General features: G+C 30.3%; 2 protein-coding genes and 1 long non-coding RNA gene across 6 annotated transcripts; 1 reads left to right on the top strand and 2 right to left on the bottom strand.

Annotated features, from left to right (window-relative positions):
- Window positions 1-8,021: 8,021 nt before the first annotated feature.
- On the bottom strand, window positions 8,022-8,896 carry LOC110614841. Its single transcript, XR_002487852.2, has 3 exons — window positions 8,759-8,896; window positions 8,435-8,684; window positions 8,022-8,328 (listed from the first exon to the last, which is right to left on the bottom strand). It is a non-coding gene; the product is annotated as an uncharacterized LOC110614841 (long non-coding RNA).
- Window positions 8,897-9,280: 384 nt separating this feature from the next.
- On the top strand, window positions 9,281-12,410 carry LOC110614840. The gene has a single exon (XM_021756520.2). It carries the CDS (start codon window positions 9,281-9,283, stop codon window positions 12,257-12,259), a length of 2,979 nt encoding a protein of 992 aa, XP_021612212.1. The 3' UTR covers window positions 12,260-12,410.
- Window positions 12,411-22,948: 10,538 nt separating this feature from the next.
- LOC110615848 lies at window positions 22,949-30,383 on the bottom strand. 4 transcript variants are annotated; one of them, XM_021758017.2, is made up of 4 exons: window positions 30,209-30,383; window positions 28,740-29,219; window positions 26,857-28,021; window positions 22,949-26,404 (listed from the first exon to the last, which is right to left on the bottom strand). In XM_021758017.2, the coding sequence occupies exons 2-4, from the start codon at window positions 28,904-28,906 to the stop codon at window positions 23,348-23,350; spliced, it is 4,389 nt and encodes a 1,462-aa protein (XP_021613709.1). In that variant the 5' UTR covers window positions 28,907-29,219; window positions 30,209-30,383; the 3' UTR covers window positions 22,949-23,347. The 4 variants fall into 4 exon arrangements, with proteins under 4 accessions (XP_021613709.1, XP_021613706.1, XP_021613707.1 ...); XM_021758014.2 differs by lacking the exon at window positions 30,209-30,383 and adding an exon at window positions 30,055-30,202; XM_021758015.2 differs by lacking the exon at window positions 30,209-30,383 and adding an exon at window positions 29,956-30,112.
- Window positions 30,384-62,524: the final 32,141 nt, after the last annotated feature.

Here is a 62,524-nt window from a genome sequence, read left to right as displayed (position 1 = left end):
CAAGCCCTTAAGATTTTTTTTTCTTTTTTTTAATTTTAGAAGTTTAACGGTAATAGAAACAATATTTAATTTTATCAGTATTTCATATTAAAAAAAACTTTAAATAATCTAACTCATTGCATATAAAACTCAATTTTTTAAAAAAAAATTTAAAATTTATCTTTTCTAAATTTAAATAATCCATGAAATTAATTAAATAACATAACTATTATTCATAAAACTATTTTTCTAAAAATTTAAAATTTATTTTCTTAAATTTTAATTATTTAATATATAATTTTAATTTTATAAATAAAAATAACTATAACTCCTTAATAATAAAAAATGATATATATAAATAAATTAAATAATGATTGAAATAATATATTTTATAAATATTTAAAAAAAAGATTGAGTATGATAATTGAAGTTAAAATTTTAAAGATTAAATTTTCTAGTAAACTTTCTTAATCGTTGATGACCACTGGATTTTTTCACACCGATTTGGGCCAGCCCCATGACCCATTACCTGGAGACCCTCATGCCTCCCACACAATCAGGTCCAGTCCGCTAAAGTCTTGAGACCGGACTCCATCTGAATTTCTCAACCAGGCCGTCCCAGCCTTCATAGCCCCTCAAGCAGATCCCTTCTGGATCCCGCTTTAATCTTATCTTCCGACCCAGCCCGGAATCAAGAAGGAGATTAACCCATCTGTCTTGTGGGTCCATCCACACGTAAACCCGGGGAGAATCAGAGGTCGTTACGCATAGAGCAGGGATATGATATTCTTGTACGTCCGAATCAACATGGCAGGGACACGTGGTCCAATGATAGACAGTTTGTTATACGTCACTAGCAGACAAAAGAAAACAGATAAAAGGAGGATTGCCCTCCTCAATGCCTAAAATTTTTTTAAATTCATAAAATATCTGTAAAATTCTATTTTTCTGGATCTCAGATTATCAATCGTAAAAAAAAAATAAAAAAGAGAATGATATATGGAGCTAAAAAATTTAATAATTTATTTATATATCAAAATTATTTGATTAAATGTTCATTTATTTTATAAAATTAAATATTTTTTCTTTTAAAAATAGTATTGAAAAAGTAAAATTTGAAATTTTTTAAATTTATTTAAATATATTTATCATCAAATTAAATCTATAATTGCATAAAATTAAATATTTTTGCCATTCTATTTCTATAGACTCATTAATGAACCTTATTTTTATTTTGATTGAACTGAATAAAAGTATTAAATAATATATATAATTAAAATTATAAAATTAAATAATATAAATATTTAATTTTATGAAATACAAAGAATATTTTTGTTGAATAATTATTAAATATTTAAAATTGAAACATAATTGTAAATATTTATGAGTATTTTTAACAATTTACAATTATTATTTTATCAAACCTGGTTCTTGAATTCTATAAAAACTTAATAATTTAACTAAAATAAAATTAATTTTAATCGATTAAAGTTATTAATTCAATAAATTAAACGATGTTGCAAGCAAGCATGGGTCAACATGGCCCAAAGAACTTGATAGAGGCAGGTTCTAGTCTCTAGGGCCGCCTAGGAAATGAGTACTATTAACTGAAACTGTCGTAGGCTTGGGAATTTGTTTGGGAGACAAAAATAGAATACGTTCAGCAATAGATTTATTGTTTGCTATCCCTCCCACTTTGGTATATAATATAAATTATATGTAAATTAAAAAATAGTAAAACAAATTAATATTTATTACAGAAAATAATACAAATTAAATAATTTTTATTTTATTTTTAAATATAATATATAAAAAATTTTACTTTTTCTTAGTATATTAAACTACATTACTTTTTATTAGTATTATTATAAATATTTTCATAAAACTCATTTAATTAAAAGAAAAAACTATAATTGGTCAGAACCACTTTTTTTAAAGATTTTAAATTATAATAAAATTTATTATAAGAATTTAAAAAAAATTAAAAATTTGAAATCATATAAACTCTACTATTAATTTAATTAATAAAATTTAAATTAAATTCGTTTGAATTTTTTAAAGAATTTTGAATTATTTATCTATCAAAATTATTATTTTTTATTAATTTTAATTCATAAAATTTTTTTACTAAAATTATTTATTAAAATAATTTCATCAATAAAAATACAACTATGTTTAACTAACATAATATAATAATTATTTTAAATATTTTATTTAATTTTTTTTAAGTATTTAAATGATATCAAAATCAAGATAATTTTTAAAATGAAAATAATCTCTTTTAGATATTATTTTAAACTATCAATAAAATTAAAACCATCTCCTTCATAAATATATAAGGATATTTAAGTAAATTTTACGTGTACTTAAATTATAAAATTATAAAAAATGTATAAAACATTAAATTTATGATAATGTTAAAAAAATAATTACTATTTATGTTCTTATAGTTTACTTTAATCAATTAAATATTTATATAATCTTTTAATTATATTAAAATGACTTTATATTTTTATTATATTAATTAAAAAATATATATTAATTTCCATTTATTTTACTATTAATCTATTAATTAAAATTAAAAAAAAACTATTGTGTCACTTTAATTTATTCAGACTAATTAAAATATTTTTATAATTTTAAAATTATATTATAATGCCTTATATTTTTAGTTTGTGAACTAAAAAAAATATATTAGTTTTTATCTATTCTAATCATTAGTCTATTGATCAAATTAAAAAAAATTTTGTTTTATATATTTAAATTAAATTTATATTAAATAAAACTCATTACCGAACACTCACCATTTACCTCATTACTATCAATTTTATTAATTAGCTTATAATTATTCACACTGTCGATACTTTATTATTGGTTGTTGGTTGTAAATTTCTATTTTCAAAGAAAATATAAAGAGACATGCGAGAGAATATAAGGTAATTCAGGTATAAATTTTTTTTTAGCTTTAACTAATAAATTAACATAAAAATAAATAAAAATTAATGAATATGGTTTTTAGTTAATATAATAAAAATATAAAGATATCTTAATATAATTCTAAAATTAAAGGGACATTTTAATTAGTGAAGACAAACCATAGAGACATGTTTATAACATATAAAATACAGGCACCATTTAGATTAAGACACATGCCCTGGTCCTTTAGTCTTAAATGAGCTGCCCTCTTATGATTTGTATCGGGTAAGCCAAGCACGACCTAAAAAAACTTCGATCGGATGTCGACCTCTCTACGATCCAACCTTTTCTCTTGTGTATTCGAGGTTATAAATGCGCGTGCAATGAATAGAATTGATGTGACAGTGTGACAGACAAGGTATGGGCTAACCAGCTTAACATTTATTAATCAACTGCTCATCATCAATGAGCTACCTGAAAAACGTGCTAAAAGTGCTCATGTCTTGTCTAATGAGATATGTCGTAGGAGTGTTCAGTATGATCACGGGTGCATATACCCTGCCAAACCCAAACATGACACTTCTCTTACTTCACTAAAACTACTACCTTGCATCCCTAGAAAACCTTAATCTCCCTAAATATAATACCCGGCTCTATTACTCTTATTTATCATTAGCCTTTACTTCTCTTTGAACCAATCTCAACTCATTAATTTCTTCACTGAATCAAACCTGTTAGTGTATTTGCCCTAAGCCATTATCTTGGACCTTTTTGTATGTCGTTTTGGTTATTAATATTAGAGATTTTTATCATCATTATTATTTGTTTGCATGTTACATAATAATGATTATCATCTCTGGTTACTTATTATTATATTGATAATAATAAAATATAGCTAGTATGATTATTGATTGATAATCATGAGATGACTGTGTATATGTTGATATAATTCAATAATCATAGATACTTGTTAGAGAACAAAGTATTGGATGGACCTGCATTGAGATCACTACATGGGTTATTATCATAAGTGAATCTCAAAACAGTTATGTCTTAATCTTTTGACTTGAGATTGTCATAGTTTCCAACATAAGGACTATTATGTTTTGACATAACCAAACATTGTTTTTAATCAGACAATCATAAAAGGTTATGATTGAGAATAATAGAAATTATGTAGAGGATATTGAACAATCAACATAGGCTTTGTCCCTCTCTTTGAGAGAGATATTTTCTGGACCCCTCGATAAGTGAAATTGAGAAATGCATGGCCGTGCTCAAATGAATTGATAGTGTGATTAATATCATTTGAATTTATCAGTCTACTTAGATATCGAGAAATCATAAGTTTGAACATTATAAGTTTGACATTGACCATGACTTATGTTCAAACTAGATATCGTGTGACAAAGGGATTAATACATGTTCTATTTATTAGGCTTTATCGGACTATTGATCCTCATATTAGTTGGATAGTCATAATGTATTGCTAGAGACCACTTATGATTTATGAGCCTTGTGGGACTGGACTTATTGCCAATTAATATGAGCCTATTGGGTCACACACAAAAAAACGTTGTTGATGTGCTATGACATATTAATGGGCTAAAAGCCTAAAGCCCATTAATATAATTAATAATAATAAAGTGTTATTATTATTAATTATTTATTATTATAAGATAATAATATTTAAAATATCTGCAGTTTATCTGTATCTGTTATAGATAAAAGACTTTATCAAATAAGATATTTAAGTATCTGCGAGATTTTGATAGTGAGTTTTGAACACAATTCTTAGAGTGAATTTCTATAGAAAGAAACTCTAAAGGAATGTATTGGGAAAGAGAGGCAGGAATAACCCTTGATACAATTATCTCAGTCCGAAAAAATGATAAAAAGAGCCATGAAAAAGCAGGATCACGTACCTTAGAGTCAAGAACTTGACAAGAAAGAATAGAGGTCAAAACTGGAGACAACAGCTCTAAAACATGATAAGCTAAAGGGAAAAAGTAACTATCCAATAAACAAATGAATGAATGAATGAATAAAAAAAGGGAGATTTATAATTTAGTTTCTGGGTATTGCCATTATTAACAAGTCGGTCCCTACATTTTCATAAACCTATTAAAATGTCCTTAACTTTTCTCTCCGTCAATAGAATAGTCATTATGTCATCTTTTCCATTAAAAATAGATAAAGGATGAGAGAGAAAATTTTTAAAATCTAATTTTGCTTTCAAATAAAACCCCTTATTTAGTCATTGAATATTGTTATTATTAATAAGTCAGTCCCTATATTTTCAAAAATCTATTAAAACGTCATTATCTTTTCTTATATCTATTAAAACGTCCTTATCATTTCTTTCCGTGAACGAAATAGTCCATCTTTCTTCTCCTCCTTAAAAAAGAAGAAAAAGAAGAAGAAGAAGATGATGATGAAGGAGAAGAAGAAGAAAAAGAAGAAAAAAGGAGAAGAAGAAGAAAGAGAAGAAGAAAAATCTCCTCCTCCTTCTTAAAGAAGAAGAAATAGTCTCTCCTCCTCCTCCTCCTTAAAAAAGAAGAAAAAGAAAAAAAGAAGAAGATGATGATGATGAAGGAGAAGAAGAAGAAAAAGAAGAAAAATCTCCTCCTCCTCCTCCTCCTTAAAGAAGAAGAATAAAAAGAAAAATTGAAAACAAATCAAAGAAAAAGAAGAACTAAAGAAGAAGAAGAAAAGGAGAAAGAATAATGAAGAAGAAGAAGGAGGAGGAGGAGGAGGAGGAGGAAAAAAAAGGGTTTTGCTATATTTTTAATGGCAGAAATATGCGAAAAGACTATTTTATTGATGAAAAAAAAAGATAATGGCATTTTAATAAGTTTTTAAAAATGTAGAGAATGATTTGTCAGCAACTAAATTGTAGATCTCCCAAAAAAATTATTGCCCATTTTTCAATTTTAACTGGCAGGCACATTTTTGTAATTCACAATATTTTAAATGAAAAAGTGTTTTTTTTTATTATTTATTTTTATGATATAAAAAAATTAAATTAAATAATAATATGTTAATTAATTTAAAATAATTACGAAAATTCCAAAAATAGTAATAAATAATGCTTTTTTAAAAAATAACTTCATTTAATATTTTAATTTTGTTTTAAAAAAAATACAAGGTATAAACTTAACTATTCATTTAATAATTATTTAGTAATCACATATCTTATAGTATAAAAATATATATAATAATAATAAAAAAAGAAGTTAAAGAACATGCCATGGGATAAACCCTCCAATAAATTTATGAATCCATAGTGAACAATTAGTGGCAATCAGGCAATAAGGAAGCAAACCTCATTAATCTGATTATTAATTGGCTTGAAATGGACTACTGGATGCTGATGGGTTTCAAAAAGAAGAAAATTTATTTTATTTTATTTTATTTAATATGCCAATGGCCAATGGTGTTGGATTAAGATGGAGGTTCCACATTTACTTAAGGATATAAACAAATAATTAAATGAAAAAGAGTCTCATAATGCCATCTTTCTTTAATGCTTAGGCCACCTTAATCATGATTAATTAAGGTGATGTAGAGAACTGGCATCAACTCTATATCATTGGAACAGCTAACTTTTGCTATCTAATTAAACCCTAGCTGGATTTTATGTTTTGAGAATTTTTTTTTTAACATACTAAAAAGCAATTAATTTAATTAATTATAAAATTTTAATAATATATATACACAAATGAGCATGAAAAGTTACTTGAATTTGGCTGTGGGAAGTTTAGGAAAACACATCTGCGAACTCAAAGATTAAAGGGGAGAAAAAAGTTTGAAAAAAATTACTATTAAATCCATATATTATAAGAAAATTTATTAATTAATCTTTTAAATTTAAAAATATATTAAAATATTTATAATATTTTAAAAAATTTATTAATTATTCTCCGACCATTGATGGGATAATAATAATAATAATAGAAAATAAGAGAAGGATTCCAACTTGACTCATTTTTCATAACGTAAAAGTGGCTAAATACATTTTTTGCTTTTCACTTTTAACTGAAAGATCATTTTGACACCTTACTTTTACTTTATTAATTTTAACACCAAAACTTTATAAATATAATTATAAAATTCTGAGCTTTATAAAAGTACAATTATAAATATCTTAAATGCAGATACAATTTATATATATTTTGACAAAAATATATAAACTATGTCCCTATTTAAAATTTAAATAAAAAAATATTATTTAATTTTTATGATATAAAAAAATTTCATTCGTTAATTTTATCATTTTACTATTTAGTTTCTATAATTTTAAAAAATTTATTAACTAATACTTCAAATTTTTAAAAAATTTACTAATTAATCCATTTATATCATAATATTTTAGATTTTTTTGTAATACTTAAATAGAAAGACTAATTAGTAGAACTTTTAAAATGTCCGAACATTTTAATACATTTTATAAAATCGAAGGATCAATTAATGATTTCTTTTTGTATTACAAAGATTAAGTAGTAATTTTTTTAAAAATAATTGTACTTTTATAAATATTAAAATTATTAATATTTTTTTTGAAAGCAAATTATTAATCATTAATAATGAAAATAACAGTGTTGCAAGCCAATAAATCCATTTGCCTTATAAAAATTGTACAAAGTTCCTCCCCTTGGAATAGTAAATTGTCACTAAATGGTATTTAAAACAGTTTCAACTTAGACTATATTAGATAACATTAACCGTTACAACAGTGGTTAGTTGTTTTAATAATAAATAGTTATTCAAATAGTGATTAATTTAAAATTAAAAAAATAATTTTTCATAATTTATTTATTCAACTATTAAATAATATTATTTTAATTAATTTAAAATACTAAATATTATTTTTAAAATTATTATTGAAGAGAGCTATACTATGAGTTTATATACATTCGGTCTAGGCACCAAAAAGCTCTAAGAATGTTAAGAACCAAGAAAACAGGGTGCAGATTCCCTTTTCAAATTTTTAAATCAAATGAGATGAGGGAAGCCATAAGATAAGAAATATGAATGCATGGTGGATTGAAACCAACCCAATCTTATCATATTATAGTATTGAAATCACATGACAATCTTTTATTTAGAAAAAAAGAATATTGAAAGAAATGAAAAGAAAAATAACTTGCATATGCTTGTTCAATCTATTGTATTGATAAGATCAATAATGGTTGGTTCAGTCCCTAGTTGGACTGGTCTTTGGTCCAATTTCCAGTGCACAAAGTATCAAATTTTGTCAGACTGGTGCATTATTCAGAGGCAAACTTACAAATTATTTTAGTTTATTCCATTGCCAATTTGAAGCGAAGACACAATATCAGCAAGCTCTGAGCAATGGTTCCACTCCCAATGCCCTTTTCTCTGGGTTCTTTCTGACCAATTTTTTTTGGCTTCTGTGAAAAATATTGATCCCTTGAAGATTTAAAAGAGAAAAAAGGGTTAGATTATAGTGTGCAACACATAAAACAAAAAGAAATTAACCAAGACCAATGCAAGCATATTAAATAATTGTACTAACAATAATATAATGCCTCCCCCATTAACTCTCTGCATCTTCTTTTTAAGCACTTGGTTAATATAAATATTATTAATTCAAAACTTTGCAGATCTATCCCATATATCAGATTCCCTCTTCTGTACAGCTTGTTAATGCTATGACTTATGAAGAGAGAGAGAGAGAGAGATGGGTAGGTTTTGAATTTTGAAGAGCAGCAGCAGCAGCAGCAGCAGCAAAAGAGGGCCTCTCTTTTTTCTTGCGTGGCTCAAACCTACAACAAAGGAAAGGTAATTAATTTGTTTTAATGATTTACAGCTCTTCTTTACTTCATGTTAATGAAACAACCTCCATTCAGTTTCCTGAAAGTCTGATTTAAAGATCATCTTACTGTTGCAGATCAAAGCTTGAATGCTTCATATCTCCAAGTATTAATGTGTGGACAAGAAGGAGCTATTTCTCTGTTCATATGTTAATAGTGTTTTAGTCAAATCCAACTCAGGAGGCAGAAAAATAACAGTTATGGGTCTGACTGAATCTGATAGGCCCACACTGAGGTATGCATCACATGCAGATTCTCCAGTATAGACATTACTTACTGTTGCATTCATCTGCTTCTGAGCTCTGGCCATAGTCTTTCGTCAGAAACACTCACTTAAATGAATCTGTCAGCTTCAATGGGAGCTAAGAATCCAACCCAATGGAGAAAGAGCTAAGCTTTTCGTAGTAAAAAATGGTTACTGTGAAGCTAATAATGGAGCATTTTTATCACCTTCCAGCCTGTGAAATTGTTCGAGAATATTGTGAAGTTTAGCTTTCTAAAGAGAAGTGAGATCTACTGTAGATATCAAGATTTGAGAAGCTTCATTCATGGCCATGGATGAAGATGCCCCAGTTTCTAGTCAAATTCCTCAGGAACCTCCTATTGGGCTTACCATCAAGATTTCAACTTCTTGCAGCAAAACTGGTAAAGGCATCTCAAATCCCCATGCTCCTTCAAATTCAGATTTGCCTTCTCCAAACTTAAAGAACTCGATTGAATCATCTCCATACAACTCTCCTTCTCTTGTTTCTCCACCATCTTCAGCATTTGTTTCAGCCCTGCAATCACCATACATATCACCTAGAGCTATAACCCCAAAACCTACTCCACCAGAGAATTCAACAACAGTCACCCACCCATCGCCGCCGGTCTCATCATATCGAGGCTCACAATCAGATGACATACCAAGCAGCTCCTACACTCCCCCATCGGACCAATATGAATATTCTGATGACCCAGCTGATGCAAAGCTCAAGTATGTGACCTGTGTTCCAGTATCAGATCCTGCTCCACCACGCATCTCCTTCTCATTTCCTGTCCCTCGTATTTCTTTCAAAGGGGCTGTTTCTCCTGCTTCCAACGCCAAACTTAGAAGCTGTGATGTTTACATTGGTTTCCATGGCCAGAATCCTAATCTTATTCGTCTCTGTAAATGGCTTAAATCTGAACTAGAGCTTCAGGGAATTGCATGCTTTGTTGCGGATAGATCCAAATACTCGGATCAAAACCACGAAATTGCAGACAGAGTCATCTGCTCAGTCGCTTATGGAATTGTGGTGGTGACGAACTCTAGCTTCCTTAACCACCTGAGCTTAGAGGAGATTAGATTTTTTGCTCAGAAGAAGAACTTGATTCCAATTTTCTTTGGCACAGAGCTTGCAGAAATCACGGGCCTTCTCTACTGCAATTCAATTGATATAGAGTGTAAAGAAGCAATTGGACTATTGAAGTCTCAAGAGTTCAAGCTGGAAGCCAATGAGGGTAACTGGAGGAGCAGTGTAGCAAAAGCTGCTGGACTCTTAAGAGCTAAACTTGGGCGAAAGAGTGTGGCTGAGAAAGAAGAAATAGAAAAATTTGAGGAGCTTCCATTCCCACGAAACAAATATTTTGTAGGTCGAGAGAAGGAGATCATGGAGATTGAAACAGCCTTATTTGGCTGTGGGGATACTCTTGAAGAAAAGTACTCAATTCCAATGGTACAAGGAGAATCCAGTGGGCAATCTGAAGGCCTTGGAAATGATGAAAGCGAGACAGTCACCAGCCAAGGGGGGAGATATATTAATTTGGAACTGGGAGGCAAGTGCAAAGAACCAGCATTGGAGGCTTGGGTGGAACCAGTTGTGGGAAGAAATTCCTGGAAGAGGTCAAAATACAAGAAATCAAAAAGTGGGAATTACAAATGCCTGGGTAGCAGCAGTGTCTTCTGCATAAATGGCGTTGCAGGCATTGGAAAGACAGAGCTTGCACTTGAATTTGCTTATAGGCATTCTCAGAGATATAAAATGATTTTGTGGGTTTGTGGCGAAGCTCGGTATTTCAGGCAGAACATACTAAATCTCTCACTTAATCTGGGGTTAGATGTGAGTGCTGATGGTGAAAAGGAAAGAGAGAGGATTAGAAGCTTTGAAGAGCAAGAATTTGAAGCATTCAAGAGAGTCAAAAGGGAGCTGTTCCGAGACGTGCCGTATCTACTAATTATTGACAACCTTGAGACGGAAACAGAATGGTGGGAAGGGAAGGATCTATATGATTTGATTCCAAGGAACACTGGAGGGTCACATGTGATTATCACAACCAGACTATCTAAGGTGATGAATTTTGACATGATGCAGCTTCCACCATTGCCATTGTCAGATGCAATGATCTTAATGAGAGGACGCAGGAAAAAGGACTACCAAAGTGAGGAGCTAGAATTTCTTCAGAAATTTGATGAGAAATTGGGAAGGTTGAGCTTTGGTTTATGGGTGGTTGGATCACTTCTTTCAGAGCTTTCAATTTCTCCATCCGAACTTTTCGAAGCCATTAATCAAGTTCCACATGAAGATGGTTCTGCATACTCCTATATGAACGTACATGATGAACAATACTGTAAAAACAATCCTTTCCTAATGAAGCTTCTACGTTTTTGTCTCAACGTCCTGCAACATACCAATGAGACAAAGAACCTTCTTTCCTCAAGAATGCTCCTTGTTGGTGCTTGGTTTGCTCCAGCGCCCATTTCAGCAACTTTGCTAGCAACAGCAGCTAAAGATATGCCTGATATAGGACATAGATTTAAAAAATGGACCAAATGCTTAGGCCTTGCATTTGCCTGCTGCTCCGGTTGTGGATTAGATCCCCAAAGTGAAGAAGACTCGGCCATTCTTCTTGTTAAATTGGGACTAGCGCGAAAAGCTATCAGGCAACCCGGTTGCTGGATTCAGTTCCACCCCATAACTCAAGTGTTTGCAAGAAGAAAAGAGGGTTTATCAGCTGCCAAGGCCACAGTGCAGGGAGTAAGAAAAATTGGCAACCCAGTAATCAACTCTGATCATTTATGGGCTTCTGCATTCCTAGTCTTTGGATTCAAATCTGAACCCCCACTTGTCCAGCTGAAGGCAGTTGATATTGTTTTGTACATAAAGAAGACAGCACTCCCACTAGCAATCAGAGCCTTCACAATTTTCTCAAGGTGTAATTCAGCACTGGAGCTTCTGAAAGTGTGCACTAATGTGCTTGAAGAAGTAGAGAAGTCATTCGTGTCACAAATCCAGGACTGGTGCCATGATTCACTTTGCTGGAAGAAGAAAATACAAGGTCATCAAAGAGTAGATGAATATGTGTGGCGTGAAGTGACTTTGTTGAAAGCTACGTTACTGGAAACCAGGGCCAAGTTGCTGCTGAGAGGCGGGCATTTCGATAGTGGCGAAAAATTATGCAGGACTTGTACAAGTATCAGGACAGTGATGCTTGGCCACAGCCATGCCCAAACCTTGGCTGCACAAGAAACGCTAGCAAAGTTGGTGAGAATGAGAAGCAAAATATGATATTCTCTTATAGCACGAGGGAGCTCAGTTTTGTTCACATTGTAATAATTTTAGTTAGAAGTATAACCATAAGGTTTTTCATTATTTAGTTTTCTTTTCCTTTGCACATTACTACTTAAATTTCAAAAGCATAAACTTTATCACCTTTCTGATACTTTACGAGACGTGAAATTATGGAAATCCATGATTCTTTGAACTGTACATCAGATATTCACACAGAGACAAACCATTCAAAGAAAATGATCTTATAACATGGAATGACAAGGACAAGCACGAAACATGGAGGAAAACGGTAGTTGAGAATAGTAAACTTCTTTGTCTGAATCTGAATGATCAATGATGCAAAAGGTCCCATGTACGGTGGAGGGTACTGGAGGGTGTGTGGTCTAAATCTAACAATGACAGCCCACAAGGTTCTGGATTTCATATAATTTGATACCAAAACAAAACAATATGTAAGAACAGATTTAGGAAATAGCTAAAGCATCAAAACTCAAACATTATAGAGAAAATTTACAGTTGCTGAGTTGAATCAAGGACTTTGAAAGGAACACGATCCTCTAGAAGCAACTCAAATCGCTATAATTGAGACCAAAACCAGACCTACCAAAACCATACGATCAATCAGACCCATGAGACCAGCGGGTCTTCTCTGAAAAAGTAGAGGAGCAACCAGGGCGAAAATGAAAGCAAAAAGTATCAGTGCAAATGGGGAACCGGTGAGAGATAACTCACTGCAGAGGGAGACGACGATGGCGTAGTTGACGCGAAATGTGGAAGTTAATGCGGAAGGGGCTCAAGCCAGAGGAGAAGGATTCGAGATGGTTGAAGGTTCCGGATGCGAAGTATTCGGGAAAGGGGCTAAGGCGGAAGAGAGATGCCGTGAGGTTCTCAAGTGACCGAGAAACGACGTCAGTAGGGAAGATGGGGACGGTAGTGTAGGTGGTTAGGGCGGCGGGGGTAGCGGTGGTTACCGACGGTTCCGTCGTTTTTATTTAAAAAATTACTATTTTATTGTGAAATATGAAAATTCATTAATTAATTATCAATTTTAAAAAATATATTAAAAGTTATGCTAATTGCTCTATCAGTCAGTCATAACTCTTAATATTAAAAAAATTAAAATAATTTTAATATAAATAGATTAATTAATAAATTTTTTTAATATATTTTTTAAAAACAAAAAATTAGTAATAAATTTTTTATATCATTAAAATTAAATGATAAATTTTTAAAAATTAAAATTAATAGATTAAATAATAAAAATTTATCAACTAAAATTGCCGTAAGGGAAATTAATTAATATATTTTTAAAAATTTAGAGAATATTTTTATATATTTTTAAAATTAATAAATAACTAATGAGTTTTAAATAATCCATTTTAAATTAGTCGACCATATTAAATATAATTTTTTTTCTATAATGATTAAGTTGTTTGATGTAATAAAAGAGTTCTAACGTCTTAAGAATCATGTAACACAGTATTAACTCCTCTTTCTAGAAAGTTTAACTTTGAGTTAACATATCTATTTCAAGTATGTCATAAAACTCACTTTTAATATTTAAAATATATTATTTAATTTAATCACATATAATTAAATTTATTTTCAAAAGCGATATTAATGTTATAAACTTTAAGCTATTTATATTCTCACTCTAGACAATCGTCTTTATTAGTCACTTAAATGATATAGACGATTGTCTATATGAAAAAAGTTCAATATTTTATCTCTTCAATATACTTATAAAATCTTAATATATATTTTAAAATATATATACAAATATGTAAATAAATTCATAAAATAATTTAGACATAAATAATATTATTTTTAATAATGTAATTTATATGAATATCTATATAAGCATGATGACTTAGCATACCTATTATAATCAATCTTGTAATAGGCTTTATAAAGGAATTTGCAGTTATATCATGCATAGTTCACTTATTTCTTTGCAATTATGCCTCTTATAAAATCATATTTAGTATTAATTTATGTTCTCTTTCTATAGTATTTGGGATTCTTAATATAATCTATCATAACTTGACTATTATAATAGATTATTACTAGTTCAATAGTTTCCGCATATATTACCCAAATGTACTAGGAATCATACTAGCTACTCGATAGCTTATAAAAAAATGAGAAATAATTTATTCTCAATAACTTTTTGTATTATTGATAAATCAACCTGTTTCTAAACTTGGTTTGATATATCAATTTCTATTTTATCTTCTATTGTCTTAATTATTAATCTATTTTTCTTTGATAGGACATGTGAGAGCCTTATTAATATTTCTTAGTTTTTCTTTATGTTGTGGATAACTATAATTTCTTTCCTTTCAATCTCATATCAACTAATAAGATGTATGGTCGCCACACTCATCACGATTGCGAGTGACCAATTGATTCATTAATGTTAGAGTTACTCCCATTGGAACCAATCATATCAAATCGATTCACTATGGTTGTATTTTAATGCCAACAAAAAACTAATTTATTGCCATTTAAAATACTCACTAAGAAAAAAAAATTCATTTCAGGTATAGTAGCGGATAGAGGTGAGCATTCGGTCGGTTCGGTTTAAAATCAAACCGAACCGAATAAACTGAAAACCGAAATTTTAGTGTTTATAAAAACAGAACCGAACCGATTTTGGTTAGAAATCGAATCGAACCGAACCGGTCTGATTCGGTTCGATTCGGTTCGGTTTGATCGGTTTCGAATTTTAATAATTTTTTTATTTTTTACACTTTATTTTTAGTATTTTAAATTTTAATTAAAATATTTTAATTTTAATATGATTTAATTTCTCTATATTATTAAAAAAACATATTATTATTACTAATCGATTCGGTTCGGTTTTTTCGGTTTTTTTCTGATCAAAACTGAACCGAACCGAAATTACCAATATTTTTAAAATTAAAAACCGAACCGAAATATATAAAAAACCGAACTAAATTTTTAAATCAATTCGGTTTGGTCGATTTTTTCGGTTTGAACCGAATACTGTTCACCCCTAGTAGCGGAAGCAATCTAGTCCACAATTTCATATAGATATAAGCCTTAACCTATCTTATTTTGACTGTTATAGTACCTTATAAAGATATAATTCATTCCCTTTGGACTTAATTTTTCATATGTATAAGAAGGAAGGAATGTGAATAAAAGCAGCACAATTTAAAATTTTAAAATATTTAAAGCAAATTTTCTATTAATTCATATTTTATATGACCTTTTGGTAACCGACTTGAAAAGTAATTGGTTAAGCATAAATGCAACAAAGTATATAGCACTCAAATAGGCAATCAATAGACTTATACTGTTTTGCCTTTGCATTCATTGAATCACATATGCTAAAATGAATCATCCAAATACATATTGAATTTTTATATTGATATTTAAATATAAACCAAAGAAACATAATGCAATAAACCTAAAATTAAATACATATTTATTCTGTACAATAATTAAGTATGTTAGTACTTATTTCATATTAGATTTAGAAATAAAAGTTTACTAAGTTTTCGATTATAATATAAGATTCTAATAATTATGTGAAAGCACACTAATCTTAAATTATTTATATTTAAAATTAAATATCAATATAAATATTAAACTATTTAATAATATATATATGACTCATCATATAAAGAATTATAAAAACAAACATATTGTTCAACAAAAAATAAACATGATCTAAAACTTTCAATAAATCCAAATAATATTTAATGAAATAAAGATTTAAGTGTACATGCAATTCACAGTCAGCTTTACATAATCTTATATCATAAAAATTTGTCTTTTAATATCCTTTATGGATAGTTCAATAGGATGACTCACATCTTTTTTACTATCTAATCAGCAATTTTTTTGACAAAGTTTTAATCCGATTACTTATATAGATTACTAAAGTTGTGATTTTATTTATGTCACAACATATCAAATATTCCCCTTTGATTGGGTAATAGCAAAACTAAACTTAAATCTTTATATCTCTCCATATCTGTTAATCTTATCGAATTATATGATGAATTTGCCAATTGACCTAACTATTTACTGGGAGATTATAGGGATGCAAAAAGGAGAAGAGATTTAGATGAGTCTAAATCTATCTTAAGATATATCTTCATAAGAAGTAAGAAGTTATAATTTATTATATTAGAAATATAGATGCACATAACTAGAAAGTCTTTTGTACGTTTAAAATAACTTTTGAATCCTCTAATGAACATGAGTAAAAAAGATGTTTTTGTATAACCTTGTAAAATGATTAAGTTAGCGTAAAGGATAAGATAATTAGTTAATGTATTTAAATCATTATTGCAATGGTGCAATTCATATTTACTATTTTATGTCAGACAGATAACAAATACTTCCTCATACGATTGAGAGCTCGAAACTTATAATACGATATGTCATTTCAAAAAAAATTGAGAATAATAATGGGGGATCATTGTATTGAATACATTGATCTTATGTGAATAAGTCAAATTATATGTCTATCTTAAATAGAGACATATGTTTCGTTATGAATGGAAAAGATATCATAGCATGTAATATGCTTCGTTATGAATGGAAAAGATATCATAGCATGTAATTCATACCACATGGACTTGTGACCAATGATGGGAGTATAAGAGTTGATATTTGCTTGTTAATGCTTACTAATACCCTTAGGAATCTGATTTGTTATTTAGACCTAATTTAATTTTGCTATATTCGAATATTATCAGATGATTATGAATGATTTGATATGATGAGATATTCCTAAAAAAGCAAATTGAATTAAGGTTGATAGTATCGAGATATGAGAAAGATCATATAGAAGTATCACATTTGTTTTGTATTCATTGACCGGTCAATTATGTTTACCTGTAAATAGATCATAATTATAGATATAAAAGGAAATAATTGAGATTATGTAGATATTTAATGTGATAAATGATCTAGGTTATTGCATACTGCAATTACTTTGAATTTCGCCATTCGAACAATTATATTGTAATATTTGAGCTCTCGAAGTGTGTACAGGTGAAATTGCAGTGTACATATCATCATGTCCTATCATGTACACCCAAAATAGAGTCAAAAAATAAAGGCTAAATTAAGGTTCTGTATCTTATTTATAATAATTCAGTTTTAATTTATTATATAAATAAAAAAAAAAATTTGAAATTCAAATCTTTGACCGTTACACAGCAGAAAGCCATGTAATTGCTCTATGTGAGTGTGGGCAGTTACTTTTCTCTCAAAAAGATGATCATCATCGTCAATGTCAACTCTCTCTATGCTCTCAAGAGAAAAAAACTCACTTAAAAAAATTCTCTACCCCTTCTCTAAAGAGGTTTTATCAAAATAATTTAATAGGAGAATAAAAATTTTATTCTTAATTTATTATTTCTGGTTTGGCCTATTTCTTGTAGATGTTAGACTATCTCCTGCATCGGGTAATCTTCTGTTTATATAGAATGAAAGGGCATTAATTGTGAAATATGTGAATATCTAAATATTTGGATTCTTGTGAAATACAATATAATTTCGGGTAACTCTTATACTGTGAATTATTTGTATAGTTCGTACACATATACCATGTGATATAAGGTAAATTTTGATTTATTATTTATTTTATTTAGATTCTGAAAAATTTATAAATTTTTTAACATAAATTAAATTAATTTTTATATTAATTTATTATTTATAAGTGATTATTAAAAAAATATTTTATTAGTTAAAGAAAAAAATTTAATAATTAAAATACATCTTAAATATATAAATGAGATTTAAAATCTAATATTAAAGAATACCACTGTAAATTTCCTAAGAGATGAAAAAGAATGATATATATCTTTCCTCTATTAATAAAAAATCAGCACCTATAAATTTGAAAATTATGATTTATTTATTTATTTTTAATTTAATATTTTATTATAATTTAATATTTTATTATAATTTAAATTTTAGTTTTTTAAAATATTTTAAATAATAAAAATTATTATTACTAAACATGTTCATTTTAATTTTTTTAATTAATTTAGGTTTAATTATTTTTCACTTTTAAGTTTTAATTAATCTATGCTGTGAATAACTAAAACACACTATTTTTTTACATAAATTAATAACAGTTGATATAATTTGTTTTCTTTAAAATATAAGAAAAACTAATTTATTCATAAATTAACTTAAATTTTTAAAAATGATTGTATGAATTAAATCATACAATATTATTTCTTATACAACAACATTAAAAATATTTATTATTTAGAAATTTTATTTATCAACTCAATCAATCAATTTGAATTTCATAGTAATATTTGCTAGGGTTATAACTTCCATATGTTATTAAGAAAAATTTCCATCAATTTTTTTACAAAATTTTTGGAGAAAATGTGATTTTTAAAATATTATTTCTTTTCTAATTTATTTTTGAAATATTATTTTCTTAAACATTAGTCAGAAAAGTTTTTTTATAACAAATATAATTTTAAAATAATAAAATTACTTCTTTAAATATATTTTTTATCCGCTTGAAATATAAATTTTTATTAATTTTTTAGTTATATTCATTTTAAATATATTATACTTTATTAAATATTAAAAAATATTTTAAAAGATTTCTTAAAAATAAGATAAAATTGAATAGAATTATAATAGTTAATTTATATGTTATTATAATCTAAAAAAGAAAAGTATATAATAATTTTGAGACTAAAAAAGATAATTAAAAATTATGGAATGAAAAAAAAATAATTAAATTATTAACTGCATGAAATTTACTATAGTTGTAATTTAATTGTGATAATTTAATGATAATTACTATTATTATTAAATAATTATTTTTGATTAATTAATTTCTTAAGTTACAATATTTTTTAATATTAAATATAAATTAAATGATTAAAGAAATTAATGAAAATTTTCATTTTTATTAATATAAATATTCATTTTTATTGTTATAAATGATAAAAATATTCACATTAAATTGTGTAAATTGAAGTATCGTGTATTTAACTTTTTTCATATAAATATATATTAATTTTAATAAAAAAATTAAATTTATTAGTCAGTCTTACAAAATAAATATATATATATATATATATATATATATATATATATATATATATATATATATATATATATATATATATATATATATATATATATATATTGATATTTCTTTCTGTCATAACTCAAATTATTTTTAAGACTCTTTTAAGGAGTGACTAGTTAACCACTACAAAGGACAAGGACTAGATGCAGCCGGCCACTAGTGAGAACTAGAGCTAGCCGGCCACCGTAAACTTATTGAGTCACTGTATTGTGCCTCCACCTCTTGTAAGCATCTTCCTTAAGTGCAAACAAATAATGTGAGAATTGTTGTGTTGAATTATATAATAATTGTTTTGTCCCTAAAATGAAATGAGTAGCCTTTTTATTAAAATCTTTATACCTACATGTGATATTTAAATTATTTGTGCCATTATATTTATTTGATACGGATATCTGCTTAATACATATATATATATATATATTGTCTGCTTTAATAATATTTAAATTTTTTGTTTATCGACATGCTTCGTTATGCAGATTAACGTTTAATGCATCAGCTGACTTGTCTTGATTGTATTTAAGTTAAATGCACAGTTCCAAGTAAATATCAAAATTTAAACTCGTGATATTTGTGTACCAATATAAAAAGATGAAGGATATTTGTGTATGTTTTTTTCCTATAAAATAATTTTATAATTGGACTACAAAATCAGCTGAAATTAATAACTAATTTTAGTGAAATTCGTTATTAACTAGTAGTTAGTTTTGAAATTTATTATTAAAATGAATTAAAAATTCTATTATTAAAATAAATTAAGAAATCTATTACTAACTCCATTGCTAAATGTAAAAAATAAAATTGTTTATAAACATAGGATATTTTTTTGTTTTTTATTTTTTATTTAAAAAAAAAAGTAAAACACGTTCGTTTAAACTTGATTTGATTTTTTTTTATTGGATACGCTTTTAAAAAATAGAAACAGAAAACCACAAATTTTGATTTTACGATCTGCTCTCTATTAAAATACCGTGAGTCTCTTCTTCTTTATTTTTTTTCTGTGCCTAACATTCGCCATTTGTTATTTTTTCTTTATTTTTTCTCTCTAATTCATCTGACCTTTTAGCTCCCGGCGTAATCCAATCGCTGCCCTTAGCTTCCGCTTCAGTTTATCGTGAAATCAATTTCTATTCAGGTTTGTCTCCAATATGATTATTTTTCTCCATTGTTGTTAATTAATTATTGAGCTTTCTATGTCTTTTCTTTCAGATCTTGAATTATTATTTTTTTTTTCCCAATCTGTTTGGTTCTTAAGAAAAACTGAAAAAATCAAAATAAATTTTTGATTCACACGGCAAAATAACTAGTTAGCTTTTAAATTTGAGATATTGATTTACATATGAGATAAATTTAATTAAATTTATATATTTTTACTAAGAGCGAATTAAATCTAATTTAATTTTTTTATTAGATAAATTTCTAAGCTACTTTTAAGATTAAATAATTTTTAATCTAATAAAATATTTTTTAATTATAAAATTTTACTTTCAATAATAAAATTTTATTTCTAAATTTTAAAATTATTTACTATTTTTATGAATTTTTTTAATTTTTATGAATTTTAATATGTCAAATTCGTCCACTTTGACTTTCTTAGCCTGAAAATTAGCTTATACCGAAAAACAGTTAACCATCTAACAATTAATTTTTCTCAAATTTCCCATACCCTTGTTTCTCAGGCAATATGCAAGCAAAACGTAACATCTACTATAAAGAAATTTATAGCGACAACTGAAGGCGATAAGACGGTGTCGCTTCCTGCAGGTCGGCCACGCCACCTTTCCTTTTTAAAAAATTATTAATTTATCTCTATTTTAAAAATTATTCAATTAATATATTTTTATATTTTATAAAATCAAAATCTTTCTATTTTATTTTAATATTAATAAAAAATAAACAATATAAATATTTAATATTATAAAACTAAATAATATATAATTAAAATTATAAAAAAATATAAATCAAACGTTTTGAAATATAAAAATATTTTAATTAAATAATTTAAAATAGTTATAAACTAATAAATTTTTAAAAACTTACATGCTTAATCATAATTTGCCATATTCTTTTGAAAATAAAAATTAAAAATTTTAAAAATAAAATTTAAAATATTTTAAATTTACTTAAATATATTTACTATTAAATTACTAAAATAAGCCTATTTTAATATGCAAGTGCAGTTTAGCTCAACGACCAGTTTTAGATGCCCATAATTTGACTTTAAATAATACTCGGCGGTGAAAAAAAATTACTTAGTTTTCAACTTTTTTTAAAATTAATTTAAGCCAAATTATCGTGTGCTCTTTCTTTATGTGCTCTCTCATTAATAAACTAGTATTTCACCCCATAATTCAAACAAACCGGTTTGATTTCGATTCAAATCCAATTTTGAATCTGCCCATAGCCGCGTCCGGAGCTAGATAAACAAAGCCCATCATTTTTCTTTTGTAGTTTAGTGCCATTTGACCACCTTCTCTCTCTCTTTCTTCTCTCTGCCATCATCAAGTTCGTACTTTTGCTTCCATTACCAGTACTCACTTTCATCTAACTATAACGGCTATATTTCATGTTTTCTCAACCGATGCCTATTCCTTCTTGCTTCGAATTGTAAGTACCAAAGCAAACCCTTTATTTTTTTTACAAAGAGAATGACCAAATTCTACTGTGACTGTCATGTTGAGATTTTTTTCCCTCTCTCTTTTTACCCTACTTTAATGGGTCCTACCATCTTTATGCAATATTCTTGTCTTAACCCCACATCGAAATTATATTTAAAAATATATATTTTTCCCTTATTAGCTCATAAAATAAGAGAAATATAGACATGTATTTATTACAAAATAAAAGAACATATATATATCTACATACTATTGCCCCATCTAAGAGTGATACATCTTTTCTTTTCAAAGTTAATCAATAGAAAAGACTCATCATATAATTCACCATTGGCTGGATATGATACATATTTTTTAAAGAAAAGAATTAGTACAAAGTGCATGGTTCGTGTATCTGATGTTTAATCAATAATAATATACGACAACTCCATCACTATATTTTTGTGTTTAATAGGCAAAGCATGTGGCCAAGTTCTGTTCATATCATTATAAAAGGCTACCATGCATGCACCTCTTGCTTCCTAAAATCTTGATAATGACTCTTAAACAGTATTATTCTCATTCTCTTCCTCATCCTCATCTATCTATCTATCCACAGTGGCTTCATGTTCAGGCTGATGTAATATATAGCTTTAGATATCATCTCCTTAACTTTTGATTTTCATTTCATCACCATTTCCGAAGACGAGAGTGTAATGAAATTTTAACATATCAGCTAGCTTCTTCCATTATTTCAACACCATGCATGCAATTGCGTTGCATGGGAAACCCATTACAGGTAGCTTTATGACTAACATGTATGCATAATATATCCAGTGCCAGTAAAAGCATGCAAAAGATGCTTAAATATTGAAAAAAATTTGAAGGAGAAAATTATTCTTATGGAAAAAGAGGTGTCAATTTCTCTGTAGAAATACTTGACTTTAGCTCAGATGAAAGCTATAAGATTAAAACGACATAGCATAAAAAGGAAAATCAGGGTGAGAACTTTATAGGAACATTTGACTTGCGTCTTTCAGCCAAGGTTCCTTGTCAACTATTATTCAAGGACTGCTTATACATAATCTAGTCTTTAGGAAATTATGACGTTGCCTTAGCAGAACCCTAAAAAACTGCTTAAAATGCGACTCAACATTCAGTACATCAGAAACTAATACAAACGTTCCTCTTAGTTCCCAACTGTTTCACTTATGAAAGCTGTCTCCGTTCGAACTGCCATTATTTCTGCTATAATCATTTTTAAACCTCAGTTTCTAGCATCTGGTATTCAGTTAGCAGCTCAAGTCCAGTACAAGTTTGATTGCTGAGCAACCCAGTAAAGCACAATCTTGCAGAAATGACCAACCAAGCAAAGTACCTCGACTATGAAAAGCCTGGAGAATAATGCAGTGCCGTAGATCTTAGGTGACCAGGTGAGGATGATGCAGCTGTGAATGGACTCCGCTGCAGCACACCAGAACCTTCTGAAGCACACCCCCATCTAACAGGACATGAGTTGCCTAGCTTTGTGGGGGTTGCATGATAGTTGGCATTTTGCACAATAGGTGATTCACTAAGGAGAGGATGTTCCTGCGACTGATAAAAAGACAAAGGGTGCACACGACTTGGGTTATGATTTGGAGCTGCTGGAATCGAGATTCCGGAAGCATGTACCCGGCTTTCCCTCCCAGGTTCAGGGTACTTCACAACATTTTCACTTTCAGGAACGTCATCAATAACAATGATTTCTTTTGCTGGATTTATGGAGGAATCTGTGTGCTGATAATGGCAGTCGGTAGTTGATCTAACTCTCTCCATATTATCTGTGGGAGATAAATTCAGTCTGTTCCTTAGCCTATTGTGACGGCTTGAAATGCTGCAATCACCTTTGTACTCATGACACTCCTTGGCTGTTGCAAAACTGCAATCTGTAAGCTGGTCTTGAAACATGCCAGCTGGTAGCCGAGAATGTATAGATAACCTCGAATCAGATTGGCTTCTATAACTGTTCAACAACCCCCCATCAAAGCGATGTCCTATTTTATGCGAGTTCTGACCAAATATGGCAGAAGCTTGGGGGCCCATGTGATGCATGGGACGGCAGTCTGGATTCTCAATGCTGCCAGGATAGACTCTGGAAAAAGTCAGAAATGGAGAGTTCTGATGGGTATTCTGAACAAGAGGTTGGACCCCCCCAAGTGGCACTGAAGCATCTTCATCTTTGCTTACCACCATTAAGTTCTTTCCCATCAGCCGAAGTATAGGATTTGAAGCAGATGGACTAGCAGAATCAGAATCATTACGAGCTAGAAAACTCAATCCTGAATTGGGAGAGTCCTTGGAAGGAATGGGACCTGCAAGAGGCTTAATGACTGGGAAGACCACCTTTTCCGATCCTGAATCCGTGCAAATGCTTGGAGGAGCTAATTCAGGTCTCACATCCAAATCTGCAGGCCTTAGATTGGATTTGAAATCCATATGCTTTCCACTAGCAGGAACAGTCAATGAAGCTGACATTTTTCGTCGTCTTAATAGTTGTGAATCTTGAAAATTTAAAGCAACACTCTGAGAAAATCTCTCCTTCCTTTGGCAACAGCATGGCTGATCATTCTTGATATTGAGAGAGCCCTTCTCAATATAGATCCTATCAAGTTTCATGTATTCTCCATCAAAAGTTCTTTCCACTTCTGCACCTGTTGCCAGTGGAACGGCACCAGCACTTTGTACTGAAGGCTGAACGCTAGCACCAGTTGACCTAATCTTCTCTTCAACAACATAAGGTCCCACTGATGATGATGGATCTGAATAGTTAAAATCAGATCTACCTGCCGTGGAGTTAGAGATGGTGGATGCTGCAGACATTGGAGAATCAGATGAATCGCCATCAACCACATCATGTTGATCTGGAGAAGAATGAACCCGGCTTGTGGTAAGGGAAGAGTTGCCTTGAAAATCTTCTGAGCCCATATCCCTAGGACTCGGCAAAAACGAACCTGGTGGTCCTGGAATAGGTATTGGGTCAACCTCTGGAAAAGAGCTCCCTTGCCCAACTTCTGAATCCAACTCCACCCCTATATCAGCATCTTGTCCCAGCATATGATTGCCAACTTCATCAGCAGAAAACATCTCTTGGTCAATGACAAAATCAGGCTTAGCTGGAACTCCTGGTGCCTCATTCCCACACAAAAGCCCTCTGTAATCTTCAACAGATTGAAGAGAATTAGACTGGACCTTCAAGGAATTTCTGAGACTGTAAAATTCTGAGTCTACTGACTTAATCAAGCTGCTTCCACTCCTGCCATCAGAAGTCTTAGAAGATGGTTCAACATCAGTGTCCTCCGCATAGACATGAACCTGTTCTCTACCAAAGTCTATGTTATCAACCTTCTGCAGCAAATCATTACCAAATCCAACTGAAGCATCTGCATTTACCCCCTCGTCATGATAATAACATGAAGTTGAAGACTTTGAGCTCATCAAAGCCAATGCTTCCTCCCCTTGAGAAATAGATGATAATCCTCTTGCTTGCCTAGCTTCCACAACACTGCTCCTCTCATGAGACTCCTCATCAGCTATATCTTCTCTTTCAACTTGCTTTCCTGCATCCCCATGCATCAAATCATATTGTTCATGAACTTTAGAATGCCAAGTCACTGCCCCTTTATCTCGTTTTTTCATGAAATGCACTTGAGATTTCTTAATGGCTGAGTTTCTTTTAATTTTACCAGACACAGATTCAGTCATAGAAGACCGACCATTAACAGACATATTTTTCCTGAAGGAGGAGAATTTCATTGCTTTAGTTACAATAGCATGAGCATTCCGTGAAGATTTTGAGCTAGCAATGACAGAAACATCAGGATTTTTTGTTGCCTCTTTTCCAGCATTAACTATCCTCTTGCTCAGCAAAAATGCATGATTCCTGGTAGAGTTTGAAGGTCCCATCATAAAACTAGCCTGCACTGAAGTGCCACTTTTGCCCAACTGATTGGAATTTGCATTCACTGATGAAGAGCTCTCCACATTGTCACTGGTCCTGCCTTCCTCGAAGAGATTACCCACACTTTTTCTACCAGGAGAATGCTCGTTCCTGTTGCTAACTTGGACTGCATGACATGACTTATCCATCCTCTCACTGTTTCCAGGAGATATAGGATTTTCAGACTGATTGGGAAATTTCTGAGCATGTTTCCTCGCTGCAGGAGAATCATCCACAAAAGATTGACCATTATCAACAAGAAAATCCCGAGGTGAGTGCCAATTACACCTCACAGGTTGATGACCCTCATGACTAGTTATCTTTTTTGTAAAATCTCTTCGTTTGGAGCAAACCCATGGTCTTAAAGTCCCAGAATCACTGGTTTTGATTTGTTTTGTCATTACATGTTCTTTCTCACAGAATCTAGCCTTTCCTTTACAATCTGCTTGACCTCCGGACATCTGTTTACAATAATTTTGAACTGAATATTCATTCTACTGAACTTGCATTTAAAAGGAAAACTTAGAAGACGAGTAATTCATAGTGAAGAATGCATCACAAGCACTATTAAAAATGGGCTCAAGGGGGAAAAGGAAGTGATCTTATCTAGATTAGCTCCTTTGTGCATAATCAGGAACTTTTACAGAACCAAGTGCAATATTAGAGAACGAAGTCCAAATATAATGGAGGCAATCCAAAACCATCAGATGCGCCCACCACATATTGCAGTCCAAAATACAACAAAATAAAATATACCAAACTTATATGTTAAAAGAAAGTGTAATTAGCTGGCCTAATAAATGCTCAAATCCTTTTGTGTAAGAAATAGTTAAAGGCAGTCCATCAAGAAGATGCTTAAATTGTTCAGAGAAGGGAAACTATAAAACATACGTAGAAAGCAAGAGAACTGTACCTGGGAGCCATGGGCCTTGTGGGAGAAAATTTTCTTGCTTTGAGGAGCAAGTTTCAGATACTTGTGGTGTTTTTGTGCAAACCGTTTCTTCTTCTTCTTTGAAATGTATTTGATTCCTTTATCTCCTTTCAAAGGTTTCCTTGGTCCAATATCCTCCCCCACTTTTGAAACTGAAGGTTGGTCACTGAACTTCGATAAGATCCTAAGTTTGGTGCCATTTGCATCAATATAAACGGGACCTACATCACCAGCATCCTCAGGATGAATCTGCGATACCCTTTGCTTTTTCCCTTCGTTAGTAGTCTCAGTCTTCTCAGTTTCCTGACTGGGCAAACTTGAAATTGTGGCCCAATTTGTACCATTTCTTCTATCAAGTTCTTCTAAAGTACATGGTGAAGCTGTCATATAGATATCTACCATCAACCTTGTCTTCCTGGGCTTAATCCTATGTCTGGTTAGCTTAGAATCAGCTGTCCATTTTGGTGTTGACTCCACAGAAAGACACTGATCAATGTGAGCGTTCAACGTAGTGTTTGATGTGGAGGAGAAAGTTTTGCAAACAGGGCAAACTTTGGAAGCCATTGTTTCAGATACAGTAGTAGAATTAGAAGCTATATCTTCAGTTGAGTTACGATCAGAGTTACCACCAAATTTCACTATCAACCTGCACTTCTTGCTCAATGGACGGGAGGTGCTCTCAGTCTTGTTGTTCCCAGAAGGTCCGGCAGCCTCAACTGCAAGTGAGTTTTTCCTTGAAGTCTCAGTCTTTAACAGTGAGCTAGATTGCCTGTTATCAGGAAATGACTCTATCTCAGATTGAGACACGCTTGCTGTTGTGGATGGAAAATCATTTTCTTCTCTAGATCTACATGAACTAATGTCTAAGCAAGAGTCTGCTAGCTTATTATTCAACTGGACGTCATCAGATGAATCTAGTACGACATGATTGTCTGGCTGCTCCTTGTAAAGATCACTTGTGTTTTGCTTCTCCAGTGAAGTAGTTTCAACCGTACATCTCTTAAGGGACTGGTTCCTTACTGAAGCAAGAGGTTGAAATGGTGGTAACACATCTTTTACGCCATGTTTCAAACAAAGCTGCAAGTTTTTCTGAGAAAAAGGCCAGTTCTTCTTGATGTCTTTACTCCGAGCTGTAAATACATAATCTCTGCACAACAAAATCAAAGTACTTGTTATTTACTGGTATCAATATATACAACAAGACAGATAAGCAATAACAAGATGCAATTCAGCAAGTACAGGAGCTGAAACCATGATAACCAGGAGGCCCCTTGTATCATATGATGACTGGCAAGAAGGAACTCATTGTTCATGGGACTCCAAAGAGATCAAGTGAACAAGTAGATAAAGAGCCAAGAAACAACCACGACAGGTAGATTTTGAAAATCTGGTGAAGTGAGAAAAAGGTCTGCAGTCTATTAGGAATATGTACAAATTAGAAAGGATAGTAGTACAAAAGTGACATGAAATCACAAGCATCAAGGAAGAAAAAGCCAGTGAATATTGACTAAAATCGTTTAAACACAAATAACCCAAGAAGAATATGGTTAAGGTTAGTGTTTGTTTTTTAAGAGCCATGAATGAAATCCCCAGGCAAAGCAAGCAAAAGCTTCATAAGGGACCAAAACAGAGACAAGATGGGGTGTCATCAATTAGGCCCCATCTCCAACTGAGCCACAAGGAAGATGCAACTCTGGATCTGACCTAACAAAAGATCGTAACTTTGAGATCACCAGAAGAAAGAGAAAGAAAGCAGGTAGCTTAGCTAGAGAGCCATGACTAAAACAAAGAAAAGAAAGAAATAAAAAATCTAGCACTGTTCATCCCCAAGGGAGAGATTAACCAGAAAGCAAAGGAATTTTTACCTTATAGAGAAATTGGGAAGTGGGGTATGATGATCAAGAGGTGGGTTTGGTAGATCTACCTCTGGCAAGGGAAGCTTAAGAGAAGCTCTCTCATCACTACTACTATTCAGTTGTGGAAATTGGCAAGGACATGGGGGATCTGGTGGAGGGTTTTCAATGGATAACATCTGATGATAAGCTTCTCTCTTCTTGTGCTGTTTTTGAAACAGTCACAAGCTTCACCGCATCTGCTCTTACTACTATGATCTCTTCCACTTCCACTGGGCCTTATCTTTAACCTCTTAGCCTTCAGCATATATAACACTACTACAGGTCTCTTACTCTCTCCTTTTATCTTTCCCTTTCTAATCAAAACCCCACCATAAAGCACTCCCAACCACGCACAGCCTCCAGCTGCAGCGAAGGAGCTAGCAACCTAGCTATTTTCTTTTTTTTTTCACGATCAAGCAACCCCACTAGTATCTTCATCCATCATCCTGCCTGCAACACACATATAAAAACATTATGAGACCAATAGACCCAGAAGAAGATGGTGGACGAGTTAGCAAATTCTAGAAACGTTATTTTATGTGATGGGAATGAGTGAAATTGAAGTATTTGCGTTTTGATTGATCAAGCAAAGCACAAAATAAGCAAAAGTACAAAACCCACAAGCAAAGATGATGTTGAAACTCCTAAAAGTATCCTGTATAACCGTTATTTTATGTGGGCAAACCCAGAAAAAGTGCTCAAAATTTAGACTTTGAACGAGCACAATCCAATACCATGTCACCAGCAATCAAATCTACAAAAAGCTAAACATATGATAATAGAGATTAAACGCAAGAATTTATTAGCATAAACAGAACTTGCAAGGGATGGAGCTAGCTACCTAGGCTGCGAACGAAGTTATACCAGTACAGAAAGACAACAATAGAAACGCAGCCTCAAAAATCAAAGCAGCAAACTCAAAGATTTTCAAGGTTTAGAAAAGCTTTAATCTAGATTGCTGGAAGAAAACAAAGAAAACCCAAAAGATTTTCCGGTTTCGTGATTCACATAGCAAGTGAACAGTGAAAGACGACCACAGAAATCCGAGTGAGAAGCTATGACTAAGACCAGACTCTATCCACCCATTTGACGATCAAAAAGCAAGACTTAGAAAAACATTGAAACTACCCACAAACTCCAAACACAAGAAGATCATGAAATCACACCAAAGTATTAACCCTCATACCTAAAATTGATCTCTTCATACAAAACCCAGTAAGAAGGGAGAAAAAGAAAGAACACCCAAAATCAAAGAAATTGAAGAGAAGCTTCTGATAAAACAAACCTTAAGCAGTTTGAAGCTTTTTGTTTAGAGGGTTTTTGGGCAGAAAACAGGAAGGAAAATGAGAACTTAGGAGAAGGGAAAAACCCAAAAATAATAATTAATAATAAAGAAAGAAAGCAACGGAGATAGGAAAAAAAGAGCACCACCCACTCACACATCAAAAGGCATCAGGTTCCCCTCTCTCTCTCTCTCTTTCTCTCTCTCTCTCTCAGCAAAAAAGCAAATTTGTACTATTTTTAACACTCCCGATTCACCTCCCATATGTGAATATGCAATTTAAGACTCGAAAACTCTACAGAGAGGGAGAGGGAGAGAGAGAGAGAGAGAGAGTTATATTTTCATTTTCTTTCTCTCTTGCAAATGCAATTGCAAATACAAATACAAAGCTGTCCTATCCTATACCTACCCTACACAACCCATCAATTTTCTTTCATTTCTTTATTCTTGATTTTTATCAATGGGATTGGGCCCACCATGAATTTCTCCTTTCTATCCCTTACCTTTCATTCTAAATTCAAAACCCCCAAAAGGCCAAAACCCCCCATGTTGGCTTGTTGCCTCACTACACGACAAAATCAAAAATACCTTCTTTCACTGTTATTTTTCTCAAAAGCAAATCTTGATTTTTTGTTTTCCCCCTATTTATTATCTATATTTGGTAACATATAATCCTCCAATTTATAATTTTTATCGAATTAAAAATCCATTTATTTGTCCCAAAATAATTTACATATAATTTATTTGCAAAATCTTTTTAATGATAAATATTTTTAGAAAAATAATTTATTTTATATTATTTAGTTAGGATATTAAAAATAAATTTATATATAATAGTGTTAATAAAATTTTAAAAATAATTTATTTATTTAGAAAATAAAATAATTTATTTTTATTAAAAAATAATTTTATTTTTAAATATTTCAAATATTAAAAAATATAATTATTACTTTTTAAAAATATTTCAAAACAAAACGAAGACTAAAGCTCTAAAAAAATATTGTTACGCTTGTATAAGTATTATGTTTGATAAGAATAAAAGGTTAATCGTTATTTTCAAAGATAAATATATGTTTGCATTCATAAATTTAATTTGATAATATTTATATTTAAATAAATTTAAGAAATTTTAGTTCTAATTTTTTAATCTCTAATTTTTATTTTAAAAAAAATAAATATATATTTTTTAATCTCCTATTTTCATTTAAAAAAAATAAATATATATTTGGATGGAAATAAAGTGAAGAAAATAAAAAAAATGTCATAATCACTGGGAAATAAATCGGTGAAATACATATTTACATTTTTTATATTAATTAATTCATTAAGACTCTATTTATTTTATTTTCTTCTAAAAATATCTTTTTATATTTTTTAAATTTAATATCTTTTTATATTTTTTTAATTTAAGTATATAAAAAAATTAATAAATAAAAAAATATTTTTCTAATTAAATGAAAAATTAAATTATTTTTAAAAAATAACTTTTTTAAAAAAATAATTTTTTACACTTTAATTATTTTATTAAGATTTTTACATATAAATTTATTAATATATTTTATTTTTTAAATTAAAATTTAATAATAAAAAAAGTTATTTTATTAAAAAATATTTTCTACAAAAAATATTTTTCACATAAATTTTTTTTCAAAAAAATATTTTTTTAAGTATAAATTATTTTTTACTGAAATTAAATATTTAAATTAAAATTATAATAATTAAATATAAATTAACTATATTATTAATAAAAATTATATATAATCTTATTTATTATTTAATATATTATAAAAAATTATTATTTAATTTTTATATTATGATGAAATTTAATAATTGATTTTTTAATTTTAAAAAATATATTAAATTATCTTTAAATTTTAAAAATTTTATTAATTAGATTTTTATTAATTTTATCTATTAAATATTTTACTATTTAATTTATTTTAATAAAATATTGATTAGTTGGTCCATTTGTGTTAAAGATATTTTAATTTGTTTATAATATTTAACGATTAAAATTAAAAAAATTAATTAATTTATTTATTTTTAATACATTAAAGATATTTTAATATATTTTTTAAAATTAAATAATTAGATAATAATTTTTTTGTATTATAGAAATGTAATAGTAATTTTTTATATTATAAATTTTACTAATTCTATTTTAAATTTAGATGAATATATATTTATATTTCTATGTTATTTGATTATTTTATTAAATAGTTGAATTAAAATCGCAATTTAAATATAAATTAACTATATTATTAATATTTTATTAAAAATAGTAAAAACTTAATCACTCATATTTCTTATTATATTTTAAATTTACCGATTATATTATAATTTTTTATGGATCGAGGAAAATGAGAGTAATTTTATAATTTTAATAAGATAATATAAAATAATATAATAGTATATATATTTAGTCATAAAATATTTTTTAATTATAATTTATTTTTGTATTTTTTTCTAATTGATTTATAAATATTATAATTTTGATGTGTGATCCTTATGGCAAAAATCTAATGTTTATTAAATTTTAATATTTTATAATTGAAAAAATAATAATAATATAAAATTAAATCAAGAATTTAAATGCATTATACACTAGATTCAAGCTTAAAGCAATGGTCCACCCTCTGTGATTTAATTATGACAAAAAGAAATCGTCAGATTCTAGATTTAATTGCATTTTATTATCTTCTCTTTTTAAATATAAGTTATTGGAAGTTAATCAATATGAGAAATTAATTTTTAAAATATAAAGACTTATTTTAAATAATTATAATACATAGTAATCGTTTTATATTGATATGAGTTTGAATTGCAACTAAAAATATAAACTTTAAATTAAAGATCTATTTTATTAATAACATAAAAACTTCAAAAATTTAAATAATATATAAATTAAATTATATCATGCAATACTTACATATTCCTTTTACCGATTAGTAAATTTTAGCTTTCGCACTTACTCAACTTATTGATTATTGATATTTTCTACTATTTCCTGTAATGATAATAAAAAATCTTAAAAAAAAAATTCATTATGATTATATTTTATGTGATTGATGGATGAATAATTATTTTAAATCACTTACTCAATAAACGAATCAATTTCTAAATAATTTAATAAGACATTTAAATGAGCTAAGCAGTACTCTTCATTCGATAAAATTCTAAAAAGTCGACCGAAATGAGTAAAAATCAAAAGGATCCCATAGTTCAGTATATCCATAACGATCATTTCTTACAACTTTATGTAATATTGTTGAAATAGTTAGTTCAAAGTAATGTAAATAAATATTAATCTCTCCTCAATAAGATATGTCTTGACAAATCAATATAAATGCTATTTTTTACTTTTTTTTTCTTAAAGTCAAAGAGGTATCTAGTAGTATAATAATTAATTGATCAATTATTTATATTTATAATATATATAATGAAAAATTTTGTATCGTATTTACCATACAAGGAGATACATCCAATGATAATATACCAGTCTACCTAAATACTTTATCGAGTCAAAAAAACTCGGTGGGAATATCTTCTTTAATTTGCAATCATCCACATTTATAGTATGTGCAGTGTTGGAAGCATAATCGTTAGGCAACCTCAAATTTTTAATCCACTAACAAATTGATTACTTCTAGTCTTTTTATTTTTTTTTTTTGGAATGGGAATTGGGGATTGGGGATTGGGGGAGTAGAACCTGAGACCTCTCAAATTTAATCAGATGCACTTACCACCAGGTTAAGCTTATGAGTGCCATTATTTATAGTCTTTATTATGCACTAATTCTATTTCATGATAATTGTAATAAACTTTTAAATATTGTCTTACTTTGATATTGTCCTTCAATTTGCTATTTATATCCATAACAATATAGAATATATTGTCAAATACATCTTTCTTTATATTCATAACATCTAAATTATGTTGAATCAAATTTGAATTCCAATATGAAAGCTTCCAAAATATACTTCTCTTTATCCAATTGTGGTGCATTCAAAATTCTGGTATTATTTGCTTCCCACTAGTTATTCTAAATGCAATATCAATACAATTATCTCAATATTTTATAATATAACTTGAAAAACTAGGAGAAGAAGTTTTTTTCTATGATACCCTTTTTAACTCTATCTTTCTATATTCTATATGGATAGTTAATAAGAAGAAATTAGCAATGACAATCAAAAAATGATTCCTTTTTACCATGCTAGAGACTCAAAAGTTTTATTATTTTTCATATAATATGAAGATTATGTTTTACCATGTGTGATCTATCTAGATAACGCAGAAAAGTCACTTATTGAGAGGAGTGAGAGTCACTTTACTTGCTTAAGCCCTATAAAGTGTTGCTTTCATTTAAAAATTTTGTTTGATATAACTATCACGAGACCAAACTCCTTCATACCATAATAATATCAACTTATCAATTAAAGGTCTCAAAAAACTATCCAAACTATTTCTAAAGCTTTTAGGATCACTATATTTAGAAACATATAGGGTTTTTCTTTGCTATCTAGAAGGCGAATTATAAACTACAATAATGACGGGCCAACAAGATTATGAATTAGACCGTTGACCAAATGATTGAATCCATTAGTACATAGTCAAAGCCGAACTTTTCTTGGATCAGATACAAACCAAGAGTAGGTGTAATTAAAATATTTTCATACCTCATTATCAATAAGATATGTCATAGTACTATCAATATGTTGGTTAGGAGCATTCCATATCATGTGCTTTGTAGTTTTAGATGAAATAAAAAGCTTTTAAAGTTTAAGATCAAAGGCAGATACTATAATACTCTAAATGTCTATTCTTTCATTGCCTTATACTTGATTGGATTAGTTTATACCGAGGGTGACCACATGTTGTGCATAATCCTCTTTTGATATTTTCTTGATAGAAAAACATATAATTATTTACACAAATATTGATTTTTGTATAACTAAGGCCTAGAGTGGACATCATCTTCTTCATATCATTATCAGGCAAAATATCTCCTTTCGATTGCATAATTTGTATTGTTTGCAATAAATTTATCAAAGCAACTATGACTAATATTAAAATCCAACATTAAGTTTAATAGTTGAAATACAACATATGACCTTATATAATTGTTGCAACCTTCTCATAATGGTACATCTACATCATATAACAATTCATAAAAATTTAAAACTTGTGAATTTGACTCTATTGTTTCAATGTCCACTTCATAACTAGTAACTCTAAATGTATCGTAGTTCATGTCCATTACTTCTATGACTATACTTATATAATTATTGACATTGTTGGTTGTACCAAAATAATCAGTATACTCATTTGTAGGTTGTTCAAAATTTATGGGTGAAAGATTCACTATGCTCAATCCATTTAATATATCCTCCAATAAATCTATTTTTATAAAGGAGATAGATGATATCATTTCTATTCTAAAATTTTTTATTCTGCCACTTAGAACATGAACAATGAAATTTATCTTTAGATATGAACTCTATTTGTGTATAGGCAAAGTTGAAAAATATCTCTACCCAATCTCAAATTCAGAGTTAAGGAAGTTATTTTGATCTAATTGTTTATACATCCGACAATGATCTATGGATATATCAATATTGTAACGATCCGGAAATCGATACTCCTCTGTAACGGCCCGAACCGCTACCGGCGCTAGGATCCAGATCGGCTTAAGGCCGCCGGGACCCGTAGCAAGCCTAACATACATCCTATCACCTGGTCAAATCCCATACATGATCAAAACATAAACATAAAACCTTAAACATCTGAACTGGAAACATAAAAGAACCCCCTACTAGAGCCCTCAAAAAACTCTAGCTGGGTCAACATAACATACATCAAGCTGAGATCACATCCAAAGAACTAGAACCTAACCTGTGCACGCATCAAACCACAAACATAAGACCTCCACTAGAGTTCTCATCAAACACTCTAGCGTGGTAAACAACACATGCCACAAGTTTAGTTCAAACACAACTCAACATTAAACCATAACATACATCATGTACTAAACAGGGACTAACCAAGTCTTAGGGCCAAGCACAGTTCTAATCCATAAACATAACTCTACTTTACTTGTATTACATTACATTATCTTACAATCCATTATATCAATTGATAATACATGTCCACACTAAAACACTAGTCTATTACAACAACATAACCTTAACTCTTGAGACTTCCCGAACGACCTTCTACCTGCAACACTGGGGTTAGGAGAGAAGGGTGAGCTAAAAAGCCTAGTGAGTAGAAACAGAAAAACAGTTCATTAATTACATGCTTTTATGAAATGCGTCACAGCACAAACATTTCACATAACGGATGGACATGACCACTAAAACTCCCTCTGTCTGTAACATATCATGGTGCTCGGCCCTTCGGGCTCCTCAAGACTTCATTATGCCCGGCCCTTCGGGCTCCTCAGGACTTCATTATGCCCGACCCTTCGGGCTCCTCAGGACTTCATTATGCCCGGCCCTTCGGGCTCCTCAGGACTTCATTAACATAACATATCAAGGGCTATTGGAGTCGCCTTGGTCCATCCACATCAACAGTAAATAATGCAATGCGTCATATTCGTGTAACTAGTGCAATCGACCTATTTCATATAAACATGATGCGTGAACATGCTTTAGGCATTTAATTTCGTAAAATAAAAGATTAAGTTTAGTTCTACTCACCTCTGCAGACGCTGGACTGACTCTGCAACAGCTAACGCTGATGGCCTCCTCGGTCCCTCGGGTCCAATCCTACACAGGTGGACTCGAATGAGGTGCCAAACACACTCTAAACAACTCATAAACAACTCCCCAAAAAACCCCTAAAACATCCTCAAAACATGCATAGAAAACAACCATGAAAGGGCTGGACAGGGCACTTTCGGCGGCACTTTCGGCGGCCGAATGTCCCTTTCAGAACTGAAAGCCATGCAGGTTCGGCGGCAGGTTCGACGGCCGAAGCCTCACTCCAGATCCGAAAGTCAAGCACCTTCGGCGGCCGAACATCACCTTCGGCGGCCGAAAGTCTGCTCCAGATCCAAAACACAACCTTCGGGGGCAAGGTTAGGCGGCCAAACCATGCATCCACAGGCAGGTTCGACGGCCGAAACTACCTTCGGCGGCCAAACCTGAGTTCATCCAGAACTCAGCCTCTTATGCATACAAGCCTCCCAAGCCTTCCAAACACCCCAAATAAGCACCCAACCTTTTAAAAACATGCATAAACCCTTAACCATGCACAAAGGAGCTTAAACAAGCTTAAACTCCAACAAAGAACATCATAAAGCATACATAAATAGCTTATGACCCACATAAGCCAAAACCATCAAAACTACTCAAAACCTCACTTGCTCTCTCCCAATCATGCATACACTCTCCCACATGCATAAAGGAGCATAAACTAACATAAACTCCTCAACACAAACATCACATAAACATACATTGGGCATAAAACCCACATAAAACCCTAACATGCATATCTACCCATACTCAACCATTAAAACATCTTTAAACTTACTTAAAACTTCATTAAAACAGAAGGAAAGCAAGGATCTACACTTACCTCTTGAAGATCGAGGGGTGGTGCGATCCCTAACTCAGAGGTGTGGAGGATCCAAGCTCCCAAAACTCCTATTTAAGCTTCAATACTTCAAAGCAAGGGTAGAACTCATGAAAACTTGTTGGATGGGTAGAGAAAACATGAAAACGACCAAAAGAGAGTATAAACTCACCTGAGCTCGAGAATGGGGAGAAAACTCGCCCATTTCCGATCTGAGGGCTCTTTATAGGTGGCCTGGTCAACAACCTTCGGTAGCTTAACGTGCCCTCTAAACTCATGCATGTTCGGCGGTCGAACTTGAGGTTCGGCGGCCGAACCTTGGTTCTTTTAAACAAAGCTTTCGGAGGCCAAAAGCGCTCTCGAAATCTTCCCATGTTCGGCGGCCGAACTTCACTTTCGGCGGCCGAACCTGGCAAATGCCTCCTTGGTCTTTTCTTTCAAAACTCAATTTCTTTTCCATTTAAAACCATAAAATCATGTGAAAATATTTTAGAAACACATTTTACCCCTCTAGAAGACTCTGGCATCTTCAAAATTCCAGATTCCAACGGAGATTCCGCCGGAAGGTAGGGATTCCGATGCCGGAATCTAGCCGGGTATTACAAATATATTTTGAGATAGAAATACTAGATGTTAGAATGTGACAAACCATAATATTCTGACTATATTATAAATAAAAACAAAAAAAATTCTTGCTTTACTATAAAGTGGACTTTTGAATAAGATAACAAGTGAAATTTTCAAGATTAGAAAACTCCATAATATTCTTAATTCACTATAAAAATTCCATTAAAAAAAACTTTATAATTTAAAATTCAACATCAATTTATATAAATCAATCCCAACCCATTCCACTATTAACTCATAGTAAATAATTTATATAAATCAATCCTAATTTATCCCATCATTAACTCATAATAATTAATTTAAATGACCCATAAACTAACTTAATAAATTAAATATCAAATTTCTATACAAATAATCACAAATCAATAACAAGTGCTTAAAGATATATCCAATTGAAACAAGATATTTCCAAATTTTCTAATTAACTTCTAAAATTATAAATCATAAAGCACATCCAATAACTATATAAACTCTCAAATCTATATTTTTAATTATAAAAATACATTCACATTTATGATAAAAATTTAAAAAAAATCATGTTTATAATTATAATCAACTAACAAAATGGATAAAATCTATAACCATGACCTACAAACAAAATTTTAGATTTATCAAAATAAATAAAAATAATTCATATTTATAATTATAATAAATTTCACCATTAATAAAAAAATATGATTAAAAATAATTAAGAAACCTTTTAGAAGGTAGATCTTATTGAAATAGGAATGTAGCTAGAGTAGTCAGAAATAGAGAATGGCTATCAATGATTAGCTGTGTTGAGCCGCTGGAGATGAGCCATGTTGTTGTGCAATAGTGTTGCACACTTCTATTGTGCATACCTGCTATCGCGCATCGTTGGTATCACGAGCAGCAATGACACCTACTATTATCAAGCGGGGTTGTGTCATGACTTGCTATCGTGCAGTGTTGTTGTGGCACAGTGCTGCTATTTTTATCGCGGACAATGGTCAGAGATATGGTCGAGGAGAGCTGGTCGATGATCTTGAAGAAACAAGGTTGAGTGATGGAGGCTATAGGTTGGGTGGCTAGAAATAATATAATGTTTGTGTAGGGCTTTGTTTGTTTTAGGAGTGATGTTATAAGTTTTTATTTTAGGAGTGATGTTATAAGTTACTTATTCCACTGTTAATCCACTGCAAATCCATTAACTCGTCGTAATATCTATCACAAATATTTTTCATTCCAACGGAATTTTAATCCGTTGCAAATTCCTTTGTAGATACCTATTTTCTTATAGTGTGAATTTCTTCCCTATGGCATAAAACAAAAAAGCTTCACAGGGAGCATATTATATAAAATACTATAGGAAAACTAACTATCAAATCCTTGCATTTTTAAAAAATTTATTAGTTCATTGCTATTTAAAAATCACTCAATTAAAATATTCATGTATTATGTAAAATCAAACTGATATGGAGTAATTAGCCTTAGACTTTACGGCAGACTTAGACCGGACCTAACTTTTGCTGCCGACGTCCGATAGAGACCCACGATAGCTTTTCGGAAAGGGAATTTCGAGACGCACGACTTTCAAAAATGTGACTGACTACAGGCAGTCACTAAATTCGATATGAAAATTCTATCGTTTAGGGGGTCAATTTTGTATTTTAATTATTTTTTTAGATATTTTGGGTATTTTCGTAATTTTGCATATTAGGGTTTTATTTCTATTATAAATAGTCTCCCTTGGCTATTAGAAAGACACTTTTCAATATTTAAGGAATTTCAATAAGAATTTTAGTCTTCTAACCTATCTTTTCTCTTATTTCGTCTTAGCCAAACGATATTGGTTAAAACTATTGACGGAGTCTAAATAATCCTTTATTATATTGGTATCAGAGCAAAGTTCGACCATGGCAGATAAACAAGAGGTGCGACTTGCTGCGATTGAGGCATCTTTGGCAGAATTGAGGGAGATGATCGGACAACTGACCTTGCAGCAGGGAATCCACCAACCCGCCGCCGCCGCACACCCCCAACCAGTTGCCAATACTGTGGCCGCCAATTTTGTGGTCGCCAATCCTGTGCCTGCAAATCCCCAATAGAATTATCAGAAAGGTTACAAGATCAAGGTAGACCTTCAAAACTTTTCTGGTTCGTTAGATGTGGAATATGTTCTTGATTGGCTGGCAGAGATTGAATGTTTCTTTGAAGTTATGAACGTGGAAGAGGAGCGCAAAGTTTCAATTGTGGTCAATAAGTTAAAAGGGGGTGCAGCAGCCTAGTGGAATTCGATTCAAAACGAACGCTATCAGAGGAGGTTGGAGCCCATACGAAACTGGGTGTTGATGAAGCAGATGTTTGAACAACGGTTCTTGCCTAGAGATCACGCTCAGGTTTTATATAATTGGTATCATGACTGTGTACAGGAGAACCGAAGGGTGGATGAATATACCGAGGAATTTTTGAGGTTGCAGGCGAGGTGTGAAAACTATGAGAACGAAGCCCAACAGGTTGCTCATTATCAAAGGGGCTTGAATCACGAAATTCATTGTATGATGGGAGTAGCTGCGATTTTTACCTTGGCAAACGCTATTGAGATGGCAAAAAGGGCAGAAGAGCGTGTTGATTAGCAGCCACGACAGCAATACAACCAGAATTTCAATTACAGAAATTCAGGTTCAACAGGGACGCAGCAGTATAGAGGCAATTACATCGGGCAGCCTTCTAAGGTTGTAAATTCTAGCAATCCTCATAATACCATGGAAGAAAGGAGAGATAATAAGGGAGAGGCAGTCACCACTACAATAGACAAAGGAGGCAGAACCAATCCTTATTAGAAGCCAATGGGAGACATATGTTACCGCTGCAGGCAATCTGGTCATCGATCAAATAATTATCCAGAATGTAGAGGAGTTAATACTGACCGCCGACATGTTAATATAGTTGAGCAGGTGGCTAAAACTGACGAGGAAGTGGATGACGAATCTATTGCTGGTTCTGAAGATGGAGAGGTCACCTATGTGGTGAAGAAATTCTTATGCTCAACAAAACATGAGGATGAGACACAAAGGAGGAAGATTTTCCAGTCAAAGTGTCGAGTAGGAGAGGCAATTTGCAGGCTAATTATAGATAGCTGCAGTTGTGAGAATCTGATAGATAAGCAATTGGTAGAGAAATTGCAGTTGCCTACACAGCCTCACCCTTCGCTATACAAGTCGGATGGATTAAGGAAGGTCCGACAATTGAGGTCAACAGAATTTGCAGCTTGCCTATCTCGATCGGTAAATCTTATACTGAACTTGTTAATTGTGATGTTGTGGATATGGATTGTTGTGGCATTTTGCTAGGTCGCCCTTGGCAATTCGACGTTGATGCTTTGCATAAGGGGAAGGAGAATTCATACATGTTCACGTGGAATCAAAAGAAGATTACTATCTTGCCCTCCGGTTTTGCGAAACATTCTAAAGTGGAAGGGAAGACTGTTGTTGTTGTTTCCACGAGAGTGCAGAAGCTATCAGGCGCAGTTGAGAAATCCGAAGGCACACTAGCTTTATTGGTGAGAGCAAAAAGTATAATGGAGGATGCATCCTCTTTACCACCTCCCGTCAAAGAGCTGTTGAATGCGTTTCCTAAGGTAGTGGAGGAATCATCCAAGCTTCCACCTCTGCAGGATATCCAACATCAAATTAATCTCATTCCTGGATCAAAATTACCGAATCTGCCTCATTACAAGATGAATCCAAAGAAAAGTGAAATCCTCCAAGAATAGGTGGAAGAATTACTGAAGAAGGGGCATATTTGGGAGAGCATTAGCCCCTGCGGAGTACCTGTCCTATTAGTTCTAAAGAAAGATGGAACTTGGAGAATGTGCGTGGATAGCAGAGCCATCAACAAAATTACAATTCAATATCGATTTCCTATTCCACAATTGAATGACATGCTAGATCAACTATCCGGGTCTAAAGTCTTTTCTAAAATTGACCTTAAAAGTGGCTATCACCAAGTTCGGATCAAGGAGGGAGATGAATGGAAGACTGCCTTCAAGACTAAGGAAGGCTTGTATGAGTGGCTGGTTATGCCCTTTGGTTTAACGAATGCACCTAGCACTTTTATGAGACTCATGAACCAGGTTTTGTATCCTTTCTTACGCAAATTTATGGTTATTTATTTCGATGACATCTTATCTTGATTTTTAGTCGCAGTGAGGAAGAATATCTACAGCATCTCCGTCAAGTCATGACAGCCTTGCAAGAAAGTGAGCTGATTATTAATCTTAAGAAATGCATCTATATGACAGAGCGCGTTCTGTTCCTGGGATTCGTTGTTAGTGCAGAAGGAATACATGTTGATGAGAAGAAGGTAGAAGCAATACGAAATTAGCCTATCCCCAAAACTATTTCTGAAGTTCGCAGCTTTCATGGCCTTGCTACTTTCTATCGACGGTTTATCAGAAATTTTAGCAGTATCGTTGCCCCTATTATAGATTTCTTGAAGAAAGAGAGAATGCAAAATTTTGCATAGACTGAAGCTGCCAACAAAAGTTTTGAAGAGATTAAAGATAAGCTTACTTCTACCCCTATTCTTACTCTACCCGATTTTGATAAACTATTTGAGGTTGAATGTGATGCTTGTGGAGTTGGAATTGGTGGAGTATTGTTACAGTCAGAAAGACCTATTGCCTTCTTTAGTGAGAAACTGAATGAAGTTAGAAAGAAGTGGTCTACTTAGGAGCAAGAGCTATATGCAGTATTCTGGGCTTTTAAAACTTGGGAGCAGTATTTGATGGGGCGAGAGTTTATTATTCACATAGATCATCAATCTTTGATTCATTTTAAAACTAAAAAACATGTGAATAAGATGCATGCTCGATGGGCAGCTTACTTTGGAGCCTTTCATTATGTCATCAAACATAAGGCTAGCCATAGTAATAAGGTGGCGGATGCTTTGAGTAGGAGGGCTGCTCTGTTGATTACAGTTAATCAAGAGGTTGTAGGTTTTGAATTCCTGAAGGATTTGTATGCTACAGATGATGACTTTGCTGATATATGGGCTAGAGTCCAGACTCACCAGCCTACTGATGGGTTCTTGATACATGATGGCTTTCTTTTTAAGGAGAAAAGGTTATGCATTCCTCGATCTTCTTTGCAGGAAAAGCTAATTCGCGAGATCCATGGAGGAGGTTTAAGTGGTCATTTGGGGCGTGACAAGACTATTGCTGAGTTGGAGGAGCGTTTTTACTGGCCACAATTAAAAAGGGATACAGGTCGGATGGTTCAGAAGTGCCCAGTGTGTCAAACTCAGAAGGGACATTCGCAGAATACAGGCTTATACACTCTACTGCCTATTTCAGCACATCCTTGGAAGGACTTGTCTGTGGATTTTATTCTTGGTCTTCCATGTACTCAACGTGGATCTGATTCTATTTTTGTTGTTATTGACAGGTTCTCTAAAATGGCACATTTCATTCTCTGCAAGAAAACTAATGATGCTTCTCATGTGACAAAACTGTTTTTTCAGGAGATTGTTCGCTTACATGGTGTCCCCAAGACCATTACTTCTGACAGAGATGTGAAGTTTCTAGCTCACTTCAAGCTGACTTTATGGAAACGTTTTGGAAATAAACTTCGATACAGCAGTGCTGTCGATCCCCAAACTGATGGACAAATTGAAGTGGTAAACCGCACGCTTAGCAATCTTCTGCGCTACATCTGTAGTAACAAGAAAACTGCTTGGGATCTTGCTCTTGCCCAAGCAGAATTTGCTTACAACAGTGTTGTTCACAGCTCCACAAAGATGTCACCATTTGCTGTTGTGTACAGAAAAGTCTCAGCGCATACAGTTGATCTTATTGCACTTCCCACAAGTTCTCACAATAATATTGCAGCAAGCAACTTGGCAAAGCAAAACGTGGATGTTTTCAAGCAAGTACAACAATGTCTTACAAAAGCCAATAATAAATACAAAGCTACAACTGATAAACATAGGCGTTTTAAATTCTTCAATATCGGTGATAAAGTTATGATGTATTTATGCAAGGAGCGCGGTGGAGGACAGAAAAAGCTTGACGCCAAGAAGATTGGTCCATTCCGGATCATTCAGAAGATTAATGACAATGCCTATGTTCTTGACCTCCTACATGAGATGAAAATTTTCAAGACGTTTAACGTGGCAGATCTATTTCAATACTACCCTGCTGATTACAACTCGAAGTCAAGTTCTTTACAGGTGGAAGGGAACGATATGGAGCAATTAGCCTTAGACTTTACTGCAGACTTGGACCGGGCCTAATTTTTGCTACCGACGTCCGATAGAGACCCACGATAGCTTTTCAAAAAGGGAATTTCGAGACGCACGACTTTCAAAAGTGTGACAAGGGCCATAGGCCTGTCACAAAATTCGATATGAAAATTTCATCGTTTAGGGGGTTAATTTTGCATTTTAATTATTTTTTTGGATATTTTGGGTATTTTCATAAGTTTGCATATTAGGGTTTTATTTCTATTATAAATAGCATCCCTTGGCTATTAGAAAAACACTTTTCAACATTTGAGGAATTTCAATAAGACTTTTAGTTTTTTAGTCTATCTTTTCTCTTATTTCGTCTTAGCCAAACGATATTGTTTAAAACTCCTGACGAAATCTAATTAGTCATTTATCACAAACTCTTGAATCATTTTGTCAAATAAATTGTTAATCAACTTATTTTAACCTTGGTTAGATGGGCTAAATATTATGAATATTTAAAATTAGAGAAAACTACTATTTAACTTTTATGGTATAAATAAACTCACTAGTTGATCTTTCAATTTTAAAAAATGCATTAAAACGTCCCTGATATTTTAAAAAGTCCACTAGTTAGTCCCTCCGTTAGTTTTTAACAGTTAAATATTACAAAAAAGTCTAAAATTCCCCTGATACGGAGGGACTAGTTAATAAACTATTTAAAAATCTAAGAGACTAATTAGTAAATTTTTTAAAAATCTTAGAGACTAATTAGTAAACTTTTTTAAAGTCTGAGAGACTAACTAATAAGTTTTTTAAAACTACAGGGACTAAATAATAAAATACTTAATAGCAAAATTAATGGAGAGATTAACTAGTAGACTTTTTAAAACTTTAGAAACATTTTAATATATTTTTTAAAAATAAAGGACTAACTAGTGAGTTTTCTCATATTATAGGGAATAAATAACATTTTTTCCTTAAAATTACAAGACTAAATAATATATATAATTAAAATTATAGAGACTAAACAATCACTACTATATTTTAGGGTTTAGATATCAATATTTTATTAGCAGTTGTGAAATTATTATTTTAATACTATTAAGACAATAATTTAAATTATTACAGATAAATTTATTTTTTATTATATATAATAATATAATTTACTAAAAAATATATATTTTATATTTAATAAAATTATAATTTAGCTAAATTTTTTATTATATATAATAATATAATTTACTAAAAAAATATATTTTATATTTAATAAAATTATAATTTAGCTAATTTTTAATTGAAAAGTAAATAAATTTCTTACCAAAACAAGAATATAAGAAAATAAATATAGTGATTCTTAAACCGTTGTTATTGAGTTATAATTACAATCAAGTTAGATATTTGAATGTAATTTCCCAATATCATAATATGCCATTATATAGAGAAAAAAAAAAGTTTTTAAATCCAAGAATCATTTGGCAATCCCTAAATTAATTGCAATCATAACAGTGTATCTCAAGTATAAGGAAAAATCTCATACCTATTAATAGCTTCAAGTGCATGATCAAATTATTTGTTCACTTCCCAAGAGAATTGATCTGAGCTTCACTAGCAAACAAAATGAAAATAAAAGAATTTATTAGTCTTGAAATAGATTGTCTAGAACATCCTATGATAAAAAAATTTCTAAGTAAAAAACAAAATGCATAACTAGGAATTTAGAAAAAAAAAACAAAATGCATAACTAGGAATTTAGAAAAAAGCTTTGGAATTTAGGAGCAAACTAATAATATTATATTGGTAACCAACTAACATAGAAAAATTAATTTTAAATTTTATAATAAATTTAAATCAAATCTAATTTTTATTGTCAATATCCGATAAAAATTCATAATAATTTTTCGATGAAATCCACAATAAAAAGCGAGGAAATAAGAACTTTTGGACTATAATCTCGTTCTTTCTTCTATTTACTTTGCCTATTGAACTCATGCCCGTTTCTCCATAGATCCAACCATGACAAGTGAGATGGACATATTCAAGGTCATATCCCAAGATCTTTTTTCTATTTATTTTGTACAATAATTGCTCATTAATTTCTTTTATAACTTGAGAAGAAGCTTCCAATTAGCTAGCTCATACCTTCAAACATAATTGTATATGTTTCCTTGATTCAAATTTTCTACCAATCTCTAAGTTATTCACCATTTTCAGTCTCAATGCATCAAATTTATTCACCATTCTTTTAATTATCTTTAATTTAAAAAATATACTATATATCATTGAAACGCTTATTTCATCTTTTTTTTAATAATAATAACGACGCATGTTCAAAAAATCTAGATAATAAATTATGATCAATCAAATATAGCAATTTAAACATACTTAAAAATTTTAAAAAATAATTTTAATTTACAAGCACCCAATAATTTTGTGAATCAAACGATTTTCATTATAAGAACACAAACTCTAATGTCAATGTTAGAAAAAAAAATTTTAAAAATAAATAAAAATTTAAAAATTTATATTGTATTATATAGTTTATATATAATCACGTATTTAAATGAATCATGTATATAATTTTATAGTTTAAGAGCTATCTCATATCATAGTATTTTTCATCAAATTTGAATCTGAAACTTAGAATAATAGTTCTATCAAATTGCTCACAGTATCGTTGAATTGAATGGTCTTTTACACATGAACATAGAATATTAGTTTTAAGAATGAAGATTGGAGTAGTCTCATATACAGAAAAACTCTTTTTTTTTTTTTTTCTCTCGCCAATATTCCATTCAAACTCAAATTAACATTTCATATCATGATTAACATTCTCTATCTTTTCAAAATTAGAATCTCTTGATTTTAGTCTAAAAACAATTCATGAAGAAGAAGAAAAAAACCTCCTTGAACAAAAAATTTAAAAAATATATATATATAATGCGTTGGTGGGTAGTTCCATGAATTTCTCACCTCTTCATAATTCTTTGCAAAAGTCAATTATTAATAATAATACTTTTCTTATTTTTTTAATTAAAATATCAAATGATTTTTTCAAATAATATACTCGGTCTTTTATATTTTCTAAACTCAATTATATATATATCTTAATTTAATCTAGTATTTTTATCTACTATTTAAATAAATAAATATAATTAATTTACATGTATTGAGAGACTTTTTTAAAATAAAATAAAATTGAATAAAATTATAATAATTAATTTACATGTATAATTATGAGATAAAAAAAAAGAAAAATTCATAAAAATTATGGCACAATGAAATATTTTTCAAATATATATGTGATTATAATGAGATGTAATGTTTTTAAACCAAATGTCATATATTTTAAGAAAATTGCTAAAATTAGATACAACGTTGTGTATTAAAGCAAGAATTAATGTTATTTTTATTGACATTAGGACTCAGAAAAATAAAATATAAATTAATTAAAAACTTGAAATAAACATTTAATTGAGTGTTCAACTGCTAAATCCAGAATTACAAGTTAAGATAGTGTAAAGGGTTACCACCATTGAATTACCGCTACATAGTAAGATTTAGGTAACAAAATCTCGGCAGTGGTAAAATTATTATTTTAATAACATTAATATATAATTTAAGATTATTATAAAAAAATTCAATTTTAAATATAATTTATTTTATATTAATAAGAGTATAATTATAGCCATACTTTTTATTATTTTAAAAAAATAAATAAATTATTACTATATACTATTATTTTAGAGATATTTATAATAATTTTTAAATATATAAAGAAATAATTTATTATTACTCTTAAATTTAATTTTTAATAATAATAATAATAATGATATATGTACCTATATAATCTATAGAGGACAAAAATCAAAAGCAAGCAAGAACCTAGGAAATTGAAAAGAAAAAGAACAAAATAGTCCCTCATATTCTGCTTTTAAGATTTTGCATTTCATCACTTTTATTCTTTTATTTTTCATTTATATTTTTTCAGAAAAAAAAAAATATCATGGGTCAAATTGTATCTCTTCCTTAAAAACAAAAGCCTGCCATTCATTTCACGTAAAGTTGAAAGGAACATAGAACTAAATATTCCTAAAAGATTGCCATATAATTTCTTTATTGGAAAAATGGACAAAAAAAAAGATATTATTCATTTTTTATATAATTTAGTATAAAAATTAGATTAATTGCGTTTAAAAATGCTGCTTCTTCTTCTTTCATGCATTGCACAGTTATTTATTAATTACAGTCATCACAATTTTATTGAAGATGTAAAATTATTGATCCCAAAACCCCAAATTAATAAATTCTATTCTTTTCCCTGATAGCAAAATGGCAGTGGAACAAAAGAATAGTTCCTTGAGCAAAGTACAGTAGAGCTGGTTTTGTGGTTTTGTCGGAGCATTCATGTGGATATCTTATCACAAAAAGTTGGGCATTAGCCAGCAAATACCAAGCAATGGTTGTCGTAGGGATGTCCCCATAATGCTACCATTTTCTTTTAAACAAAAGAAAAAAAAAAAAAAAGCAATTTTCATGGGCTATTTTGTCCTGTTTTCATAATTGTACTTTAGTATAATCTTAATACATTAATGGTTGAATATGTTTTTACCAGGTTTGTTTCTCTTCTCAATCTAAATGACAGAGAGAAACTTTCTCTTTTTTTTTTATTTTTCTTTCTCTTTAGGCTTAAGCATTTTTTTTAATGTCCGGAATAAAGAGAAATAAATATATTCTATATAGTAATAAATTAGTCATTTATTAGTATTATAATTTTTTTCTATTTTATCTCTAAAATTTTTGTATAAATATAATTTTGTGATTAATGAAACACACGGTTAACTAAAACCTTTCATGGTATTAGAGTCCTAGCCGCTTAAATTCTTTTCTTCTTCTCTTCGTTTCACCATGGGTGGGATTGAATTTGCCCATGTTTCTTTGTCTTCTTCTGCTCTTGCGGCGACTGTTTCAGCGCTACCAATGAATTTCTCTCCTATACCCAATCTTACCCATCAAATTCTTTTGAAATTAACTTTTATCAATTTTCTCTTGTAGAAATTACATTTCTTATCTATGTTGTGTGGATGTGTGCTTAAGTATCATATTGACGGCTCGCAAGCCACTCCCATGAAGCTCTTGTCTGATTATCAATCTAATCTCGTCTATTATCTATGGGTTCATCTAAATCAAATGGTTCTTAATTGGATTGTTTTCTCTATTTCATAGTCTATTCTTTCACAGATTGTTGGTGTCGAAACAGCTAAGGAGGCTTGGGACAAGCTAGTCGTCTCATACATTATTGCCTCTAAATCCAAAATTCGAGAACTCAAGATGCAGCTTTATACCTTGAAACGTGGAGCTGATTCTATTGAAACTTATATGCAAAAAGCAAAAGGGATTGCTAATAAACTTATTGCGTTACAATATTCTGTTTTAGACGATGATTTGGTTGAATTCATTAAAGTCGATCTTGACCTACATATTGATCCTTTACATGAACTCTTGAAGCCCGACAAGAGGATATTTCTTATGACACACTGTATGGTATGCTCCTTAATGAGGAATGCCAATTACGATTTCATGAGCCTGCTATTATCACTCCTACAGCTCATTACGGACAACCTCAGACCTTTACCCGTGGGCGCAGTAGGTCCAGTCTCTTTTCTACTTCTGGTCCTCATTTTTCCTCCTTTACTCCACCATGTTTACCTACTTCGCCAGCATATACCATTGTATAGTAGCCAAGTTTAGTGGATGCCTTGGATATAACATGTTATAATTGTGGAGGTTTGGGTCATGTGTTGCACGTGTGTCCTTCCCCAAAAGCAGGTAATAGCAAACATGTTACTCATCCTGTTTCTAATTTAGCTTGTACCACCCCTCAACAAAATCAATCATGGATTATGGATAGTGGAACTTCGCACCACCTTACTGCTAATCTTGATAACTTTGCTATTCATTTTGAATATCAAGGACCTGAAAAGTGACACTTAGTAATTGCTCTTTTACCTATCTCTCATATTGGAAAGTCTAATTTGTCCATTTCTTATCATTGTTTTCTTTTGGATAATATCTTATATGTATCCATCCCATATAGAATTTATTATCAGTCAGTTATTTTGTGAAATCTAACAATGTTTCTGTGGAATTCTTTCCTGATTAGTTCTTGTGAAGGATTTGGCAACGAAAGACATACTTTCTCAAGGCCATAATAAAGCTGGTCTCTATGTTCTCCCTACTGCCGAGAAGTCATCTCTTGCTTGGATACAACCTTCTCTTAAATCGTCTTCTAGTGTTTTGTCAAAGTCTTCTTTCTATTCTAAAATTGCTTCTTTAGAAACATGGCATGCATGTTTGAGACATGCCTCTTTTGCTATTGTTAGAAAAGTATTGTCTTCTAGTATTGTTTCTCATTCTAATAAAAGTCTATGTTAGGCTTGTGCTGTCAGCAAAATTCACAAGTTACCTTTTCCAATTTCAAGTTTTCATACTACTGGTTCTTTGGACTTAATTTGTTCAGATGTTTGGGACCCTGGTCCTATTATATCTACTGATGACTTTTGTTATTATGTGGTTTTCTTTGATCATTTTAGCAAGTACACTTGGATCTATTTTCTCAAACAAATGTGTTGGATATCTTTCATCAATTTCGTACTCTAGTTGAAACGTATTTTGGTTGGTTAATTAAACAATTTTAGGTTGATTGGGGTGGAGAATTTCAAGTCTTAACTTCTTATTTGTGCACACATGGCATTACTCAACATATTGTTTGCCCTCACACACCGAAATAAAATGGTTGTGCTGAACGAAAGTATTATCATATTTCTAAAAATGGTTGAGCATTGTTACATCATTCTTCTGTTCCTACTTGCTTTTGGACCAATGTCTTTGAAACTGTTGTCTATCTCATTAACTGTTTGCCCACTCTGTGATTGAATCATCACACTCCCTATGAGGTTTTGTTCATCACTAAGCCTGATTATAGTATTCTTTATATCTTTGGTTATTTATGTTATCCTTGGTTGCATCCATATTCAAAGAGTAAGTTGGAATCTCGGTCAAAACCATGTTTCTTGGGTTATAGTCATACTCATAAGGGTTATAAGTGCTTTGATGCTTCCTTGAATAAGTTTTTTTTTATCTCTCATCATGTTCTTGTTGATGAAATTGTTTTCCCTTTTCAGGAACAAGGTACTACGACTTCTACTTCCAAATCCATGGCTAGTTCCTCATTGACAATAAGTTTTTCCTTACCCATGCCCACTCCAAAACTAAGGGTTTGTTCTTCAGTAATACCTGCTTTTGCATACAGACTATTAATGGCAGTGAGATAATCTTGTAGAGATCCTTCTTGCTTCAAGTTCCTCAACTTTGCAATGGGATTGTCAAATACAAGCTGCCAAAACGAGCTCCTAATATCTTCACATACTCGCTCCAGTTAGGATATGCATCTGCTCCTTTCACCGTCACATACCCTTGGAGACATTAAAGTGCTCTTCCCTCTAAATGAATGGCAGCCACCTTCACTCTATTTTCTGGAGCAATTTTGCCTACTTAAAAAAAAATACTGACAATGTAACAACCACCTTTTTAACCCATCTCCTTCAAATCTAAAAAACTCCAACTTCGTCTTTTCATATTCCTTTTTCTCTATCATCAGTTCCTTCCCACTACTAGAGCTCTCAGCCCTTGTTGCTTTGATTCCCACACTACCAATCAAGGTCTTCAGCTCTTTAACCATATCTTGAAATCTCGACTCCATTTTAGCATCTTGCCTTTTTCTGATTATAAGACCAAATTAGTGAGTTTCTTCCTCCACTCCTAAAAACAAGTATTCTTTGCCATTGTTGAGAATCTACTGCTCTGATACCAGTTGATAAGAACAATTTAGATAACAAGGAAATGACCAAAAATTCTTTCACAAGAGATTTCTATTTTATATTCAAGACTGGTCAATACAGGTTGATTTTTACATTAAGTAGGAATCATAGCAGCCATAACATAATGGTGTAGAGTCCTATATTCTCAAAATAAAAATTACATAGAAGAAGAAAATCACAAACACACAAATAGAAATAGTTGAGGTGGCACTCGTCTGTTGCTTCCTATCAAACGCATCATATCAAATTCGCTTGCACGTGTCGTTTCATTAATCTACTAATTGCCTCTTATTCTGTTATATCTTACTTATTTAAACGGCATCGTATTAATAAGATCGGGCTCAATTCATAAAATATAAAGTATGAAACTCCCATTGCTGAGAATCTACTGCTCTGATACCAATTGATAATAACAATTTGGATAATAAGGAAATGATCAACAATTCTTTCACAAGAGATTTCTATTTTATATTCAAGACTGATCAATACAAGTTGATCTTTACATTAGGTAGGAATCATAGTAACTATAACAGAATGGCTTAGAGTCGTATATTCACAAAATAAAAATGACAGAGAAGAAGGAAATCACAAACATGTAAATAAAAATAGCTAAGGTTGCACTCGACCGTTGCATCCTATCAAACGCATCATATCAAATCCGCTTGCACGCGTCGTTTCATTAATCTACTAATTGCCTCTTATTCTGTTATATATCACTTATTTAAACCGCATCATATCAATAAGCTCGGCCTTAATTCATAAAATATTTAATAAATGCGAACTTAATTCAAGTTCAGTTTGTAGTTAACTTACATTTAAGTTCGATTGTTAGCTAAAATTTAAAAATAATTTAAAATTAAATTAAATAAAAACCCACTTTAAAGAATCATATATTCTGTCAATCATTCATATTAATTAATTCCAATAGATGCTTCCTCCTTTTTCTTGGGTCAAATAAATTATATCTTAAAGAATTGATTCTCACACTCATACTAACTTCAATAGGTGCATTTTTCAATTAATGTATAATTCTTTTTTTCCTCTTGTTTTGTACATATAAAATATCTGTATATAATATGTACAATTGGAAATGACTTCTAATTAAAGAAGGAAAATATACAGAAAGAGAAAAACAAAAATCTTATTATCACATAAAAATAATACTAAAGCTCTTGATTCAGAGTTCAAGGGTATGATATTATCCATTAAAATTGCCAGCTTTGCAGGTATATGTGGAACACTAATACATTTTGGGGCTAATGTAATAATATATTAATAGTAAATGTGAAATTAGTGTCTTTGTATTACGAAGAAAACGAATTTACAGTACTTAAATTTTATTGTTAAAAACATTTAATTTTTGCTCATATAGGAATATAGTTTAATAAACGATTCATAAATGTTTAGTAAAATTATATTTTAGCATCGATTTTTTTCTACTGTGAAAACATAATTAAACCAATAATGGAAGCAAATACTATTATTAATTTAATATACATGTTAAGCATATAGAGTAGCAATCAACAGTCGTTGCCTTAACTAGGTACATTTTATAATAGTGTAACTCTATCTAATATCAAATAACTTACCAAGTTATGGTCATCTATATATATAATAGTAATTTTTTTAAAAAATTTATTATTTAATTTTTATGATATGATAAAATTTATTAGTTGATTTCTCAATTTTAAAAAATATATTAAAACATTTCTGAAATTTTAAAAAATCTACTAATTAGTCATTCTGTTAATTTTTTTAGTTGTTAAATATTTTACTCTTTAATTTCTGTAATACGGAAAACTCATTAGTTAGTCTTTCAATTTTATAAAAATATTTACTAATTAGTTATTTTATATTAAGAATAATTTGGACTTTTTTGCAACACTTAATAGTCAATATTAATAAAATGACTAATTAGTAAACTTTTTAAAATTTTAGGGATGTTTTAATATATTTTTTAAAATCAAGAGACTAATTAATGGATTTTTCTATATTACAATAATTAAATAATAATTTTTACATTTTTTTAGATGTTAACTAATTAATTTTTATTTTTTATGCATTTATATTAATATTTTTGGTATTGCTAACTCTCACTAGAACTCAAATCCAGCATCTCTGTAATCATAGTATCAATGAGGCGATGGGCATTTGACCTCATTGCCTCTACAAAAAGACATTTTAGATTAGATGGTAATTTTTTTTATTTAATAATTCCAATCCAAATAGAATTAAGTCCAAAATAAATAGAAATATTATTACTATTAGAATTTTATTTAGAGAGTTTTAAGTAGAATTTTTATTAGGAAGAAATTATATTTACTATTTAAACTTTATTCAATTAGTGGTAAACTATCAGATGATAAAAGTCTCTTAAAATTAAAATAGTCACATAATAATTTTTTTTATTTTTTTAATATTTTATAACTAAAACTAAAACTTATTTATGTTAAGGTCCAAATGCGCTCAACATATTTTAATTAGCATATTTGTAAGCGTTTCTTTATCAATAACTATTGACAACCACATAAAATGTTTCTTACTTTTACATTATTCTGCTTAGCTTTGCTTTTCTCTTTTATTGAAAATAAAATAAAAATATCATTTATCAGAATTTTAAAGGGTGAATTATATTTTAAAAAAAAAAAGAGTTGTATTCTACTCAGTTTTTACTTAGTCTATTTAATTTTATTTAGACTATTTAGTTTTCTATGATGGTTCGTAAGCAAATTTAGACAAAGATGTAATTTAGTATTTTTTTTACCATCACTATATTTCAAGGATAAAACTAACATTTTAGCCGTACACATTCACACACGTACATATTCTTGCACACATCTTTGTATGTATATAAAGAGACCGAAAACAAATAGAATTTAGGATTTTAAGTTGATTTTTATTCTGTATTGAAAATCTTTATATAATAGCTACATATCATATTTATCCTTGTTCTATTAGGATTTTTAAATACAAAATTTATTGTACATGGAGAAGATATTTACAAACAATTTAAATTTGGTACTTGCAATTACGTATCCTTATCATCCCCTCGCAAACGAATGGGAGGAGCAACCATTAGTTTGTCCTTCATTTGCAGGAACCACTACTTCGACAGTGGTTTTGTCAGCGCATCAGCTATTTGATCCACCGTTGGAATATAGGACACAACAAGATGTTTTTGGCGTACCTGATCACAAACAAAATGAAAATCTAATTCTAAATGTTTTGATCTTGAGTGAAAAATAGGGTTTGCTGCTAAGTATGTAGCTGTAATATTGTCACACCATATTTTTGGAATTGTTGTCACTGATTGTTGAAGCTCTCGATCTGGTGACAGTAAACTTTAGCAGCTGCAGTGGCTAGTGCGCGATATTCAGAGTCTATACTCGACCTGGCTATAGCCTTTTACTTCTTAGAACACCATGATATAATATTGGATCCATAATAAACAACATAGACATATGTACTTTTATGATCCGATTTGTCACCACCTTAATTGGTTTTGGAATAGGCCACTAAATTACTAATCTTTGACGAAGAAAACACAAGACCATGCTCAATCGTCCCTTCAGATAGCGAAGAATTTGCTTGACCGCTTGCCAATGGTTTACTGTTGGTGAATGCATGAATTGCACAGCCTTGTTTATAACAAATGTGATGTTTGGGCGAGTAAGTACCAAATATTGTAAGGCACCTACAACCTGGCGGAATTTAGTTGCATTTTCATAATGATTAGAGTCCCCTGCTGTCAAGATAATAGTAGGCGAAGAAGGAGAAGACATAGGGGTGGCTTCATGCATGTTGACTCGTCGTAGTAAATCCTTGATATATTTTGTCTGTGTCAGCCGAAGTCTATTTTTTAACGGATGAAGATAAGTTCCTTAGTGACCCTGATTCAGATGCAAATATAGATAGTGATAATGAGTTCGATTCATATGCATCAGAATGAATAATTTACATTCTCAATCAGTTTAGAGTTGTATATTTTCATACTTTGTCTATAAGTAACTTACTACATCTGCACGTTTGTTATTTAATGTTAATGAATTTTATGCTATTTTTTTATCTTGACTATTTTCTTCTTTTTTTTTTCACAGATGAGGGGACGTGGAAGGTTTAAGAAGTCCAGAGGACCGGTTCGACTACCTGACCATACAAGTCAGGAGGAGCTAACTGCAGTTGACGTAGCAGAGCATGAGCCACAGGTACCACGGACATCGACGGGACTTGGTGATACAGAGTTTCAGATATAGGTACCACTTGTATCCGAAGTACAACCATCTCATAGTGATCAAGCACGTCCACCAGTTCTTCCTTGTACCACTACATTTCCTCCCTGTCCCCTTGCAGCTCCTCTCCGTCCCACTACAGCTCGACCTTCAGTATCACATTCACAATCATCTCATCCTGCATCCTCTTCTGCTACTGCATCAGCTAGTTGAGCAGGATTTGCATCAGCATCTGCTCCAGCATCTGGATCACTCGATCCGTCTAAATCATCTGCGGGTTCGACCACTGCTGTAGGCGGCACACAGTCATTCCGACAGACTATTTCACTCATTAATAATATGTAATAATGAATTATTTTTAATTACTATTAATTTCATTGTTTTTCTTTACTCACTAATTGTTGTGCATGTAGTTTACATCCGTTGGAGTTGTCGAGTTGTAGGATCACTCTTATAATAAAAGAGAGATTGGTCGCGGAAGGGCACTGTTGGAGGATAGTATCAAATGATACGAAGGAGTTTTATTGGTAAAAATTCAAGGTGAACCATAAAATTTAATGTATATTGAACTATAATATGAAATGTAAAATTACTAACTACTCGTATATTTTAATCTTTTTGCAGAAATACTTCCTATGGGACCAAGCAATTGACAGCTTGGTCAAAATTACATGGCAGAGAAAGGCTGTTGAGAGATACAGGGGCCTTATGTGTAAAATCAGGAAATGAAAGATAAAGAATCTAGCTACACCAGATTTTATTTTGAGAAAGTGGCAAGAAACTTGGAACACTTCTGAATATAAAGAGAAGTGTGATAAGTTTTTTGCCAATAGGCGCAGTGAGGCTGAAGGGGCAGGATCTGGCATTTTCAGGCATGCTTGTGGATCAGTTTCACAATATACCCACCAACAGAGGATGGTATTAATAATCACTTTAATATTTATTTTGTTATATATATTTTATTGCGATACTGATTGTTATCCTTCTTATACTTGGTAATAGAGAGAGATTAGAAAAAGAACCACATCCTCATGAGCTTTTCGAGGCCACACATAAGAGAAAGGGGACGGAGGAGTTTGTTGATGCTAGGTCAAAAGCTATTTATGTAAGTTGATAATAAATGTAGTTATAAACAATTTTGATATACTTAAATCTTATCATATTAATAATAAGTTATTAAAATTTTATAATGCTGGACAAATTCATACAACTAAAGGAGGCAGCAACACAACAACAGGAGGGAAGCAGTGAGCCGACACCCATAAATGAGGCCCAGCTTTACTACGAGGCTGTTGGCGAGCAGAAAAAGAATTGAGTTTATGGATTAGGGTTCTAGACTTTTGCATATTTTCATGCATCATCACATTATTCCACCTCATACTTGTCTGCACTCCAAGTGGATCCTCCTACCACTGAAGCAATGAGCAGGATGCAAAATAAAATTGATCACCTGGAGATAGAGAATGGTCAACTTAACTCAGTGGTGGAGGAGTTGCAGGCGTTTATGCATAGGATGATGGCACAACAGGGTGTTGGGACATCCACTCAGATATCTGCTCCTCTGGCACCTCCAGCTCCATCTCCACAGCAGTAGCATGATGATGCCTCTGTCATTGGTGATCATCATACAGATAATGATGATGATACAGATGATGAGTTTGCTAGTTTAGTTTAGTATGTATATTTTGTTTGGACTAGTTGATAATTTTATTTTAACTTAGATCTGTTGTACAAAATTAACATATGTAATATAATTATGAAATATTGTAAGTTTTAAAGATATTTTAGTTTATATAATGATTGATTTGGTTTTTACTTATATAGTTGAATAATGTATAGGGTGATGATGGATATATATGAAAGTACAGGGATGATGATGGATATATATGAATGTATAAGAACGATGATGGACAACTATGGACTTCACTGACGAATTACCAATGGATTTTCCTTTGGTATTCCTAACGGAAAAAGTCTGTTGTAATTGAAAACAACATTATTTTTATTCACTAACACATTACTAACGGAAATTCCAATAACGGATTAATCAATCCGTTAATAAAATCCATGTTAAAAATCTATTATTTTACTAACGAACATGTGGTCCGTTAGTGACAACAACAGAAACATCCGTTGTTGATCCGTTAGTAACACTAACAAATTTTAAAACTGTTGGTAAATAAATTATCAATGAGATTTTTTACAATCAATTTTATCCGTCACTGATTCGATAGTAAATTATTTTATTAATGAAATTGCATTATTTACTAACAGAAATTTCTATTTGTGATAATAAAAATTCTTATAGTGTTATGTTTTGTACATTAATTTGTATTAAAATAATATATATTGTATCGTTAGCAAATAGCAAAAATTTTTTAATATCATCAAAAAATATTAACACGATAAATAAAAAATAATTATTAATTTAAAAAATATATAAATATTTTAGAATTTTTTTATTTTTATTATAAAATTTATAATTTTATTTATATTAAATTAATATTTTGTAATGTAATTTTTATATTAATATTTTTAATAATATCTAAAAATTATTATTATTTATTAAAAAATAATATTACATATAATATTTTAATATAAATTAAATTATAAATTTTAAAATAAAAAATGGATAACATCACTAAACTTTTTTTATACCTTCCCCTAAAATATTCCACTATATAAATAAGAAAGGGGCAGGTCCCACTTGCAATCAAAGTGTATGGAAAAATGATCAGTTAAAAGGAAAATCAACGTAGGAAAATAGTTGATTAATTAATTACGTATCTATTGATTATTTTATTTCTTTTCTTTTCTTTTCTTTTAAATAATCTTTAATACTACCACTGTCTTTGGTTGTATATTATATTCTTAGGCCATCTCTTGTATGAGCAAAAACGTTAGAAAAAAGAGACTTGCAATAAGAAACTTTGAAAAAAAATAATTAAAATAATAAAAGTCGGTCAAGGAATTCAATTTTTTAATTTTTAGTTTTTATAATTATAATTATATAATTATTTTTTATAACTTTTGGCTGATTCTAAAGATTTTAAAATAATAATGTAACTAATCAAAATTATAAAAAAATTCATTATAAATTACAAAAAATTTAAAATTTTTAAAAGAATTCAATTAACAAAAAAAATGGAATTTGTACGATTTTTTTTTTTAAAAAAAAGATCCTAGAACTAGATTTTCAAGGCAATCACCTCTTCCTTTAAATTTTTTTTTTTCCTTTGAATATTCTTCCTTCTATTCTGAGATTCCAAGTGGGTAATTATGCTTTTGAAATTCTTCATTTTTCGCCTACCATTCCTTTCTTCTTTTTATTTATTTATTTATTTTTTCTGAAATCAGCCATTCCAAAATTTTAACATAACCGAGTTTGAAACTAAATATAATAATTTATTTATCCTTATTTTGAAATAAATTTATTTATATGTCTAGTGAATTACTTTGAAAATTTTAAAATTTTCCATTTTGAACAAACTTATAAACTTTTAATAATTTATACTCACTTCATTTAAATTTTAATATGTTTACCATCAATCCATCCAGGGAAAGTGGTTCAATATGAGAAGAAAATTTTTAAATTCTAACTTTAACCTCATGCTCTCTCCAAATTTACATTAACTCCCTTATTTTTGTCTTTCTGTCTACATTCATCTCCTTCTCTCTTAGTCTTTCTTTATTTCTCTCTCTTTCTCTCTTCTTTTTTTTTTTTTTCTCTCTATCCATTTGTATCTCCACCGTTTCTCTGCATAACAGATAAAAATGAGCAAGTATTCAGTTTAAACCGAAAAAATCGACTGAATTAAAATAATTTAAAAATTTTATTTTATTTTTTATTCATTTCAAATCGATTCAATTTGATTTTTAATTTTAAAAATTTCAGTTATTTTAGTTCGATTAGATTTTAATAAAAAAATCAAATCGAACCAATTTAATCATAATAATTAAGGTTAAAATATTTTAATTAAATTTTAAAATACTAAAAATAAAGTTTAAAAAATAAAAAATTTATTAAAAATCCAAATCGATCAAATTGAACCGAATCGAATTGAATCAAATTGAATCAGATTGATTCAGTTCGATTCTATTTTTGATTAATATCAATTCGGTTCAATTTTTATAAATATTAAAATTTTAATTTTTTAATTTATTTAATTCAATTTGATTTTAAATCGAACCGATCAAATGGTGACCTAATAAAAAATTCCAAACTCAACAAAATGCAAAATCTAGCTAAGCAAACATTACAAGTCCAACAAAAGAATATCAACAGTTCCCAGAAAATTGCAAAATTTCAATCCAATATAAGAATTTCAATAAAAGAATTTCAATTCCCAAGCAGATTATAGAATTACAATTAAAAAATGAAAAAATCCAACAAAAGAATTTTTTTTTGCTAATAAGTTGTTGAATTTATTAACAATATAATAATTGAGTATACTAGCTTTTTATACAAAGGTGAATTTCATTAATAGTGAAAGAGGCCCAAAGCCCATTACAAGAACAAGTAGGAAGATATTTAATCCAGCCCCCCTAGCCCTAGGCAGATCATGATTAAAAAGAAATTTATCTACCCTAATTACAAGCAACTTCTGTTGTCAAAGTGAAGATATTTTTTTTTTTTAAATAGGGATTGGGGGAGTCGAATCTTAAACCTTTCAAGGTTACAGGATGCACTTTCCACCAGACTAAGTCTTAAAGTACATAAAAGTGAAGATATTTAAAAGTTATTTCTATCTCATATAATTTAAGAAAATATTTTTTGCTTTAATTTATAAATAATTTTAATTATTGAATTTATAAAGAATAAGTGTAATAAATAAGACTTGCGCATATGAGATTGAATTAAAATTTTAATTTCAATTTAAATATATCGATTTACATTTTTTATGTAACAAAATAAATATAGCTATTAAATTTTTAATTTTTCTATATATTTAAATTTTTGAAGCTTTATCTATAAATCTTTTTTTATTATAATTTTATTTTAAACTTTAAAATATTATCAATTTTATTCTAAAATTTAGAGACGCGATATATCTATGTGATATTAATATAGTGAGTGATGTGATAATTTCATTAATTTTTAATGATATAAATAATTACGGAATATAATTAAAATAATTTTAAAATATTATATTTTAATTAATAAAAAAACATAAAATATAACTGTAACAAAATCAAAATATAAAATTTTTTTTGTCATTTAACTCGTTTATCAAAGTGAAAGCTTTTATATCTTTAGTTAATTATCTAAAGTTTATTAAAATACTCTTGAAAATAAATTACTTTTAAATATAAATTACTCTCTTATCTTTAAATTATATTAAAATTAATACATATATTTTTATTTTTTAAAATTAATAATTTAATTTTTATATTTTAATTTTATCAAATAAAAAATATTATTTTTAAATACAGATTTTGAGAATTTTAAAATGTACATAATTAAATTATTAATTTTTTGAGAAATTAAATTATTAATTTTTTTGAGAAATTAAATTATTAGTTTTAAATCAGAAAATATATAAATTAATTTTAAAATAATTTAAAGAGAGAATATTAATTATATTATTTTAATTTAAAAAAGCTAATGAAGGTAGTGGAATTAAAAAATAAATAAAGTAGAAAAAGAGGGGGGTATTAATTGAACGTGGAAAAACAAGGATCGTGAGACATGAGGCAGGCGTGGACGGCTTGGATGAGATGTGACGGTCGGATTTGGTTTGGACTGAGGGGAGAGAAAGAGAGAGTGGTGAGGCCTCCATTATTATGACAAAAGTTAAATATCAAATTAGTATCATCACTGACGTAGAAGGGAAGCCACGTGTACGAAGATTAATGAAATATCAGTCTTTCTTTCCTCGTAGTTAGGCCACGTTGACGCTGCACAAAGATCTTACTACTGGATTCCTGGCTCATGGCCCCACGCTCTCTCTCATTAATTTGTGTGCCTGT

This window comes from Manihot esculenta, chromosome 5 (genome assembly GCF_001659605.2).
Source record: "Manihot esculenta cultivar AM560-2 chromosome 5, M.esculenta_v8, whole genome shotgun sequence".
Classification (NCBI taxonomy): Eukaryota; Viridiplantae; Streptophyta; class Magnoliopsida; order Malpighiales; family Euphorbiaceae; genus Manihot; species Manihot esculenta.
Note: the sequence above shows the minus strand (reverse complement) of the source record. Positions and strands in the feature narration are given on the sequence as shown.

What these genes read in the sequence shown, in the direction of transcription:
- LOC110614840 (XM_021756520.2), top strand. Translation starts at nt 9,281, where the DNA reads ATGGCCATGGATGAAGATGCCCCAGTTTCTAGTCAAATTCCTCAGGAA.
- LOC110615848 (XM_021758017.2), bottom strand. Translation starts at nt 28,906, where the DNA reads ATGTTATCCATTGAAAACCCTCCACCAGATCCCCCATGTCCTTGCCAA. An exon ending in CTTCCCAATTTCTCTATAAG is followed by an intron (nt 28,022 to 28,739) that starts GTAAAAATTCCT and finishes TTTGTTGTGCAG; the next exon opens with AGATTATGTATTTACAGCTC. An exon ending in ACAAGGCCCATGGCTCCCAG is followed by an intron (nt 26,405 to 26,856) that starts GTACAGTTCTCT and finishes TATTGTAAACAG; the next exon opens with ATGTCCGGAGGTCAAGCAGA.